Source organism: Xyrauchen texanus, chromosome 17, assembly GCF_025860055.1.
Source record: "Xyrauchen texanus isolate HMW12.3.18 chromosome 17, RBS_HiC_50CHRs, whole genome shotgun sequence".
Taxonomy (NCBI): domain Eukaryota; kingdom Metazoa; phylum Chordata; class Actinopteri; order Cypriniformes; family Catostomidae; genus Xyrauchen; species Xyrauchen texanus.
The window spans coordinates 18,200,781-18,272,869 of NC_068292.1; the positions used below are offsets into that span (position 1 = coordinate 18,200,781).

Below are 72,089 nucleotides of genomic sequence, written 5' to 3' on the forward strand. Positions count from 1 at the left end.
AGTTCACTTGGATCTATATGATGTTTATGTAGTAAATGAGAAATGAGCACTATTATTTAAACCAATATTAGAGCGAGCAATTAAAAAAAAAAAAAAAAGCCTCTCGCAATACATTATTCGTTCGATATTTAGTACATTTGTATGTTTCTCAAGAGGTAATTTACTGTAATATTATGCAGGTTAACATTATTTGCCGCATGCAGGCCAGCTTCATCCATCCCACCTTCCCAAGTCTTGCTGAAGTCATCTTAAATTTTATAGACATCTGGGAATTCCAAACATGCTTCAAAAACCCAATTACACACATCCAAACTTGCACGTGCTTTTATTTAAAATATTCCATGATTCCAAAATACTTTCCCAGACTTCATATGAAAGGAAAGGCAACTGACAGAACTGACAGTGTATGGTTCAAAGCTATACACAAGCCGCAAACGAAGAAAGCATCCCGTGCACAGGCCTTTATGTTAACAAGACGAGATACAACTTAAGCTTTATTTATTTAGATTAACAAATTTGGTTCAGTTAATTGTGTGACACTTATTGTAATAAAATATAGGTTATAATCGCCTTATTTATCCTTCTTTTAATTGTTATTATTTATATGTATTTATTTATTCTTCACAAATTAATGGCATAAAGAGACAATAAATAAATAAAACAATGGGTAACACTCGCTCACAGTTATTTTGGAGCAGCCTCCGGCTGCACCCACTGCAATCCCTGGGGATGTGACCCCATGACGCACATGTGTGTATTTGTGAAACGGTTAATATTTAGTTCTTCTGTAAAAAGGATTTAGACATTTAATCCTTGAATCCAAACCTATTCCCTAGCCCTTTGCCCGTCTTCCTCAGTCTTTTTCAGTCAAAATGACATGCATAAATTGTCGAACCTACGTCCGTTTCGATGAATTCCAGTCAAACACAGAAAGCATTGTTCGAATTACAGGGGTACTGGGGGGTACTATACCCCCCAATGAAGATCCAGTACCCCCCCAAAGGGACAGAAATTTCAGTTTTGGGGGGGTCAGATAATTTTTCTGATATTGTGAAAAAATATATTTACGGTTACAATACAAGTCAACTCCTATTTTCACTGTAGGAACATTTTAATGTAAAGCGATTTCAGACACCCCTATTGTGGACCGTACCATTTTTAACCACCGTGGCGGCTAGAAGCAATGGAGATAGAGAACGGTTTGCTGCTGACGTGCATGGATAAATGTAAGTTGCTAGCTGACATCTAGCTTGTTGATTTTACAACCTTCATTTATTAACGTGTTTTGTTCTTTCATAGCTCATGTCACGTCTTCATACATTGAATTACCGGCTACTTACCTGTAGGGATGGGACGATTACCGGTTTCACTATAAACCACTATAAAATGTACTGACGGTTAGTATTATCGTTTCAAATTTAATTCTTGTGTGTTACCGCTATGTAGTTCTTCTGTGGTAGTATGGTTTTTCATAGTATGCTCCTTAATCACATTAAAGATTGCTCAGGTTTCACATATCTTCAAGTAATTGTGTTGATTTGACACTGACTACCATAGACTATAATGGAAAATTGGTTTCTGTTTACACAGTATATGAGAGGGTTGAGTCTTACCTCCAGGTCTTATGAAATCTAAAAATAAACCAAATCAATATTTCATGAAATAGGCAATAGGCTTCTTGTAAAGGTATTACTTTTACTAGCAATTAGAATGGTATTTCAGTGCACTTAACTTCTAACTTTTGGGAGTTGATCAAAACAGTTCTCTTTTGGATATATAATAACAATGAGATATTCTGTAGCCTACTGATTATCAGTTTGTCGCATGTTTAGACCTTGTATGTGTGTTGCACAACACATGTTGCACTTGGCGATCACGGTGGGGATTGATATGGTAGTGGACCATGATGGTCATAGAAGAAGTGAAGGAGCAGTACCCCCCAATTATGGTGGGGTAATTCGCACTCTGACAGAAAGCCACACAGACCTAAATTAGCCTGAGCTAGGCCTGCTGGAACAAAACGTAATATTCCATTACAATCTTTATGCAATCGCTTATAAAACATATTCAAAAATACAAACACTATTTTATCCACAATTGTTCTCCTCTGAACTGTAGTACAACTTACGTATTTCTAACTTTCTCAATATTTGAGCCAAGACATTATTTTTTATATTGACTCAAATAAACACGAGGGCATTGAGAGTAACGTGATCAATCTGATCATTCTAAAGGTGTTTATACCATACGACGATTGTTGGTCAAATACCCTGAATTCGCATAACAGAATAAAACACATTGTTTTGGATCTGGTTTGTGGCCCTATATTTAATAAAATGTACAAAGAAGGGTAGGCTAATTATTTACTGGACTATTAAAACTATTATTCGTTAGGAAAACTGACTAAACTGATCTAAAAGATCTTAAAGATGTATTACAATTGTCTTCCTAAATATAAACCATTTAGGAAATAAGTCAAACGAATGAAGTGAATTATTTCACATACTAATTTGAAATATTTATTAAACGCTCTTCATCTTTATTACAGAAATACACCTTTATTTACAAAAGGAACAAAAAAATAAGAATGCATTTCGACACAGGATACATTTGCCTTCATTTCAAAAATTGTGTCATCAATAAATAAATACTAAAACCTTATATTTTGCACAGGATTCGAACTAGAGGCTTCATTCCCCATCTTCTCATCGAGAGTCCTTGTGATGCAATTTAACTTTCTCCAAGAAAGCTATGCACAACTGAGTCTTCTAAAAATAATATATATATATATATATATATATAAACATGCATAAGCACACATTTCCAACATTCGTCGTCATCAATAACACTCGCGAGGAAGTCCATATGCAGCGCACGCGCAACAGTCCGCTGACCATGGCCTGCTCTTCATAAAAGCCATGACCTCTATTTGAACAATTTTTCAATTTTCCCCTCAGATTAAGAAGGAATGCACATATCCAGCATTGTGTCGACGTATTTGTCCACATGTGTTTCGCCAGCGCATGGATTTCACCTGCAAATCATAGAATGATTTAATGACATAATTCACAGAAACCTAATTTATTCTGAGAAAATAATGCATCTTTATTCTAGTCGATTGTGGAAAATACAAGTAGGCCATACTGACACTAACTCATTTTGAGCAATGTTCAATTATTATTTATTTTATTTTATTATTATATGTAAAGAGGTGAATTGTGTGGAAGAATAAGCCATAGTGTAAACAAATCAAATCGATCTACGTTATATGCAACAGTTGGTGGTTTTGCGGCTTGTCCGAAGTTGCAGAGTTAAACTATGGATTTTAAGATCTTAAATATTTACTTTATTTGTATCATTAAAGACAGACAATAGTGTGGAAGAATAAAACGTATCATTTGCACACACCAAAAAGTTTCCTGAACACTAGTGAGATGCAGACATGGACCAAGCGCCCTCCATCCTCCAAACCGAGAACGCGTAGCTCAAGCGCTCGTGCGCAACATAACTACAACTTGCCATCTTGGAGTCCAGTTCGTCACTCTGTAGAACCTGACAGAGAAAATCGATGTACCTGGCTGCCAGTTTAAGCGTCTGTATTTTGCTCAATTTATCGGATGGTAAAGTGGGGATGATTTTGCGCAAAGCTGCGAACGCCTCGTTGAGCGACTGCGTCCTCTGTCGCTCGCGCACGTTCGCCATCACGCGCTGCGTCTGTAGCTCTTCGAAAGACTGAGGGCTGCTGCTGTTGCTGGACTTCTTCCCCCTTTTCCCCTGGGTTGAGCTATCGGAATCGTCCCCGTTTTTTCTGATCGACCGTCTTTTCCTCGCGGATCTCTTCGGTGGCTGGTCGGGCTCTCCGTCGCTGTTGCTGAGGCTGTCCGCTTGAGACACGGGAGAACTGGAGGAGTCTCGCGCTGGCTCTTCGGGCATCTCGCACAAGTCTGAAGGCGCGTGCAAATAAATACGTTATCCCCTCATGAGAATGAAATACAATTCCAAGCGGAAATGTCTATGCATCCAGGAATCCTAGTAACTGAAAGTTAGGTTGAACGGGATAAAGTTGGGGACTTTTTATACTCTGGTGAAGTGTTTGTGGGAAGCGAGATAATTGGCCAAGAAAACTCGAGACGTGAGAAGGTGGGTGGGGGAATCTTTGAAAGAAGAAGAAAAAAAAAGTCTTTTTAACTTTAGATATTTTCCTTGACAAGCAGTTCTTTGGTGAACAGAAAAAAATAGCGAGTGCCTGTTCAACGAACTGAAAACATTCGTTGTTGTTTAATAAGAATTCGAAACTTAAATGTGTTCGTGCTATGTAGTCAGTAGACTCCGTTTATGAATCGAATTGATTTCCGCATGGAATTATAACCAAAAAATGTATTTGGTTACTGGTTATTATTTACTAAGTAAAAAACAAATAAACAAACAAACAAATACAATCATACCCACTCAAACACAGTTAATGATTAATGGTGGTTTATCTAACGATTCACGATGGAAGTTTTTAATATTCTGGTCAAGTTTTCAATTTTACTAAACAAAATTAATTGTGTTCCGTTGGATTCAAAAGCTAATCAGTTATTCAGCTATGTGATTTTTTTCTTTCTTTCTTTCTTTTTTAATTTTTTAATTTTTGCTGTTAAAGATCAAATAGAGGCTATAGAGAATATATAATATCATATAGGCTACACATCTCTATGAAAAACTATTTATAAAATGTCTAATAAATAATAATTTTGGATTGTGACCGACTTTTAAGTAGCAGGGGAAATAGCAATCAAGACTTACACCCAATCAGATGCAAACTACTATTATCTATGCGCTTAATTACATGAGCTACTGTTTACTGAAAGACTGCAAATGTGTAATTATAAAGTGTTGCTTACGCAACGGTAATTTACAGAGTTCTCCAGCAGGGGTCACGATTTTCCGTTTCATCCAGCATTTGCTTATTCTAAACCCTAGCGTTACAAGCGCTTGAAATATAGGCTAGTAAAAGCATTATTTATGGTAAGATATTTTATGTCTATACATCCACAAAGTTTATGTGGTCCATTTGCATGCAGAGAAACAACTAAATGTGCTCTGTTCACAAAAGCCTATAGCCGATTCATGATCAAGCAGAAGGTAGCTTGAACACCACTGAATGTTAACCATTATTAGCATCAAGACTTGCAGGAATCCAGTATAACCTACATTTTTTAACTCACATAGTTCAACTGAAAATAATGTAAAATATCTATATATTTTTTTTAACATAAAGATAAATTGTAACATGTCTTCCAGAAGAAACATGCACTCTTATTGCTATCCTATGATGCTTTATATGTTCTAATCCAGGAGTAACATTTAAGTACAACACACACAGCACAGCTGATCTTTCAGCAATGAGGAGATAACCCTGATAACACTTGGGTACCAGCCCTACCATGAGGACATCAATTGTCTTTGGTAAAGTCCAATCTTCTTGCATAATTTAAAGTTGTTGCACAATTTGTGCAGCTAGGGCGTGGTTCTGATAAGCATATTAGGGGATTTTGGTTTGGCTTGGTATAGTGTTTTATGCAGTCATTTTTCAGAGGAATCCTGGATTCACATTATACATCTAACACCACACACATAGCATCGATTTCCCTGCACAGGACTGCTGAGTGAGATAGGATTTTGTCTCACACTAACAGGGTTTGGGGGGTTACTTTTAAAATATATTCCACTACAGATTACAGAGTACATGCTGTAAAATGTCATTTGTAATGTATTCCGTTAGATTACTCAAGGTCAGTAAAGTAATTTAAATACTTTGAAAACCTTCTTCAGCACTAGTCGAATTTTTTCACTTCTTTTTACTATAAAAACTCAGTACAGTAAGACAAAATAAACATGTTAAAAATATATTCTCTGAAAAACCTAAATATCTTATGCAGTGTTTCTTCTAAAACAAGATAACGCAAACTGATATTGTTTTAAGTATAAATTTTATATATTTTTTACACAAAAACAAAAATTCTCATCAAGAATAAGTTCTTTCGCCATATATCAAAGTCCTTACTAGAGTAAAAAATTGATTTAACATGGATTTTCTTGATTAAAAAAAATGATCGTGTCTGGTAACAGGTGCATGTAAAATGGCTAAAAATATAATTTTAGCTTAGCATGAAGCTAAATGTTCAAATGACAATTTACACAAGGTTTATTTCTATTTCTGCTGCTCCAAACTTACATTGATGTAAGCTAGCATGAATGTAACACATCGCTCTTTGGATTGCATAATTTACATTGATGAATGTTTTTCAACGGAATAGACTACAGTGGCAAGAAAAAGTATGTGAACCTATGAGAGTTACTTTTTCCACAGCACTGTGAATGTTAAATGGGTTGTGTTCAATAAAGACATGAAATATTATAATTGTTTGTGTGTTATTAGCTTAAGCACATTGTGTTTGTCTATTCTTGTGACTTTAATGAAAATGAGATCACATTTTATGACCAATTAAAGCAGAAAACCAGTTAATTCCAAAGGGTCCACATACTTTTTCTAGCCACTGTATATTAAAGGGAACAAATTAAAATAAAATGCAAAGTAATCTCTTCAGTAATCAAATTACTTTTTCTTGTAACTAGTGGAATACAGTTACTAATATTTTATATTTGAAATACACAATCCAATTACACGTATTCCGTTACTCTCCAAACCTGCACACTAAGTATGTGATTGTGATTCATGCCCTGACTGAAATATTGAGAAGTCCAAGAATCAGATATTTTACAGCTCCTTACGCTGAACAAAGTGTAGTGGCAGATCCAGCACACAGGAACAGCTTCCTCTCTTATGGCCTTTGTCTTTGTCAAGAGCTGAAACAAGCCATCATCTTTGTATGAATCTGTTGTGTGTGGATTAAAATAATTATAATGTCATTTACAAAAATCACCAACATTAAATTAATCGACTGATTAATCAACTCATAAGAATGAGTTAACTGATTGTGTTTACATTAATGTGATAAAGTGTTTCTTTCCTCTTCAGTAACGAAACTCACAGTTACTTTACATGTCAGTGTAGCTAAGTGTTCGATCCAATTTAATAGCTAGTGGAAAGACAATTAATTTTGGTTCATTAGCCCAAAAGGAGCAGTCTAGTTAATTTCAATAAAATGAGATCAAAATAACAGTCTGGCAAAATTGTGGATATTTAAAAGTGGGACTTTTCACAATGTGGGCTATAAGGATAATTTGTACACTTCTTTTTTTTTTTTTTTGGTTATTCATATTTTTATTGATTCCATCCACACAAAAAAACAATATACACAACATAAAATACGGAATCAGTTATATAAATTAACCTCCCCCCACACACATAACACAAACACACATTACAGTAGTCTCTTACAATTATAACAAAAAAAAATAGAAACAAACTAAAAATGTATACTTTCAAAAAACAAGAGTGCACATACACATCCAACAAAACATTACAAATCAAAAATCCCTCTCCACTGCCCCTACCCGAGAACTCTCAAAAAATCTCAATATCCACCCCAATTCCTATTAAACAAATCCCACTTTCCCAACCTTCTATGGATCACATCCTCAAATGCTGCAACCTCACCCATCTCCCCACACCACGAGGGTGCCCCAGCTGTCTTCCACCTCCTGAGAATTAATTGCCTGGCCACCATAACTCCGGCCAAGACCCAACCTTTCAAGTGGATATCCCCAAAATGAATGACCTCCCCCATCACCCAAAATACAGAGTCTGGGGCAAAATGAAAATTGTGTGTACAACACATCACACATAAATCTTTGAATCTTCAACCAAAATTCCTGTATTTGAACACATCCCCAAAAAACATGGGTCGTGTCCCCTTCTTCTGATTGGCATCGCCAGCAGGTGGGTGTGTCTTTAAGACCAAGTCTATACAATCTAGAAGGTGTCCAATATAATTGATTAAAAATCTTAAATTGCATCAGATGCACCTTCAATTCTCTAGATGTAGACTTGATGTTTTGTTTTTTTATCTTAGCCCACACTCCCTCCTCCAATACCAAGTTAAAATCTCTCTCACATAATCTCTTGAGAGAAGTTGAAGCTCCATCCCCCAGACTCTGAATTAACAGGGAGTAATACACTGATGCCTCATGACATTTTCCAAAAGCAGCAATCACCACTTCTAGAGTATCTGCCCTTTTAGGGGGGTGTATGCTACTCCTAAATATAGTGCGGAACAGGTGGCACAGCTGTAAGTACCTGAAGAACTGAGATCTATGAATCCTGAAATGTTGGACCAAATTTTCAAACGATCTCAACCCACCACTACCATAGGTCACCGAGCATATTAACACCCCTCACAATCCAACCGACCAGCAGAAAGGGGACTCACCAATATGCAACTTTCGGTTTAGCCATATGATTGAGGCAACATTTAAATAAATGTCTGAATTAACTACAGGGTGTCTATAAAGTAATTTAATCCATCCAATAAAAGTATTTCCAAACCTATATATTTCCAAAATCTTAAAAAGATAATCCAATTCTACCATATCAAACACATTTTCGCCATGGAATCAGATGGCCGTGACCACAGTCTGATCCTTTGCCACTGACTACATAATATTGATGAGATGCCTAATGTTGTCAGAAGAGCTGTGGCCCCGAATAAACCACACCTGATCTATATGTACACGAGATGTCATAACTTTACTTAATTGGTTAGCCAGAATTTTTTACAACATTTTTACTAACTGGATCAGGGAAATTGGATGGTAACTTTTAAACTCACTTGGATCTTTGTCCTTTTTAAGAAGCAGACTGATCCGGGCTTGTGTCATGGTTGGAGGAAGCTTTCCTTTCTTTAATAATTCCTTATAATAAAATTGGAGCCAGTTCTGTAGTATAAGATCTAAAAAATTCAGCAGCAAAGCCATCTGGCCCTGGAGCCTTGCCAGTAGGCAGGGCCTAAATTACCTCGTCAAGCTCAGTCATCAAATTGTTAATAATAGTTCCTAATTGTTCCACAAAGTTTCTAATATCTTCATCAGTAGACAAAGATGTGAAACTATAAAGATCAAGATAGAACTCTTTAAAGGCATTATTAATATCAATGGCCAAGTAAAAAATTTCACCACCAGCAGATTTCACAGAGGGAATGGTAGAGAAAGTCTCTTTTTGTTTTATATACATTAAGGCGCTAACTACATGATTTATTTTTCTCTGTATGTGGCAAGACCTCTAAACTCACTAGGGCGTGATCTGAGACTGAGATGTTTCCAATTGAGCAATCCACAACAGATTAATTGAGGGACTATATATATATATACAAATCTATTCTAGAATAAATCTTATGGACTGATGAAAAAAATGTATAGTCCCTACCAGATGGGTTCAAAAGTCTACAAATATCTGCAAGACCAATATTTTTACACATCCTGTGAAGCATCAATGTTGCTCTAGGGGGCTTACACACTTTTGCTTCACTATGATCATGGACTGGGTCCATCAATAGATTAAAGTCTCCTCCCAATATTATATCATGAGGTGTGCAAACGGTTTGCAACATCCCTTCATGATCTATAAAAAAGATCAGCTGCATTAGGTGTGTAAATTTTAGCCAAAATCAATCTTTGCCCCTGAATTTCCACTAAAACAATAATTATTCTTCCTAACTTATCTTTAATCTGTTTGAAAAATTTGAATTGTAGATGTTTATTTATCAATGTAATGACTCCCCTACTCTTACTTGAGCCAGCACTGAAGAAAACATGTCCACCCCATATCTTCCCAAATTTTTCAGCATCCTGTAGTGAAAGATGCATTTCTTGAAGAAACACGATATCATATTTCAAGTGTACAAGTTTAAGAAAATAAATAACCTTTCTTCTTTTTATGGGTTGCTCCAACCAATTCACATTCCATGTGGAGAGAGACAATCCACTCATATTAACATTTAACATTTTGACATAATAAAACAAATAAATTGTGTATCAAAAACAAATTTATAAAGACCACATTTCAACATTAGTGCAACAATAAAACCCTGAATGTCCCCTTAAATTGATCACGTTTCTCTTTTGTGGAATTAGCAAAGTCTGGTAACAAGAAAATGTTGCGATTCCTCCAAGAAATCTTTCATTTGCTCCTCGCCTCGCATAACACAAGATCTTTATAGGATGATCTCAGGAATTTGACTAGGATTGTTTGGGGCCTGTCACCCTCAGCCGATCTACGAGCCGGGACTCTGTGAGCTCGCTCGATTTCCAGTTTATGGCCTGTTATGTCGAGCAGACTCAGGAAGAGCTCTTCTAGGAATTTCTCCATATCTCTGCCCTCATCATATTCAGGAATTCCAACAATTCAGATGTAATCCCTGTGGCTCATATTCTCAGGATCTTCATGTTTTTCAAGAATGTGTTCCAAATCAACATTGGTCATTAGCAGATTATCAGATAATTCCTTCTCCGATGACTCCGGATATTCAATCCGCTTCTCAACATCTGCCCCTCTTGTAACTAACTCAGAGAATTTTGTTTCCATCACCGTAATCGATCGATGTATTACAGCAAGTTCTTCTAAGTCAGAAACAACTTTCGTCAGCATTACAAACATGTTGGACAGTTGACGCTGGATTTCTTCTCCCGCTGCACCATTCAAGCCTGGTCAGCAGGCTCATCAGAGGTATCAGCTTGAACACATATGTGTCTTTTAATATCTCCAGAGCCAGAGGATTTTAATTGTTTTGACATATTGACTTCAAAGAGCAAATATGTAGCAGGGTGTATCAAATCTCATGGGTTATAATGCAAAAATAACTAAAAACTAGTAAAGTGTGTAGAGCTTGTCACCTACACGTCCACTCCTCGCATGGCGTGACGTGACTCTCAAATTTGTAAATTTCTTAAACCTGTAGACAATTTTGTTAAAGATTTTATCATTGTAACCAGAGTTTTGCGACACCGGAGTTTTGTAACATCTGTGTTCCATCACTCTCTCATGTTAGAAACGTGAGAACATCAGTTGGGCAAGAGAGCTCCCTGTTTTATTAATCGGTTGAGAATTCTTTGGATCACTGTTGTTAAATTGCATTAATCTTAAAACTGAGTGTTTGTTATGAATAATTTTTTAAGGATGCATGTAGATTGCATGTGTGGAGTTTGACCACGTTTGGTGCACATGTGAGAACTGGGTATGCATATTTAGTATAAATCATATCTCACAATTTATAGCCCAGAGTGTTTTCCAATTTTGTGAATAATTGTAATACGTGTGATATGTGAAAACGTGTAATGACAATTATAATGTTTTAAACTGTTATGCATGTTTTTAATGCATTTGAGTGTCCTTTGAGTGATTTAAGCAAGTACTTAAATGCATAAAATGCTGTGAATGATATAAGCATGTATGAAGGTGATGTATGCTGAAGCATATGGTTAATAGCCTCATATATATTTCATAACCATATTTCATTTTTTGCTTTTCATTTTTGTATTTAATTTCATTTATTTATTTATTTATTTTTGCATTTTGTTGTACCATATTCCATCCATATATTCAACCACTGTTTTGCTTTTTTATAAACTTTGTTTGTGTATACATTTTATAAACAGCCATCAGAATAAACCCTAAAATATATTTTTGTATTGTATGCTGTTTCTTTACAACCACCAGCTACATCATCTTACATTCTAGTATATTTGGAAGGAAAAACAGACCTGCAAATAATTTCTGGTTGGGACATGCTGAATAATAGCCCACTGGAAGTATTATGTGTTGTTTAATATAACTGTTGTTCACTGTGTTCATTGTGCTGATTTTATCCCAAATGCTGAGGATTATTAGAGCACAGTTATTGGTGAAGCTCTTTAGAAAGTGAGTGATGGAAAAAAAGAGACTTATTTATTTTATATTTTCTTCAGGGGAAATGGAGAGGTGTGAGGTTCTAGATGAGTATAATCAGAGCTGTTTGCTTGAGGGTTTAGGTCCACAGTTTATTCTCATTATATTAAGGCCTCTACATTTTACTTTACATTTAGTCATTTAGCAGATGCTTTTATCCAAAATGACTTTCAAATGAGAGACATAGCAAGAAATTTGTCATACAAAGTTTAACAACATCTGCAGTACTGGACTGCCAAGTTCTCACATTGGCTGGATTAGTAAAGATCCTAGCACAGAAGAAAGAGGCAGACAAGGATGTGAGTGCAATACCTTTAGTGAACAAGGCCTTTAGTGAACTAACATTATGATGAGAGGCATGTTCCAGACATCATATCGGCTCCTGATAGGACCTGTCTGGCTGGCAAAAGGGAGAGGACACGGGTAAAGATTAGAGAGGTGAGGATAAATGTAGACAGATTTAGCCTGTCTGAGTCGGAGGACTGGACTATGAATGAGTGCTTTCAGAATTGTGGTGGCTTTTATCTGTGGTGGTTTTTATCAGGCCATTGGATGTGGTTGGATTAGCAACAGAGAAGTGAAATAATTGGTGAATTTGAGCATTATAAATGCAGTTTGCTCTCCTCTTTATAGACTAATGAGATGTCAGCCAACCCATCCAAAAACGCATCAGATGTTGAGAGAACTGTTGAAAATATACTGTATATCAATGCATCTTCAGAATGACAAGATGAAGAGCAGATCCTGGGAGAATGATAGCCAAGGTTTATATCATCTTTTTTACTCACTGTAAACAATCAGGGACATGTAGTGTTTCTGAATTGTAACAGTGACAGTCATGACAAATCCCACAATATATTTTTAATAATTATAATTAATATATAAAGAATATGATAACTTAGTAGGTTTGGTCTTAGCAAAAATCTGCTTATGCTGCTGCTGTTGTGAAGTATGAAGATTGCTACAGATAGAACACAGGGACATGCTGTGTTGAGCATGTAAGACATGTTTCTGCTGTTGCTACTGAACAATAAAACGACATACTGTATACAGTATACATACAATCCCCTTGAAGCTGATCTAGACCCATAGTGATGGGCTGGAGGAGGGGTTCAGAGAAGAAACTCACGTAGTGCACTGTAGTGAGACCAGCTAACCTGCAAAAGAGGCAATTTAAACATTAGACAAAGATTACATGCTTAAAGGACCTATCAACTTGTACCATGTAGAGTTTCATGACTAAACTTAAAGTAATTTATATAGTTCTCATTTTAGATGTCAAAAGCTAAAATTGGGTTAAGTTTTTGAAAGTTAGATCTCTGTTTAACAAAGATTGAGTTTACCACCAAAGTGATTGTCTGCTCCGAGGGCACTCATTTCTTTAAATTTAGAGACATTTTCCAATCAAATTCATGTACAACTGATCGTTTTCAATACAATAAATATGATCTGTTTAAAGATTTTGATTTGACATTGTCCCATTTTTTCAATTGTTCTGGGGCCATTCCATATTATTCCATACAGTCCAAATCATTACTCAGGATTTCATGCCAGACCACACAACCCCTCCACACACACAGACACACATTGGTGCGGCTATCCATATTAGGACTCTCCATAGACATAATGATTTGTATACTATACGAATTATAGACTCTATCCCCTAAACCTCACAAAAAACGTTTGCATTTTTAGATTTTAATTTGAATTATGGGGACACTAGAAATGTAATCATAAACCACATTTATTGCATTGTTTCAATTTTAAAAGGTACAAAAAATTTTCAGTATAGTAAATGGCAGACCATCTGTGACAGCAACAAAAATCCCTTTAAACAAAATGCAGTGCCCAGTTAACCATATGCTTCTAACCAAATGTGTTATTGAATTAAGAGTTGGTTCCTGGGGTGCAGTGACAAATTATCTTTACAGTAAAGTGTGCTATGAATCAAAGTGAAATCCTTAGTGTGTCATAGTTATCAGCATGCTCAGCTATCAGTTTGAACTTGAGTTATATTCCACTGCCTGCGTGTGAGCATGGTTGGGGAGTAACGGAATACATGTAATGGGAATATGTATTTCAAATACAAAATATTAGTATCTGTATTCCACTAGTTACAAGAAAAAGTAATTTGATTACTGAAGAGATTACTTTGCATTTTATTGTAATTTGTTCCCTTTAATATACAGTGGCTAGAAAAAGTATGTGGACCCTTTGGAATTAACTGGTTTTCTGCTTTAATTGGTCATAAAATGTGATCTCATTTTCATTAAAGTCACAAGAATAGACAAACACAATGTGCTTAAGCTAACAACACACAAACAATTATAATCTTTCATGTCTTTATTGAACACAACCCATTTAACATTCACAGTGCTGTGGAAAAAGTAACTCTCATAGGTTCACATACTTTTTCTTGCCACTGTAGTCTATTCCGTTGAAAAACATTCATCAATGTAAATTATGCAATCCAAAGAGCGATGTGTTACATTCATACGAGCTTACATCAATGTAAGTTAGAAGTACGTTTGTAGCAGCAGAAATAGAAATAAACCTTGTGCTGGAGTCACTCAGCATGCCCTGGATTTGAACTCACGACTCCAGGGTTGGTAGTCAATGTAAATTGTCATTTGAACATTTGGCTTCTAAAATTCTATTTATAGCCATTTTACATGCACCTGTTACTAGACACGATAATTTTTAATTTTTTTTTATCAAGAAAATCCATGTTACATCACTTTTTTTTTCTCTAGTAAGGTCTTTGATATCAGGGCAAAAATCGTATTCTTGATGAGAATTTTTGTTTTTTAGTTTTTATTTAAGAAATATTTATGTTTATTTCGTCTTATGGTACTGGCAGATTTTTTATAGTAAAAAAAAATCAACAAGTGCTGAAGAAGTAATCCAAAGTATTTAAACGATTTTAAGTAATCTAACGGCAAACGTTACAAATCACATTTTACAGCAATTATTCTGTAATCTGTGGTAGAATTGTACAATTTAAAAGTAACCCTCCCAACCCTGCGTGTGAGTTATTGGTTAGTATGTATGTGTGTGTTGACAGTTGAGGTCACTAAGAGTGCTACAGCTGTGTGTGGGGATGAAAGTGGGACGTTGGGTTAACAGACAGAGGTTGGGGGTTGTAGGCTGAGGGAGCAGCATGAGTAGGGGAGGGGATGAGCATCCCAAGCCAAAAACAACAGAGGAAGGGGACGGATGCTCCCGCTGGCTCTGCAGCCTGCACTCAAGGGAAGCTTAGCCACAACCGTCCTCCCACCACCACTCCTTAATGTTCACTTTGCAGCTGGGAAAAGAGAGGAAGAGATATTTAGAAAGAGAGAGATTTTGTTTGGGGGTTATGCACTGGTTGTCTGAGACATTCAAATTTGTGTGACCCTTTCGATTCAAGTAGGGTACTTAGAACCGCAGACATCTAAATATTTTTCGTTTTGTCAGCTTTAGCGCCTTGCATTACACCAACTATAAATTCTTCGGAGGGTTTTATAAGAAGAAATCTCCAAAAATGTGTGGGAGCAATAGCAATATCTCTCCTCTCTTGTCTGCACCATCACAATTTTTCCATCACACTAACTGTTCAATTCACAGGGAGCTCCTCCTGCCTGTCAGTGCACAATCACTGGCCAACTAAACAATGTTTTTCTTGGAACATTGTGCAGACAGCCACAGTTTCTTTATTATGTACTCACTGGCAGAAATGTGTGGTGAAAACTTACTTTTGCACAAAGAACAACCTGAATTCATGATATTGGGATGAATATCATGTTACCTCTCAGAGCTTCTGGCAACTTGTTGTTTAACGTTAATGAAGTGACTTAACGGCATGACTATGAAGTTAGCCCATCTCAGCCAGTGTGAGCTGCAGAAGGCAGGCAGGCAATGTGAGTCAGACAGACAGAAGTCAAGAAATTCAAATAGCCCAAGGAATGCAGATCGTGAGAGTGAAACAAGCAGCTTAGAGATACAGACGGTGAGCGAGAGAAACAGGCAGCATGAGAGAGAAAGTCTACGAGGAAAGAGGTGCAGAGTGAGCAGTGAGAACTCCGCCACCCTTCAGCCCTTCCCTGCAGGACACTGAAAGCTACACCACTCCTGAGTGATCGCCAGGCCTTAGTTCCTGGAAACTGCACTTTGAACTTATTGTAGCTCTATATACACTTTCTCCTATTCAGAGGAGATATGTAGAGTTCCACAGAGATGAGGCTGAAAAAAGGGGGAGAGGATTTTACTTGCTGCTTCTGCTACTGTAATAGAGGGTTGTATTAGACATACATTGACACAATTTGGACAATTTAGCAAAACTGAAAAAATGCATCAATGTCATTACTTTAAATGCCAAAATATGAAAGCAAGTGGAACCTGAAAACAAATGCTAAAGCTTTTCTCAGAACTTCACTTTTCTTAACAATTTTTACTATAACTTTTAAACAACTGCTGAACATTTATTTTTAGCTAATGCATGTGCCAGTTCTCCTCAAATTTACACCGGTGACCTTGCAATAAACACAGGTGTAGTTCATTACAGTGCAGTGACTATATGGGCATGTTCCACTGTTTGGCAACCAAAAAGAGTTACAATACTTCATTTTCAACAGTATATATTTTGTTTTATCATTTCAAACAAAAGAAATTTGTTCTTGTGAAATGTTTTGCTTAAAAAGTGTGCTTGTGAATAGAGGTCGACCGATAGTGGATTTTGCCGATAACGATTACTATGATGGTTGAAATGGCAGATAACCGATTAATCGGCCAATAGTTTTTCAAATAAATGTAAAAAATTATAATAATTTAGTCAAGTAATTTTTATTTGTATAGCGCTTTTCACAACACACATAGTTTAAAAGCAGCTTTGCAGAAAGTCTTGCATTAACAGAAAATGAAACTGTAATATCTACAAAGTCTTGTGAAGTTCGATTAAATATGATTGTAAATTGTGTATAAAAATAAATAATTAAATAATAATTGTATTTAGAACCAGTGGCGGCTGGTGATAATTATTTTGGGGGGAGGGTAGCGCTTTTTTATGGGCGAATATAAATACAAAGCAGTACCAAAAAGCATGTTGACTACTTGAACATAAATTTTGCTCTCCTTTCTTTCTGGCCAGCAAATTTCTCAATGACTCTCTGAATAAAGTCAGTCACCTCAGTAACTAGTCTCTTTTCCATGGAGAGCCTCTCCTGGGTCATGGTGTTTCTGAGAAAAGTTTTTATTCTTTTCAAGGTTGAGGAGCAACTCTCAGCTTCAGCCGTGGTCATGGGTGTGGTAATGAGAACTTTTATGAGAGTCACAGTTTCAGAAAAGACCTTTTCGAGATTATTCTCCATAAACAGCTGGAATAGGTCCACAGCACCACAGCAGGCTTTGAATTCTTCCTAGCTGTAGATGAGACTGAGCTCTGTCTTCAGCTTGCTTCCACTGAGCATCGGGTACGCTTTCATTGTGCTGCTCAATGCATCTTCAGGAAAGGTATCCAAACCTGTCCCCCTGCAACAAGGTGGCACAGACAAGGTGGTCTGTGAAGGAGAAACGCTCCCTAGTGTGTCCCAGGATGGTGTCACAGACCTATAGAGTTAACAATATATATATATATATATATGTGTAAATGTAAGGTAGTAACCTGGAGTAGGCCACTAGTTGTCACAATTGCGATGACTTTCAAATTAAAAATAGAGCCATTTGAGTTTGTGTCCCATACAAGACAGTAGTTTTTGGTGGCTTCATATTTCATTTGATAATTAATTTTTATGTTGCCAATTTATTATTTTTGGGATGTTGTTGTATAATATTAAAATTATGATTTTTGTAAGGATTTATACCAAACAAAAAATGTTTTCTTGAGTCTGTAGAATATGATATGTGGGAAGGATATCTCTGCAGCACAACAATGTAAAATAGTATTTAGACTAATTTCTATAACAAACTCAACTCTGCTGCAATCCTTTCACGCGCTTCTGAAATGAGCGCCCGGCGCTTCTTTAATGGCCGAGAACCACTGCTTTCCTCACCAATGGTGTGGAGAGAGTTTCCTTTTTTGTAAATCAATGACAGAGTTTGGTTTAACTGCTGCCTTTATCTCTGCGAAAGTGATCAGCCTAGCAAGGTTTTGGCGGAGTCGCCTGCGCACTCGCAGAGCATAGAGCGTAAAGTTGAATGACAGGTGAGGAGAACCTATCAGATTGGATAAAATAACATGTATCCAATTCTGATTCGCCAGGGACGCAGCGACCTGTGCCCGGAGGAGAATCTTTAAGAAACCAATTAGACACCAGCTTCAGGTCACATGCTGCCCGAAAATTTAAGGACTCAGATAGACATCCATTTGTCCGGCGTTCCTCGTCCATGAAACCACATGAAACATATTGAAAAACATAGAAAATAGTTAACCGATTAAAGACAGTTTTTATTAAATGCTGAGGCTCTTACTACCAGCCTGCACATCGTACGAGTAATCTATTTTATTTTATTATTTTATTTCATTTTTATATCATTTTTGTATTCATGTATATTTCTGGAATTTTGATGGGGGCGGCGCCCCAGCGCCCTCTATTGACAAGCCGCCACTGTTTAGAACCCTAGTGAGCAAGCTGAAGGAGACTGTGGCAAGGAACACAAATCTCCATAAGATGTTGGTTAATGGAGAAAAATAACCCTGGGAGAATCCAGGCTCACAGTGGGGGCCAGTTCCCCTCTGGCTAAACAGCATGAATATAATGCCAATATTAGTTATTTATGTGCAGTGAAAGTCATGGTTTAAAATTGGTAAACTAAGTAAGAGTTAAGGGACAGTGTTTAAACAAAGATTTTGTATAAACTGTAAGATTAATGAATAATGTCTTTGAAATTCATCCTGGATTAACTGCAGAAGTTCACATAGATCATTGTCCTTTTTTAGTTGGCTGATGAAGGCTTTTGTTGGCAGTGAATTGATAGGCTATGTATTCCATTGCCATTGTGTGGTCCATCATTAGACCAAGGTGATGCAGACAGAGATCAGTGAGGTGCATCTCAGTTCAACCTGCAGGTCATTTCGGTGAGGTTCGGTGGTGTTCATCCTAAATCCAAGGTTCAGGCAGCGGCATAAGAAGTATCCCATGTCTTATAGCTGGGATTGGCATCAGTTCATCCCTTGAAGTCCATCATAATAGACTAAAGTGATGTCTTGCTGGCACCGGATGCATTTAGTCATCATCACTCAGAGACAAATATCAGTGGGGTCCAACACCAAGCAGGAACAGTGCTGGATCTGGCTGGCTCTGGTAATCTCGAGATATGAATTCCGGATTTGAGACAGGGAAACAAGTGTAGGTGCCATTATATTTTTATAGAGAGAGTATAGAGTTATAAAGCATGATAAATGTTTCTGGTTCCTGTAGACCTAACTCAAGCAGCCTAATTGTGAGTTGATGGATATATTAGGTGTATGCCTGGCTAAATAGATGAGTCTTTAGTCTAGACTTAAACTGAGTGACTGTGTCTGTGTCCCGAACAGTGTTAGGGAGACTATTCCATAGTTTAGGAGCCAAATAGGAAAAGGATCTACCTCCTTTTGTGGATTTTGATATTCTAGGAACCAGGCCAGAATTTTGCAATCATAAAGAAACGTGATGGAATATAGCGTGGTAGAAGGTCATGTAAGTACTGCGGAGATAGATCATTCAAAGCTTTGTACGTAATTAACAAAATGTTAAAATTAATATGAAATTTAACAGGTATTCAATGTAACGATGCTAAAATGGGGCTAATATGATCAGATTTCTTGGTTCTATTCTGCACTCTGGTTGCTGCATTTTGAACCTATTGAAGTTTGTTTATTGAACTTGCTGGACATCCTCCCAGTAATGCATTACAATAATATAGTCTTGAGGTCATGAACGTATGAATTCGTTTTTCAGCATCAGCAACAGAAAGCATGTGACGTAATTTAGCAATATTTCTGAGGTGGAAGAATGCTCTTCTACAAACGTTGGAAATTTTAGTTTCAAGGGACAGATTGCTATCAAATATAACACCTAAGTTCTTTGCTGTAGAAGACGATGTAACAGTACATCCATCAAGAGTAAAATTATATTTTAGCGGCATATTTTTAGAGGTTTTTTGGTCCAATAATATGGACCTATGTTTTGTCGGGATTGAGTAGAAGGAAATTTCTGGCCATCTAATCTTTTGATTTCATTAATACACATTAAGAAATGTTGGGTATCATCGGCATAACAGTTGAAACTTATTCCACGATTCCTGATAATATCGCCTTGGGTAAGCATATATAAGTAGAAAAGCAGAGGCCCTAAAACTGATCCCTATGGCCAGGGGCGTAGCAAGCTTTTCAAAAGTGCGGGGGATGGATGTGGTTTGTTTATTAACAGTAAAAACGATGAATACAATGACAGAAGGGTACAAAAGGTATAACATACAAGATATAAAAAGCTTCCCATTTAAATGAGTGATACTAGAAAAGTATAAAAACACACTCAGAACATGATTACAGCATTATGTGAGATATATTTTTTCTTGAGAAAAATTAACATGTAGGCTATCTACTGTAGCCTACCTAATATTTATCCAAATAAGTCAATATTGAATCAAGATTGAAATCAAATCAAGAATTGAACTGAAATCATGAAAATTGTGCTAAGCAATAATACAAACAGTAGCCTACCAGTCATTGTACCATGTAAACATTGTAACATGTTGTCACTAAACTGAATAAAATTCTGTTTAGTTACCAAATGTTTTGACAATCACAATTACACCTATTGTGATGCAAGTTGTTGTTTTTTACATCCCCCCCAATCCATCCGTTTCTCTTGTGGAATTAAAATATTGTGATAATACCGTATACCGTGATAAAAGCTCAATCAATTAACCGCAGCATGAAAATGTGATACCAGCACATGCCTAAAACACACACACATGGCCTCTCTTCCTTCATAGACCTCTTTCACAAACGGTAACATTCATTTCACCTGTGAATTTTCCTGTGATCTCTCTGAAACTGATGCCTCCAGCAACTTCCTCTCCTAAACAAGGGTGCAGTGGTAAAGGAATAGGGTCAAACAGTTACAGCTGTGGCACTAGCAAACCTCAGTGAATATTGAAAAGTAATATCATGAAATAAATGCAAACAATATCTAATGGTAATAGGCTACTGTTGTTTAATGTCAACATTTTTTAACTTTCACTTACAAGATTTCTCTTGAAAAAGGTGTCAATCTTCTCCTGCCTCTTTCTTTTCTGCATCTTAATGATTCTGCGTGACAAAAAGACTGGTAAGCTTGATAGTGACATGGGTCTGACAGGACTGTGACTGAGACTGCTACATTTTGCTTACTTGCGCCCTGAAAAGGGGAGATATAAAAAAAAAAAAAAACACCCACACAAAGCTTTTTCTCTGGTGGTAAATAATTTAACAATTTACTGTTTTTAAACATAAAATAATATACACTTTTCTTGCAAACAATGTCATCATTTCTCACTTTTTTTCTCCTCAACAGGTACAATCAAACACAACAGGTAAGTATCCACAAAAGTATTCAGCTAATCAACAAACAATGCTCAAAATTTCAAAATCAATGACACTGGCAATAAACCCACTGCTTATACACTGCTTAACAATGGCAATTTGTCTCTCCTCCTCGTCAATTCCCTGCCTTCATCACAGTTACTTTATACATTGCATGCCACATACATAACCGAATTTAGCTAGCTGCTGAACAATATCCCAATTAGCATTAGTCTAAAAAACTAAATATAATACCGAAAATACTCGACATGTCAACAAAACATAAACAGAACACCTTCCCAAACACATATCAAGCTTATTTAAAAACCTCGAAAGCATAAACACTCATTCAAAGTACGTGGAGAAGGGAGATGCAAATAACCATAAGTTCCCGCCTCCTCAGCACGAGCTAACCGATAAATCTAACACACCAAGAGAGGCGGGACTTAAGGTAGAACAGCCAATCATCAGCCGGTCACACTCAAAGCCGGTGTCATGTTTGAGAGGGAGGGGGAGAGGAGGCAGCCGCAGCCAGCGCAGACACAGAGCGGCCAGAGACACGGAGGAGCGGCTATAGTAAGGCGTTTGTGCAAAACTGCGGCAAAACTGCAGAAAAAGTGTGGGTGTTAAACCCTCTCATCGGGAAAAGTGTGGGTGTTAAAACACCCACATCCCCCACGGGTGCGACGCCCCTGCCTATGGAACTCCATACTTAACTTTTGTTTGATTTGATAATTCCTCATTTACACAGACACAGTGGTAGCGGTCTGCTAAATAGGCCCTAAACCACAATAATGCAAGTCCACAAATGCCAACATAATTCTCAAGCCTATTCAAGAGAATGTCGTGATCTATGGTGTCGAAGGCATCACTAAGATCTAAAAACACTTGAAGAGAAATGCAGCCACGATCAGATGATAAGAGCATGTCATTTGTAACTCTGAATTCACAAAGTCATTACTATTGTGCTGCAACTGAATTGGTTCAGTCAAGTCTTTATTCCTAACCAATTTAGCCACAGTCTTACATAAACACCTAGGATTGTTGTGGTTATTTTTTATGAGTTTACTAAATTATGCTGAAGCTACAGACTACAGACACTATAATGCCATGCACCTCAAAATAGCTCTAATTTGGTATTGTTCCACTTGTGCTCTCTTTTCCAAGCTTCTCTCTTGAGAACATGAGTGTGATCATTGTACCATGGTTTTCTTTCATTTTCTTTAATTGAGTAACATCTGATCATAGTATACAAGAGACGGGGTAATGATCTGAGATGTCATCTACTTTAGACTCTATTTCTACGGTATCAACATCAACTCCATATGACAGAATTCAATCTAGCATATGATTATGGCGATGACTTATTCCTGTCACATTTTGTCTGACTCCAAGAGAGTTGAGAATATCGATAAATGCTAATCCCAATATGTCATTGTCATTATCTATGTGAATTTTGTAATCACCAACAATTAAAGCTCTATCCTACTAGATCTGGTAGAAAATTTGCAAATCATCAAGGAAATCATAATACGGCCTGGGTGATCTATATACTGTAGCAAGGGCAAAAAGATGACAGAGATTTCTTTTTTTTTTATCTGACGGTGTCACATTAAGCATTTTTATTTCAAAAAGTCTTAAACTTATATCCTGTCCTCTGAGTACCACCAAAAACGTAACTGTAAATTGCAGCAACACCTCCTCCTCGACCCTTCAGATGAGAATCATGTTTAAAACAATAACCTGGTGTAGTAAATTAATTTAAACAGAATGCATCCAAACTACGATCTGTAATAATTTTATTTACAATTAGTGCTTTGAAAGTTATTATTGGTTGAAAGAGATCTAATGTTTAGTAGCCCTATCTTTATATTATATTTATCTTACATTTTTTTGTTATTTTCAAGTTTAACCAAAATGTTAATTTTTCTAAATTATTTAGTGAGGGGTTTGTGTTTGGTAGTTTGGGGAACAGACACAGTCTCTATATGATATCTAAGTGATAGAGTCTCTATGTGTTGTAGTTTATGTGACCTGTGTGACATCTCAAGCCAGCTAGCAGATGTTCGAATAAGCCAGTTTGTCTGCTTCTTGACCTGGGCTCCAGTTAGTCAAATACTATAACTATTAATACTATGAGCCAAATTACTAGAGGAGAGCGGCACCTTTCCTGGAGGGATGGAGTCTGTCTCTTTTAGCAGGTCAGGTCTACCCCAAAAACTCTTCCAATTGTCAATTCTAGATGAAGGATTTTGTATATATTATATACATTTCACCAGATGAGGTTTAATGAAAAATAAGTTTTATTATTATTAATAAGATCTGAAGTTGAAGTAACAATGTATGTGCTTACTGGGCACATTGCCATATAGTCGCATTTTTCTTTGCATGCCTTCACTTCAATACTTAAAGGGTTGGTTCATCCAAAAATGAAAATTCTCTCATAATTTACTCACCCACATACCATCCAAGATGTGTATGACTTTCTTTCATCTGCTGAACACAAACAAAGCTTTTAGAAGAACTCCTCAACTCTTTTGGTCCATACAATATAAGTGAATGGGTGCCAAAATTCTGAAGCTCCAAAATCCACATAAGGGCAACATAAAAGTACTCCAGGTGACAACCAGTGGTTAAATCCATGTCTTCAGAAGGTGTGGTAGGTGTGGGTGAGAAGCAGATCAATATATACGTTTTTTTATACTATAAATTCTTCTCCCAGCTCAGTCTATGGCCACTTCACTTTCAATTTCCCGTTCTTCATGCATGTCACTCCTTACTGGGCAGGGAGGAGAATTCATGATAAAAAATGACTTCAAAATGGCTCTGTTTCTCACCCACACCAATCATCTTGTCTGAATATATGGCTTTAACCACTGGAGTCATATGGATTACTTTTATGCTCCCTTTATATGGATTTTGGAGCTTCAAAATGTTGTCACCCATGCACTTGCGTTGTGAGGACATACAGAGTTGAAACATCAGTATACATTTCTGTTCTGCAGAAGAAAGCATACACATCTTAGATGGCACAAGGTTGAGTAAATTATGAGAGAATTTTCATTTTTGTATATACAGTGAGGAAAATAAGTATTTGAAAACCCTGCTATTTTGCAAGTTCTCCCACTTGGAAATCATGGAGGGGTCTGAAATTGTCATCGTAGGTGCATGTTCACTGTGAGAGACATAATCTAAAAAAAAAAAAATCCAGAAATCACAATATATGATTTTTTAACTATTTATTTGTATGATACAGCTGCAAATAAATATTTGAACACCTGTATATCAGCTAGAATTCTGACCCTCAAAGACCTGTTAGTCTGCCTTTAAAATGTCCACCTCCACTCCATTTATTATCCTAAATTAGATGCACCTGTTTGAGGTCGATAGCTGCATAAAGACACCTGTCCACCCCATACAATCAGTAAGAATCCAACTACTAACATGGCCAAGACCAAAGAGCTGTCCAAAGACACTAGAGACAAAATTGTACACCTCCACAAGGCTGGAAAGGGCTACGAGGAAATTGCCAAGCAGCTTGGTGAAAAAAGGTCCACTGTTGGAGCAATCATTAGAAAATGGAAGAAGCTAAACATGACTGTCAATCTCCCTCAGACTGGGGCTCCATGCAAGATCTCACCTCGTGGGGTCTCAATGATCCTAAGAAAGGTGAGAAATCAGCCCAGAACTACACGGGAGGAGCTGGTCAATGACCTGAAAAGAGCTGGGACCACCGTTTCCAAGGTTACTGTTGGTAATACACTAAGACGTCATGGTTTGAAATCATGCATGGCATGGAAGGTTCCCCTGCTTAAACCAGCACATGTCAAGGCCCGTCTTAAGTTTGCCAATGACCATTTGGATGATCCAGAGGAGTCATGAGAGAAAGTCATGTGGATCAGATGAGACCAAAATAGAACATTTTGGTCATAATTCCACTAACCGTGTTTGGAGGAAGAAGAATGATGAGTACCATCCCAAGAACACCATCCCTACTGTGAAGCATGGGGGTGGTAGCATCATGCTTTGGGGGTGTTTTTCTGCACATGGGACAGGGCTGACTGCACTGTATTAAGGAGAGGATGACCAGGGCCATGTATTGCGAGATTTTGGGGAACAACCTCCTTCCCTCAGTTAGAGCATTGAAGATGGGTCGAGGCTGGGTCTTCCAACATGACAATGACCCGAAGCACACAGCCAGGATAACCAAGGAGTGGCTCTGTAAGAAGCATATCAAGGTTCTGGCGTGGCCTAGCCAGTCTCCAGACCTAAACCCAATAGAGAATCTTTGGAGGGAGCTCAAACTCCGTGTTTCTCAGCGACAGCCCCGAAACCTGACTGATCTAGAGAAGATCTGTGTGGAGGAGTGGGCCAAAATCCCTCCTGCAGTGTGTGCAAACCTGGTGAAAAACTACAGGAAACGTTTGACCTCTGTAATTGCAAACAAAGGCTACTGTACCAAATATTAACATTGATTTTCTCAGGTGTTCAAATACTTATTTGCAGCTGTATCATACAAATAAATAGTTAAAAAATCATACATTGTGATTTCTGGATTTTTTTTTAGATTATGTCTCTCACAGTGGACATGCACCTACGATGACAATTTCAGACCCCTCCATGATTTCTAAGTGGGAGAACTTGCAAAATAGCAGGGTGTTCAAATACTTATTTTCCTCACTGTATATATATATATATATATATATATATATATATATATCAGTATAATCTATATTGATTTAATCATGCAGTGATGCCTCAAGCAGTAACACATTTTAAATGTAATTTCATAAGATGAAGATACCAAAGACCTTCGTCAGAGTAAATAAAATTAAGTGCAAAAATTGTGTGTAAAAGTTTCTATGTTAGTGCGCTCATGCATGGGTGAATTTGTGTGTAAAAGCAGGTATTCGTATGTGCACCTGCAGTTCATGCCTATAACAGCCATCTGCTGGACATTACAGAGGTGGTGGTGGGTCACTGTTTGTCTGTTGATGAGATGACTGGCACACAGCACAGCACAGCACATGAGGGGTTTGAGTTAACTAAGGAGCGGCTGTGTGAGTCACAGTAGTGACGGATTGGAAATGGATTGCGTAATCAGATTTAAAAAATCAAGCACTTGTAATGGGATTATATTACATTTTAAAATACTTGTAATTGGACTACAGTTACTTTTATATAGTATACATGATTACATATTAACAAGGCAATGGCAGTAAATTGTTAATCATTTATTGATCATCCTAATTATTCTCTTTTTTTCAATCTTACATTTTTCATTCTAAATCAGCACACCGCTGATATACGTTTGGTAAGTCTTCAAGTGTTTTCTAAAGAGAGGGAGAGGGTAGTATGTATTGCACTCAGAACTGATACTCGCTACTGGCCAGCCAGGTAAAGATGGAGTGGTCTATCTCAAAATTTAACCACTGGACCTATAGAAATATTTGATTTTTAACAATAAAATTAAACCAATGGTGTGCAGCTCACAAATGTAACTTAATTGCTTTGAAGGATCTAGTTGATGCCATGTCTATCACTCTACTTTATGAAATTTGACATAAAACTTAAGAATTTAGAAATATTAAGAAAGTAGAAATATTCTGCTCTTTTAGAAAATTCTTGTTGTTCAAATGACAATATCTTGCACCTCATCTTTGGAATAGGTGATGGACTGTCAGTAAGCAGTAAGGGTTAATAGTGTTTCAGTATTTTTAGATGAAAGCTTTAACATAGCAAAGTCATTACAGTTGATATTATGGTCCTTCATTTTCTTAATTTTGCAACTGTTTTATGCACTTAAAATTAACTTAATGTATACATTTTGACCATGCAATATCATTGCTGTTAGATTTAATGTTTATTTAATTCCCGTAATGTTTAATGCACATTTTAAAATGTCATAAGGAGCTCTTTTTGTGAGACTCTGTTTGCCTCACAAAATTTTCTTCCTCTTTGTACTTTTATGTTAAAATGATTATCCTACTAAAATGCATATGACATAAAATAAAACAGAATTAGGTTGAAAGTAATCCAAAAGTAAACCAAAGGTAATTGGATTAGATTACCCTCAAAAATGCAATCTACAAGATTACGCTACTGATTGCATTTTTTCTCATGTAATTTGTAATCAGTACTGGATTACAATTCACAAGTAATCTGTCCAGCACTGCACATAGACCACAACAATAAAAACCAAATCTAAATACAAACAGTATTTAAAGAATGTAAATATTTACAATAGCTGCAAATTGTCATTGCTGTATAACTCCATGGACAATCAACTGATTAAAAACAGTCATATATTGTAAAACCAAATAAAAAACTAAAGATGGTGTTTACTTAAACATAATTGACAAGATTTTTCCACAGAAATTACACATTTCCAGTCTGATCTGGGATCAGACACAGTGTCCCAAAAGGATGTGTTACTATGGGGAATTACCTCTTACATTTACAGCCAATTATAGTTAGTAATTAATAAAGTCGATAAGCTTCCTCTCCCTCTGACCACATCCTTGTATGTGTATTTTTCCGTGTCTGTGTTTTCCATTATAGGCGGGGTTGGCAGACCTCAGCTACAGTGTCAATGTGACCTGTCACAAGAAATTCCCTTCATCTTCTCCATCTAAAACAGTCCTGCATTGTGAGGACCTACAGAGCTGAAAAATCTGTATACATTTCTGTTCTGCAGAATAAAGAAAGTCATACACATCTTAGATGGCATGGGGTTGAGTAAATTATGAGAGAATTTTCATTTTTTATTTATCATTATCCCTTTAATTAGCTAATCAAAATAATGAGGTGTTCATCACAACACGTGGTGTTACCTGGTAGAGCCCTCTGCATGAGTGGTGAAATTAACAAAACCCTTGCTATGCATTGTAACTACAATAATGTATCTGAGCTCAGTTCAGCAGAGTGTGAAAGCCAAAGGCAACTGTTATTTTTGAACTTCAGTCAGTAGAACTTTGAACCTTGCGTTCAAAATCAAGTCAGTGACACCTCTACAATGATATATACATTTCCAAATATCTTCTGCCAGAGTGATGAGCCAGCAAATTATATGAAAAGACTACTTCCTGTCTCCACTGGTTTCCTCCAGATAACGCTGAATGGTTTAATACACAGATGCAGAAAGGCAGTTATGGAGAGAACATCCCCATCATGCAGGTTACCCTTAGTTCTCAGTGGCACTGGGAGGGGAGCACAGAGATGATTTACACAGCTCATCCCTTACATGCCGCCAACTGTGAGTCACAAAATCTTTGCTCATATGAGTCAGTGGAACAAGGTTGCTGCTCATCTAGCAATTCTGGAGAGCGACAAGCTAGAGAAATGAACTAATTTAAAGAAAGATTGTTCCAGCTGATTGAGAAAGCTTTCCTCTTATAATTATCCATAAAACATTTTCCACGAGAACAGTGTTTATATTTATCCAGGGTAAAATGGGGAAGTTTAAAAAGTTAGGGATGTGAATATTAGGAACCTAATGTTGCACATTAGCAACACAACTGTTCAAAGATCACATACATATGAAATTCTTGCATTATTTAATCAGCCTAATGTCATTTCGATAGCTTGGTGTGAGGGACAGACTGAAATTTAAAGGAATATTTTGAATATTCAATACAAGTTAAGCTCAGTCAACAGCATTTGTAGCATAATGTTGATTACCACCATGAAATAATCTTGTATAAAGGCAGAAATGTGAAGCTTTTAAATTGGATAAAACACGTACATTCATTATATTCAAACTTGTTCAATATTTGTGCTGTAAAGTTGCTTAAATCATTGGTTTAGTCCTTTAAGGGTTCTATTGGAAGTGAAAGGAGCCAAAATTATTTTTTGTGGTAACAGAGAGCATGTCACAGATTCTGTTGCATTTAGACTGGAATAATCTATTGACACTTTATACATTTAGTTTGCTCTGGTAAAATATTCTGATCAACAACATGAAATCATTTGTCATTATCAAAATTGAATGAACATTACAAACAGAACTAAGAAAACTTTGCGTAGGGATGACTGGAGTAGTGGAGGCCAGGGAAATGCACCTCATTTTTATTTATATATTTTTCATAAAATATAAATTATATACATTTATAAAAGTAATTGTTGTACTTTCTTCACGTTCACATCATCAGTCAGAAAATTTGTATTCAGAGTGGAGGGGGAGATGGCCAGAGACCAGATTTCATTTCTATGGGATATAAATCATTCAGGAAGCAAATAAATTTGGTTTAAAGATTTAGTGCCCTCTGCATATATCATGGCAATAAGCCCCTTTATACCCAGAGGACAAAGGAATGCTTCTGTTCATAACCATGATTTGTGGATGGTTCATGCGCTGTCAGCTTCAGAAACACAAAGCGACACAGGGGAAAAGGGATTAAGTTATAGTGTCTGAGAAACAACGGCATCTAGGATACTCAAAGTTGCAGAGACAGCATACAGATATTTCACCTGAGGTATTAAAAAAAAAAAAAAAATGAGTGGCTTCTGGTAGGATGTCTTGAACATCATGCCGGGGGCTCCCCAGCCTGAGAGAACAAGGGAGGAATGTGGCAGGGTGGAGGGCGGGGCCGGGTCGTGATTCCACACCTGGTCCCTTATCTAAGCCTCCAAGAGGGATAAAGGCCGACTGCGGAGGATGGTGCGGGAGAGAGATTGTTTACGGACATGTCAGTCATGTGTTTGTCTTTGGTTTAAGTTAATCAATAAAATATTATTTATGTCGTCAAGCTGGTTCTCACCTCCTCCTTTACATTGAACTGCTTTACAAATACTTAAGTGAATGGTGATAGAGGCAGGGCCGGTTCTAGACATTTGGAGGCCCTAGGCAAAATGTATGTTGGAGGCCTTTCAGAATTCACGAGTTCACACTTACATCAAATTAAATAGAGTAAAGATCATGCGTATTTGGCATGCTGTCCAGGGGAGGGCTCCAGGCTCTGAATTTTGGCCAGATTTACACAGTATTACATTGGATTGCATTGTATTTTGGATTGTGTTGTTTACATCCAATAAAAGATTATTAAAAATCAAAGTGAGGAGATGGGGGCGGTGGAGGGATGCTGATAAACTGTCAATGAACAGAGGTAAGTCTGCAGTATATATACCTCTTATCTCGTTGATTATCTGAATGTGCTCCTCCCGAACTTTGTTAATAAAACATCATTTAATAAAAAAGACTTGAAAACAAATATGATTCCTAACCATTTTATTTATACAAAACCTGTTATCAGTATTTTTATATTTTTACTTAAATGTGCATATTAATGTAACTTTAATTAAGGTAAACAAAAAAAAATATCATCTGAAAAGTCATCTTTTTTTTTTAGCAGTCAGGAAGTTTTTTGCAGTAATTTGTTCAGTAATTTATTTATGGTAATACACTAACCCACTATTTGGGATAATGAACAGTTTTGTTTTTGATAGACTAAATATAATCATATTAGGTATGTATTGTAGAGAAATACCTTATGATACACAAATCAGCTGCTAGTGGAAGTGAGAAGACAAGTTAATTTCGTCAACTGTAATTGTGTGCTTATTCATATGCTTAAGATTGCATACTTATTTTCAATAAATATTGCAACAGTATTTATGATTGGAAAACGAAAAAAATGAAGTCTATTATGGTCTATAGTCTATTATGATAGACTAGAGCAGTTAATGTAGGCTAAACATCTGCGTTTTAGAAGATATACAGACTGTTTTAAAACATAATAAACAATGCTTTAGTATAGTGCGTTTGCTCTTTGACTGACAAACTTGACTTTTTCTGTAGTGTTTTGCGAGTCAGCTCCTGACTAGGGCTGGAAATCGATTGTAGCTACATACGCTCGGATTCAAAGTGTCAGAAGCGAATTCAGTCCATCAACGGCGCTCGCGCTCTTTTGAACTGGAAATAACCGTCAAATGATCTATCTCAAAATGACGCTGATCGTTAGAATCAGTTTATTTTTTACAATACATTACAATCACTCAAAAATAGATGATACCTGAATCACGAGCTGCACTTTCTTTGCGTGCCTGCTTAGCCTTACGCTTAGCAGCCCCTGAAGGATGAGTTCGTTTCGGCGCCATCAGATAAATTTGCAGAAAAGTTGGATTTTATTCATCTACAATCTCTTCATTCATAAATTCAGAGGTTGGGAGTGACTCGCATGTAAACGTTGATATTAATTGGTTTAACTACAGGTGAATGACAATTGTTATATCCAATGGACAAACAGCATTGTATTTTGCTGCTCTTGATTGGTGGATAAGCATGCGTATGTTTTGGAGGCCCCGCCTCCAAGGCCGAGGCCCTAGGCAACTGCCTAGTTAGGCGCCTAAGGATGACTGATGAAAGGGGTGGTAAATATTGCTATTGTACACCATTGCTAACCTGCAAACCTCTTTGGTAAACAAACCCATAAACATGGTCTGTTCTGGGTTTAGAAATAAGGTTTTGTGTGCAAAGAAACAGTTTTGTTACTTAAAAATATTTATTTGCATGTATGTAATATATGTTTCATGTTTAGATGAAGATAATTAAGCCCACTTGTATTGATCTAGTCGAAGTCTATAACACAACTAATTGAAGCTAAACATACAAACACAAAAGGCCCATTTAATGATGGTCTATCTAATTTCCTGTGGCAGAACCTTTAATTGGTCAACATTAAATTAGAACTATAAATGATTGTCTCTAGATGTCCGTGCGTCCAGCAATCCGTGATTGTTTTCTGCAATTAATTCTCCACTCCAGTGAGCATACTGACACATTTCACAAGCAGATGTCGCTGTTGTATTGTAAGTGCAGTAATTAGCAGCCATTCACTGTTTCACACTCACTTGTATGTTTGTCTTGTGTGAGTTGTGAAGTAAAACATACCGTTTTCCTTCACAAGAGCAATTTTGCTTCTTGGTTGCCTTTTGGTCAGCGTTCGTCAAGGTGGTTCTGAATTCCTAAAACTAACTGCAATATGCTTTAAAGTGAGTCTGTCCGAGGAGACCTGGGTGTAGATCCGAAGGTTGGGAGCCTTATGGTAGGAAGATTCTCCTGTTGGGCATGGTATGAGTAGGGCTACAGTTCTCTCGAACACACACACACTTTTGAAGCGCGAGACGCGGTGCAAATGTTAAAGATATTCGTCCAGCAAGTGTTTAAACAATGGGAAAGCAGAACAATGTGCGCAAATACACATTCGGTGTGAACAGCCCCTTAAATCGTCCGTTCGCACATATCTGTGCGTGTGAACGCGTGCGCGAAACAAGATCGGTAAGCCTGTTTATTTTTTCATTAATCACTAACCTGACCCGAAACCTGTTGCGTTGCAGACCTCTAAATCGGCCTAATAAACCTTATATCTAAGGGGTCCGGGGGCATATGCTCCCCCGTGAGATTGTTTTGTGCAAAAAAACAAAAAAAAAACAAAACCAAAGCGTTCAATTCTGGTGACTTTGAGATAAGCATTTATTTATTTTCTTGAGAATGAGTAGAATTAATGTAACCATTGGCTAAAGTAACCGTTTCTTCCAGTAACCGTTTAAGTAGACGTGTTCTCGCGCTAAATTAGCAAAACGCACCACAGCAGAACGGTGTCTCGAGACGCGTTTTTATCAGTTGACGACGTATTTTTTAACTCGACACGGCGTCTAAAAATGCCCATGAGATATGCTAAAAACACAGTGAAACGTGACGCATTTGACAAAAGACATCCATCTGGCGAATGTTTATATGAAAAACGATTGAAAAACAGCGCGAGCGGACGCAAATACACTTTCATTTTGAACAGACACTTGCTCACAATTTTCTCAAAGTCACCTCTGACTTTCATCCAGTTACAGCTGAAAAACAGCATGCCTGGAATGTGGTAAATTACCCTATAAGGTGTCCCTGATCACCAAACAAGGACAGAAGACTCACTTCACGAAAGGTAACACTAAACCCAACATACTTACACTGCAATTATTTTCCATTACTTATATACTAGGATTTATTTCATACACCTTTAACAGTGACATGAAGCATTAGATTAACTCCTATCAAACGGGTTTAAAGAGACAATTTGAACTGGCATTACAATCTGAACACGAACAAGGAAGATCTATTTTACAAATTAAATTCAGGTGCATTTAAAAATTAATATAATATTAAATATAATAAAAGCAATAATGATCTCTCAGTCCCTAGGCTATCAGTTACAGTTGACGTACACACACCGACTACATCTCGTCATATCCATGGAATGATGCAGGGACAAATTCCTTTCCAGAAACAATCTTTTCTGCTCACAGCTGGCAAGTCTGCAGGTGAGCCTGATAGACATTGCAGCCAAAGATCCCCAGGCAGGCCAGGCAGAGGAATGCCAGGTTCAGAGAGTGCAGACTGTTGACCTTTTTCACCATTGCCCACACAAACTGCACATTGAGAATTCCCCCAGTCCACATATGCAACATGCTGAAAATAGGATCATCTGTGAAGTGAGGCAGGAAACAACAGGTGTGAGATATGTAGATAGAATTTACAGTATATGGATTCCAGGTCACTGTAGTCAACAGTATAGAAAAAATGGGAATGTGGAAAAAAAGTATGGGATGGGGGGATGGGGGGGGTTGAAGTGCATTACAATTATTATATAGATACAGATGTGTATGATTTTGAATTACTGCATATAAATACATACATTATATATGAATTGCTTTATTTGACATACAGAGCGAAGTACAGCACATCATAGAGGAACACCGTTTCAGCCATATCTGCATTTATTTTAATTTTTTTAAGGTTCAGTTTCTGATTTAATATCTACAGATAAATTGGAATATAAACCTCTTGCAGAAGACAAAATAAATGAATCTTTTACTTACACACATACACCTCTCCATATCGGTGTAGAGTAGGAGGTTTGGCTCTTTAGCAGTACCCTCAGGACTCGTCTGATCCCCAGCATGCCCAGAGTGATGCTGTACACACCGAGTCCCACATTGAAGACTGATAGGACCTGCAAAGTCCAAACAAGCACTCGCTTGGTACACATGCTCCTGTGGGCATCATTCCTCAGACTATGAGCGAGTCAAAGGGAAAAAAATCCCACTCTCACCTTGCCAACCAACTATTACCGATATAACTACTCATTCTGATATGAACAAAAAACCTAAGCATTAAAGTTAATAAATTATTAACTTGGGTTTTTCTTTTTCATGTATTTTATGAGAAATATTTCCTCACTGTAAATCAGAAATAGGCCAAAGGATAGTCTTCTGAAAGTCCTACATTTGATACACTCACAGATATCTTGAATACTTAAGTCATACTTTTAAATAATTCAGAATACAACCCATTTTTGCTTTAGCTTGAATATTTTGTCCCTTAGTGGCAACATAACTCTTGGAGGTGTCATGCAGTGCAATCTCATTGTTTCTACTGTATATGGCAAATATATTATGAGGACCAAATTACTTTGGAGATATAATAACAGACTTAAAATTACTATAGCATATGATATGACCATGAGCCAGTATAATAATTTAAAACAAATCTGATTCTGAAATAGATTGAAAGTGGGGATAGGGGATTGTTCTATATTTAGTTCCCATCCCTGATATTACATAAACTCCAGCTCGATGGCAAACTATCGACACTGATGTGCTCTGACCCCACTCGGCGAGTTTGACACTGCTCAACCACTCTCTGCATGTGATCCAGTGAAAGGGTCCTGCAACAAAGGTGGTCAAATCTCAATCTCAGCTTGATGTGCCTCAGTGCTCAGGAAAAAAGGAGCTCTGATACTGCAGATTATGGCCACTTATGTGCTGCTCTACATCTATGCACTTCTCATTCAGTTCCTGAGATCTGCAACAGGACCTCTCATGCTAAAAAAATAAAAAAATCTTAATTGCAAATGTGTTAAATTGCTCTTCTGCAGATTTAAGACCAAACAAACAAAAAAAGATGTATTAGGCTACTACAGTGAGTGGTTACCAACCCTGTTCTAGAGGCCCCCAACACAGATATATTTTGAATGTCTCCCAAATCAAAAGCACTTGATTCAACTCATCAACACATTAGAGGATCCACACCTGAAATGGGTGTGTCTGATAGAACTGCATTTAAAATGTGCACTGTAGGAACAGCATTGGGAACAAAATATGTGGATTCAAGAGTATTCAGAAATATACCCGACTTGCCAGGTTGTAACGTTGGAAGGGGTGTGTTGACATAAAATATGGTTTAAAGCAAAAAAAAAAAAAAAGTGCTTGAATGATTTTCTGTTTTGTATTTTAATAATATTTGTTATGTATGTATTAGGAAAGCAACAGTCACAGATGGAAGTTGAACCCAGATGCAGAAACTTTATTGAATTTTAACTTTATTAAACTGATAGAAACACTGGCGAGTATAATAGTAGTCAAACTAAACTTGAGTATGTCCCTTGGTTTGCAGATGGCGACTGAAGACGGCACAACAATGATGAGCGTACGAAGAGGGTACTGCTGTGGAAGAGCAGTGAGGTCTGATGGACGAGGTTTGCAACGCTAGCTCTGAGACAGTGGCAGGCATGGGCATTGGCCCCTTGGCCGTGGCTGGCGTTGGCCTGTAAATCCCCTTCAAGCGAACTAACATCATAGGACCACATTGGTAGCTCGAAACCTCCCGAAAGTGAGTGATGAAGGCATCAAAGGATTGAGTTACTTTACCTCCTCACCACCAGATTGTGGACCCCCACTTCAAGGCATCTCCGGTCAAATGGGATATGAAATAAGCGATCATCGCTCGCTCGGTGGGAAAACTATGTGGAGAACTCTGGAACAGGAGAAGACATAGGAAGAATCCATGGCACTCCTCAGCAGAATCGGAAAAGTTGGTCTGGCCAGTGGATTGAGGAATTTGAACCAGAGGGTCAGGAGGAGTTAACAGAGTAGGCCGTTGTAGTTCTGGTAGCACTGACCTATGATGGAGAGGTAATAATAAGAACTCTATGGGATCCAGTTTGTGTTGAATCTGATGAACGAAAACCCCAAAGGCTGCATAACTTTCTTGTGAGCTTCATGGGGTTGTTGCAGGTAATTGGATCCTGCTGGTTTCATTTTTGCAGGTCTAGTCTTCTGTTAGGAAGGCAACACACATAGATGGAAGGTGAACCTAGATGCGGGAACTTTATTTAAAAACAGGTAGAATAACTGGCGAGTTAATAATAGTAAACAAACTTAACTTGTGTACTGAGTCACTTGGTTTGCAGATGATGACTGAAGGTATCAATGTCTCTGCTGTGGAAGAGCAGTGAGGTCTGTGTGTTCCTAATGCCCAAAGTATACTTTGCCTGTCCACGTTCCGTGACAGTTTGCACACAGTCCGGGTGATATAATTGTCGTCATAAGGAGTGGCTGCGGATGTTCACACATGGTGTTCGCGTGTAGCCAGATTTGTCTGTTCGCGTGGACTGTGCGCAGACAAACGTGCATGTGCAAGTTTGACTGTTGAGATAGAAGAGTCCACTAGGTGGCAATATGCACAGTTGGGCTGTACTGTCAAGCAGTAGTCAAAGAACATATACTTAATTTTGTTGTTGTTCTTGCTTCCTCTAATGGCGGATCCTCAGTTTTTCTTCTTTATCCTTCAGAGCGGATGCCCTGTAAATGACACGACTCAGTGCTACCTCTAACATCTGGTAGCGTATAACAAAGCAACTGTACTGTGCATGTGTCGAACGCGTCCATTCGCGCTCATCCACGTGAGGTATACTTTCAAAGCTATGCATTCATAACTGTGTGCGAGACGCAACGGCATGCCCAAATTGAAGTATACCTGGGCCTTAGGGGAGACTGGACAGTAACTGTGAGGTTGTGATGGTATTTAAGCTGTCATTGATTACTGTATTAACTAAGTGCAGATGCAGGTGATTAGGAGTCCAGGGAGGTGCTTCTGGGTAATGTAGTTTTGTGGAGAGAATGACAGACAAAGAATTGGGAGAGTGTGACAGTATGACAGATATTATAGTAAATTAATGTAAAGCTAATGACCATGCTTGCATTAATAAATCATATGGGTTGTGTAAAAGTAATGTAGGTGTTCACTTAACCACTGCACCCTTATCCACTAGTACAGCGAAAAAAATAAAATAAAAAAAGAGAAACTTTGCCGTTGTTCATTCTGTATTTGTTTTAGTTTAGCTGCTTCCTAATTTGGTTTCTGACTTGAAAGCATATCATGAAGTAACTGGTAAGTGTGCCAAAAACAAAAGTCAGCCTGATGCTATGAAAATGCAAAAACATAATCAATAAATTGATTTCTCCTTCAATTTCTCATCTTTCTAGTGTGGACTAGTATGGGAGAAATTACTTTATTGATTATGCTTCCGATTACATTGCATTTATGATATTAATGTTTAGATGTTGAATTCCTTAAGGTATTTGTGGAGCGGAGGGGGGCGGGGCCGGGCTAGAATGTTGCACGCCCAGTCCCCAATCGGCCTGATGGGGCGCGCAAAGGATAAAGGCCAACACGATGCGACAGAGAGGAGAGAGAGAAGAAGCTCACTCACCGGTTCTCTGATGTACCGTCGCGTAGTCCTTGAACACTACGTCACACTCTCCGGCGGAGGACAGCCGCTCCTCTCCGGGCGAACCAGAGTCAAATCTCCGACCCCCAGCGGACAGGATGCCCCTCCGCTTTTCTGGCGGCACCTGGGGACATTCCTCCGCCCCTGGCAGTGGACCTACCACACCAGGCGATCAGGGAGTTACTTCCCTCCTCCCCTCGCGGACGGCGGTCCAACCTTGACCCCTCCGCGTTTCTGGGGGATGGCAGGGCACTCCTCCGCCCCTGGCAGCGGCTCCATCGCTCCAGGAGGTCGGGGAATCCAGTCCCCACTTGCCCCTGGACGACGGCTGTTCCCCGCGTCCGGGCGGTCGGGCTACTCCGTCACCCGGCAGATGGTATCGGCGCTCCCCTGGGTGGACGGTAGTGTCGAGGAATCTGCGACGGGCATCCCTCCTCCTCCCTGGGTTTTCGGCACCAATGTAAGGGGTTAACATGGGCAAGGAGGAGGCAAGAACCGGCTTGTCGATATAAATAATATTTAATTAAACTCAAAACCAAAACACACAAACAAACACACACATGACGGACATGCCCGTAATTCTCTCTCTCTCAAACCGTCGTCACCGGCCGCCTTTATCCCTCGCGCGCCCCATCAGGCCGATTGGGGACCGGGTGTGCAACATTCTAGCCCGGCCCCACCCCCCCTCCGCTCCACAGTATTATAATGACATTTTAGAATAAGGGTTGTTGACTAGGATTCTGCTGTGTGTGCGTGTGTGTGTGTGTGTGTGTGTGTGTGTGTGTGTGTGTGTGTGTGTGTGTGCGCCTTGACAAAGGAACTCAGAGCTGTCTCTGAAGTGCCAAGTGGCTAAACACAACAGTGACGAGCAGGAGGTCCGAATCGGACTAATCAGGAGAGGGAGAAAGGCAGCCAGATGCAGCAGTTCGGGGGGGAGAGAGAGAGCCACACTCAGCTGCTGTGTGTGTTTATGTTTCTGTCTTTCGTTTAAGGTTTCATTAAAATATTACTTTTAGGGTTTGTCTGGTTCCCGCCGCCTCCTTTCCCAATATAACCCTGTTAAAATAACAAAGACTTGTGGTACATTCACACATGGTATCAGAATCATGTTGACAACATAATAACGATTGCTTAACTCAGACATAGGACTTTGAAGGCAGCAGTTTTCAATTCTTAAGCTTAATTTTTTTTAAAGCATAATCTTTTACTGTTGTATCCCATTTGAAAACATGCTTAAATTATGGCATCATAAAGAGGATTTAATTTTTCTTTATGGTAACACACAAGCCTATTGTGTTACAAGAACACAGCAATAACTTCACAGTACTGGAGTAATGTGAGGCTTGCTGTTTTCCCTGCTTGTACCTCTGGAGTGTGAAGCCAGTGTTTTCCGCTCATTACCCTGGTGTCCTGCAGTTTGCTCTAAACTGAGGACACACAAAGCTTGCCCACACAATACTCAGAAAACAGAGTAAACTCCCACATCTCAGGGTCCATGTAGTGGATGGCCTGATGTAAATGATGTAAAACAGTCAACAGGAATTTCCTAAGCCTTAACCCAATCCTAAATGTAGCCATCAGTGGAGTAAAATTAAATTTTAGAGGGAAAATGCAACCTCCAAGTCTCTCTCACCATTGTTTATGTGACCCCAATTACATCCTAATTTGCATGGGACCAGAACCCATGTCTTTGGAAGTTGCTTGCACAACATGCTGTTGATAGTGCTAGAATGAAATGTGTTCATGCTGGAACTTATGCAAAAATGTCTCATGGGGGATTTCTGAAAATATGACCATTCAGAAGCAGCACATTGATTTCCCATGCGATCATGTTGATTTCCCAGCCATGGAACCATGCCCCCTTCTGAGTTTTTAAACTATGTCTCTTGGACACTTTATTTCCCCTTTATATCTATGCTCTCATGTTTATTGAATAAAATAATCTCAGTTGCTCACTCCAACACATTATGGATTGTCCATTCAATCAAACAAGTTCAATCAAGACTTGAACATTAAGCATTGGACACTTTATTTAGCATGATTCATGAAACAGCTTTGGCTTAATGCAAATGAATAATTGAAATCAGAATAATTTACTGTGATTAAACTAAAATCAAACAAAGATTGAAACTAATAATTTCTCTCAAATTTGCACTTGAGGTTAGTGAGTTGCATCAGAATTCTACCTGCAGAATGAGCATTGACATGTCTATTCCTGTTATCAAAAAATATCCCAGAAGCAGGTTGAAATGACATTTGACAAGTCTTGTAATTTCAGAGCATCATAATGATTTTAATTAACCTCACTTCAAAAGCTCATGTGACCCAGCACAAATCTGTTTGTCACAGAAAACAAAGCATAGTGTAATGGTCTTCATTTTCATTTTTATTCTTAGTGAGAGCTAAAAATACTTAAACAATGGAGTTTTTTGAATTACAGTAAAACCATAATCTTGTAAGGCTCTTAATATACTCTTAAAGGCATACGGAACATAGAAACAGCAAAACTTCTCTAGTTTAACATTGTTAAAACAGTTATATCTGGTATGTTGTTTGGCTGATATTCAGTGTGCACTGTGGAAAATTATTATCTAATAACTGATCTTCCCTAACATTTTTAGTGACCTGCAAATGTAAATACATGTATTTGCAGAGGGAGATTTTTGACACATTTCCTATTATTTTTATTTCTGAAGGCAACACTGGTAGATCACCTTCAGTGTCTCTGCGCTAAAACAATAGCGTTCATTACTTTATTTTTCATTACATTCTGTTTCTGTCTGTAAGTGTAATTAACACTATTTTCGACAAGCAATTTTTGTGTAGAATATTTCACAATTTGTGCTGTTTAGCACAATCAACATTCATGCACCAGAATATTGGAATCGAAGTATGAGCTTGAATCAGAGTATCACAGACTAAAGAGAAAAAAACTGAAAAAGGTTTAGGGTCCATATACTATGTGTTTTTACCAGTCATTTCAACAAAGTGGCCTGAAAAGTATTTGGACACTTACACATAAACATTTATGAATGTCATTGTACTAGATAAAAAAAATAATTAAACCAAGTGGCATTTATTTTAAAGACGCTTGATAGGAACTGACTTCACACTCTCTAAAAATTGCCCTAGGATCAGTTATTTTAAAGTATTTGCAAATTACTAAATATAAGATTCCTGTCATTATTCTGTGATTTGGTGTATATTGGAAAACTATAACCGAAAGCATATATTGTATGTCATGACATTAATAAAAGTATTACAGTTACTATGAATATTACACAAATGAACTGTATGCAATGAAATGTAACAATATAATTGTTTTCGTACAAATTAATGATGACAACATTCTGTTTATTTAAAAAAACTGATGATTTAAATACACATTATTATACTAAGGAAACTTTTATTTGGGTCAGGACTGTTTCTATTAATTTAATTTTGTCTTTGTTTCATTTTGCAAACATTTATCCAGATAACGATTGAGAGAGCTATTGTATCTCCTAATTGCATGCCAAGGTTTGGACTTGGCCAGTATTATCATTCTACAGTATGATCACACTCAACCCTGTGGGCTTTGGGACACAAGATCACTCAATTATGCCCAGAGTTTTGGACATCAATCACATTAATTATAAAGAGAGTGATATAAGATGGTTAGTAATTGTCCATTCATAAACAATGTGGTGTGTTGCCAGTGCTGTCTTGGGCTAGATTAGCTGCCAATGTTTTAATGGATGCTTATGATACTGTATTTTTTATAGTTGTTTTACAGTTTGTTTAAATTACACAATTACTTGACCACTTAATTAGTATCATGATCTATTAATAATAATGAACATACACAGTTACATGATGTATCCGTGTCCACATTTCATGTGATAAGTGTGTCATTTTTGTGCCTCTAGCATCAACAAGCACAATGGCAAAAATAATCGGATATTCAAGATGCTCAAACAGAGCAATGTTTTGAAAGTGCCCGAGAGACACAATGTTTTTCTCAACATACCAACTTAAAAATAGGATATGAGAAAGGGTTCAACAAATGCAAATCACCCAGTTTTTAAAGCTTTTCTACAGGCAGCCCATTCTTTTGGCATACATACAGTATCTTTTCCCTGTGCCTTGTTACACTGTTATTTATGGTACATAATCATGACCTGGTAAAAGGCCTCAGAAATCATTTAATAAGGCTTAGCAGCACTGGACTCATAGAGAGCAACGCTGAACAATGAAAGTTTAAGTGGGATAAGGCTTAGGCAAACACACAAGATAAATAAGCACACTGGAGATTAGGATGTCAACAGATATACAGAAAGGGCTGAAGGACATTTTGAAGTGCTAACCTGTTAAGAAGAGGTTGGGAATTTGTATGTGTGACTGAGAAAACCAGAGCTCTGTAAGCAATGGACCATACATTCCACTAAAATAGTTCAGAGAAACAGGCATGATTGAAGGCTAATGACAATTATGAATCTCATCATCCTATATGAGGCTGCGACACTGAGGTCAGAAGAGGCCATTGGTGTCCAAATAATGGCATAATATTTTAATGAACAAAAGGAAGTGACAACCGTGAGGCTGAGCTGCACATTGCTGAACCACTCAGAACGCAGTGCAGATATTTTGTCATGTGTGGTTATGATATGCAGCCCATTGTGTATTTCCCATGTAATCAAATTAGATGTTCTTTTAACCAATATATCCTCAAGTATTTTTGAGATCAAAATACATAAACAACATTTTATAATTAAATTTGCCTTTTATTCTAGAGCACCTTCATAACACAAAAGGTGATATTTTAAAAGTGTTACATACAAATCTCAAAATGTATTAGCCTAAAAAGAAAGTTATGTGAAAACAAATACATCAATACAAAATCTATTTGAAAGACTCCGCTAAGATAGGAAAGGTTTGCAATTATGCATGGACTAACTTTAAAACACTGTAGTTTGCATCTTTAAAGTGGCAACTAAACTCGTACACATGATGAAAAACAAGATAAATACAATTTGCCAATGTCATGCAATATACCTGTAAAACAAAGATAAATTGATTTAGATGAAAACTTATTATAATGCTGTAACCTGTGATACTGAAATAATCAACATACTGATACACTGAGGAAGAGTGAATCACAACGAATCACCTTCCACTAGGACCAAAATACATGTAACAATTCAAATATTCCACATATAAATTTGAATATTAAAAACATAGGTACAGACAGATACTGTAATAATTCAGACAAAATAGGTTTAACTAAAATAAAGACAACAAAGTAGGTAACCTTTAGGCAGTTCATCTAGAATGATGTAAATGTGTTTCATAATTCTTTTTCACAACAATCTTCTTTATGAAATATCTACCAACAGCTACACAACACTAAAACGTTTTAGTATTGCATAAGTGACTTAAAAACAACTCTGAGACCTACAAGTGCAAATCTAATTCCAACAGCCTTGGACTTGCATTTGGCAATCAGACAAAAGTTCTTTCAAAGTTTAATTCTTTAACAATTTCAATGTCACAGTAAATTCAACATGAACCAGTATGGCTATAATTTTGCAGTCTAGATAAATACAACACATATAAAATACAAACAGGTATACAGTAACAAAAATTCAGTCCTTTTAAAAGAAAAAATGCCATCAAGGTTGGATATGTTATCATGTAAAAAAATAAGGCACACATGAACTCAGCAGGTTCACCTCAATATGAAGTGGGGGTGCTCTGAAAGTGCCGGCCCTAATCTCTGAGTATGGTGGCGGCCCTCAGGATCTCCATGCAGTTAACCGTGATGAGAGCTCCAGTGATATGTCTCCACTGCTTGGTCACTGGGCTCTTCATCTTATCCAGGGCCAGGTGAAGGTCCTGGATCATATCCCTGTAGCCTTCACCGTACCGCTTACTCCAGGCATACAGGAATTCATATGCAGGCTTCCACATGGACTGGAAGAAATCAGGGTAAAATAATAGCGTTAGAATGCTGAGGTGGCAAACAGTGTGTCTAAGAACGAGTTAAATAAACTTAATTTAGAATATGGTGTTTAATTTAAAAGAATAGTTCACCCATTTAAATTCTGCCATAATGTACCCCCTCATCTTCGTCATTTCGACACAAAAATAAATGTTTTAATGAGTACCACGGTCTGTCTTTTCAGTAAAATGGCACACAGTTTCTACATTTTCAGCTTAAAAAAGGACCTAAATGCTATCATAAAAATAGTCCATACGACACCTGTGTCATATGTGTCAAGTCTTCTGAAGGCATATGATGAGTGAGAATGAGTGTGCATGGTGAGAAACAACCTGAAATCTAGGTCGTATTTAGTAAAAATCTTGATGCCATTGCACATTCAAAAAATTATATTATATTTTTTAATTTAATTTAATATTATGTGGTTCATTACACGTTTTGCTGCAGTTGAGAAGAAACGTCCACTGAAGGACGCTAAAAGCAAGTTTAATGTTCTCCCCAAAAGATACGTTTTTTAAGGTTAATGCTCTATGGAGTATTACATTTAATAAAAAGAAAGAAAATACCTCCCTAAAACTAATCCTTTAACCAATACTGTCTTAAAAAGCAAATAATTTATATTTTAAAATGAACAAAACCGATGTCCCTACCCTTACTGCTATTTGTGGTACTTCTGTGACACTTCTGTCAAGTGTCAACTACAATGCTTTACTGGTCTAAATCCTCGGTCTTCTGCATTCAAACTCCGAAGCTCTATCAGTTGTGCCACTACACATGTTAATTATGCTTGAATAAGCTTATTTTGTACATACTGTATATGTAGTTGGTTATGAAATGCAAATATTAAAATGCATTGTCTTTCAGCTAATGTGTTAAAAAATAAGTAAAAGTGTTTTGATGTAATAAGATTGTGTGGAGAATAGAGCAAAAAATAACTTTATAAAGTACTAAATCTGCCGTGTTACTCGTGATTGGTGTGAAAGTTAATATACATTTATTAGCACCTCTGGTGATTTTTTCACCAGAAAACTTCAGCGATACAGAAAACAAGGCACATAAAACAAATTTTGCTAAAATGCATTTATACAGTATCTAATATTTTTACACTGAGACCAGATTGTTTGGGAGTAGTATGAGAGAAGCTTGTTCACAATGGTACATATGTTCACACCAGAACTTGCCTTGTTTAGCACTAAAGAAATAAAGTAACCTTTAACCTTGTTTGACCCAGTGTACACATGCATGGATGTTTTATTTTGGCTTCGCTATACACAACACAATTTAAATTCATTTAAACTGATTGATATCAGTTCAGAAGACTGTTCAAATATGTTGTCAGTAAAGGGTAATCAGATATGTCCAGATTATCCCCCCCAATATTTAATATCCTTGTTGCTGTTCTGCTGCAGTTCATTATGCACCACTGGTTAATTGTCATTAAGTTGTTGCAGGAATATCAAGATGGTTTAAAAGTAGAGATGCACCAATTGACCGGCTAGGGACCGGAATTAGACGATTTTCCGCATGCTCGGCCCGGTCCGGTAACCGGCCGGTCAGCCTCACGTCTTTCCCATTCCAAGCCGGTCCGTTTTGTTGCCAGCGGCGCAGGCAATAACGTCACAGCCGCATGTAAACATATCATTGGCGTGGAAGATCTTCACTGGGAGTGAAGAATTCATAAAAGTTCGAAATGTGTAATAATTAAAGCGCGGGGGAACCACCACAATAACTTTCGGAACAACAAACCTAATTAGACATTTATAACACCATCACCCAGCTGAAAATGCCCATTTTAAAAAAGAAGCTAAAAAGTGAAAGCGGCTAAAGCTAGCCAGAGCTCTGAGCCAGCCACAAGTCAGCAGCCTCTCCTATCTTTCCTTGGTATGAGCAGCGAAAAGACCAAAGCAATTACGAGGAAAATTATGGAATTCATGGTCCTGGATGACCATAGTTGAGGACAAAGGGTTCAGAAATCGGATACATTTCCTCGATACAGAGTAGGAGGTACTTTCCGACGTCGCGTTGCCCGAGTTGTTTAATCTCGTGTCATGTCACACACGCAGCCTGTTATCTGTCAACATTTGTGTACACAAATCCGGGAGAGGGGAAGTGGGGTGCTGGATGGCAGAGGCAGGCTAAATACTATAGAAATTGTGCCGTTGTGATTTAACGTAATTTTTCCCACCGTGTCCGATATTAAAATCAGTGCGAAACACATTGTAAAAGGCGTGTGCATTGTCGATATGGCTTCGGGATATGAAATTCAATTCTTCCATCCAGCTGTTGTTAAATGTACATGTATATTTTGTTTTTTTTCACTGGAGCACCAGCTGAGTCTTCTCCTCCCATCTACCAGTGATGCTTGATTTAACATCCCGCGTCTACTGCCTGCGCAGATATCAACAGTGCAAATGGGTTGTAGGTTGCCAGATTGTGGTCATAAATGATTTGTAATGTGTATGATGTGTCGATTGTGTGAGTAGGATGCGTTTCATTCCAGATCTGGCAACTGGACCACCTTGGAATAATATATTGATGTGATTATTCATATAACGTGGTTTGGGCCATACAAATTACAGGAGTTTTTTTGGAAGAAAAAACAAAACGGGAGACTCCCGGGAAAAACGGGAGTGTTGACAGATATGCAAGCCGTTTCCGAAGCAGTGCTCAGTTTTACAACTGATATTTGTACATCTAACGTAAGTAGAGCGTATTGGACACTTCAGTTTTTCAGATCTTTGGAATTGTTTTGTTAGATGAGTAATAAAGAGAAAAAGGTCCGTTTATAAAAAATAGTGGAAAATAACATCTGTTATATAAAGCAACTCATTTGCAGATAATTGTTATTTCTACCCATTATTGCCAACTTAGCGACTTTGTCGCTATTGTTAGCGACTTTTCAGACCCCTTTAGCGACATTTTTTCAAAAAAGCGACTAGCGACAAATCTAGCGACTTTTTGGACAAACCTTAGCAACTTTCCAAATTCCAAATATCGCCAGTACTGCAAGCGTGAGGTCTTACTTCCCCGCTGCGTCTGCTCTGTTCAGTGAGCGGCTGAGAGGAGCAGCACATTCCGTTGACTGCACGCCAGCGGACATAGACATGAATGAGTTGCGCATGTGCACGCTGTGTTAGCAGGAACCAATCAGTGATCACATAGCAGCTGCCTTCTCCTTTGTTTTAATTCAAAACATTTAATTTGACCGTTTTTCGGCTATATACTTATATAAAAACAGAATGAGCACGGTTTAGGGGAGATAACCGTTATTATAAACTAAAGTAGGCTACAGTACCGACAAATTAGGCAGAATGCAAATACGACGCGATGACGTCATTAATATGCTAATGACGCATGACGTCATCTGGCGACATTTAGCTACTTTTCGAGCAGGCTTTAGCTACTTTCCATTGAAAATAGTTGGCAACACTGTTTCTACCTCTTTCTAGTCACAGAGCACTTTATTTTGAGAGTTGTTTAAGAGAGAGAAGATCCTGTAACTTAAGTGCAGTTTGGGGGAAATTGTAATGTTTAATAATTTATTTTATTATGAAAATAAAATTTAGCATTGAAGAAAGGTAGATTTTGTTTGTATATGTGGTCAATAATAGTTGAAAGAAAATCTTAAAAATCAAAACTTGAAGACAGCCATGCCCCCCAAATTATTAATAATTAATAATAATTTAAAATCAATTTAAGATTTTCTAAATAATTGTATATTTAATGAATTCTGAATTTTGTACAGCATCTCCTAAGTATCTTCTTTTAAAAGAGACCACCAGTTGAACTAGTTCACCTAAAAATGGAAAATTTACTTCTATTCACTCATTTATTCACCCTTATGTTGTTAGTTACTTTTTCTTGGAACATAAAAACAGATATTTTTAGCAGCTCTATTCCATAGAATAACAGTTTATAGTGAGCAGGCACAGTTGAGCTTCAAGAAGGACAAATACTATTAAGCACTATTAAAGGTTCAATATAAAGACATCACAACAGTAGTCCATATGACTCCTGCAGTAAATTCCAACCTTTCTGGGGCCACACAACAGCTTTGTGATGTATGGACTACTTTTATGGTATAATAATAATTTTTTTCTTTGGACCTTGACAGTAGTGCTCAATATGAACTGTTTTTGTATGGAAAAGAGCAGCGTTTGGGTTCTCGAAGAAAAGATCATGTTAAGATTCTACTTGGGGAAAAAACACAATGAGGAACAACTTGATGGCAGTAAAATATTTTGTGTATTTTCTTTTTGCAAGCCAGCGAACACAGTCGTCATTTTACAGATACACCCGTGATTGAATTTTAATTATATTAAATGTTTTCTTTGATACAGCACAAAAAAGAAAAGATGACTAAAACAGGCAAATTGCTAGCACACAGTGGTTGTTTTGTATTGTGTAAACTTCTGTGTGAAAAAAAAAAAAAAAACTAATTATCTTTTAAAACCAACATTAAGAAAACGATTGCATTCAAAGCCTTTACTATTTTAAAAGGACCAAAGAGGACAATTATATTTATGATTTCAACACCAGCAACCCCCCAAATTGGTTTGGTACCCCCCAATATTCAAGTCATAGTTACGGCCTTGGAGTCATGTGACAAAGCAACATGCCGCTGAATACGGTGGAGTTTGTCTTTGGCAATATTATTTTTTATTATTGTAAAATATATATATATATATAGGGGCGGCACGGTGGTGCAGCAGTTAGCACTGTTGCCTCACAGCAAGAAGGTCGTGGGTTCAAACCCTGGTTGCCCCGGCCTTTCTGTGTGGAGTTTGCATGTTCTCCCCGTGTCTGCGTGGGTTCTCTCCGGGTACTCCGGCTTCCTCCCACCATCCAAAAGACATGCAGGCTAGGTTAATTGGTGTCTCCAAAAAAAAAAACAATTGCCCTAGGTGTGGATGTGGAGGTGAGTGTGAGTGTATGTCTATGTCCGTCTATGTGTGGCCCTGCGATGGACTGGCGACCTGTCCAGGGTGTCCCCCGCCTTTCGCCCAATGTTAGCTGGGATAGGCTCCAGCCCCCCACGACCCTGTACACAGGATAAGCGGTTGACGATGGATGGATATATATATATATATATATTATTTATTAACTTTTTATGTTTATTTTTGTATTTATTATTGTGTATTTCTATATATACTTATATTATCCATTCAGTTTTTATGTTTATTTTTTTATTATCTATCTTGTTGTTGTATTGTATTGCTCTGGAAGCTTCTTTCAACAAGACAAATTCATTGTATGTGTAAGCATACTTGGCAATAAAGCTCATTCTGATTCTGATTATGTTTAGCAGCATGGTGTTTCACTATAAATCGCTCCAATTAAAAAAAAAAAAAAAGACATATTTTACTAAAGATTCTACTATTTTGACTCAAACAGGTTTGAATGCAATAATTTTTTTAATAAAAGACGATAAAGGCCCAAAATTAAATGAAATATATACATACATACATACATACATACATACATACACATGTATGTACAAATACAAATCTGTTATATACAGATGCCAGAGAATGTATGGCAGAAGAGGTACGGTATGATGGATAAATATAAATAGACTAAGCTGTGTATTGCACATAATTCTTGCTCAATGAGGCAGTTTAAACTGTTCATAAGATGGGTAGCCTGAGGGAAAAAACTGTTCCTGTGATGATGGTTCTGGAGCTCAGTGCTCAGTAACTGTTCAACAAGATAGCGGGCTGGGTGATTGGGGTCCAGAGAGATTTTTCCACCCCTTTTCCTCTCTCTGGAAATGTACAGTTCTCGAAGGGATGGCAGGTGGCAACCAATAACCCGCTCAGCAGTCCGAACTATCCTTTGTAGTCTTCTGATGTCCAATTTCATAGCTGAACCAAACCAGACAGTTACCGGACAGGACAGACTCAATGACTGGGGAGTAGAACTGTATCAGCAGCACCTGTAGCAGGTTGAACTTCCTCAGCTGGCAAACTGTGAGATGGTAGTGCCCAGGAACCTGAATGTCTCCACTGCTGCCATAGTGCTGTTTAGAATGGTGAGTGGGGTCAATGTTGGGGTGTTCCTAAAGTCCACTATCATCTCCACTGTTTTGAGCGTGTTCAGCTCCAGGCTTTATTGACTGCACCAGTGAGCCAGCTATTCAACCTCCCTTCTGTATACAGACTCATCATAATCTTGGATGAGGCTGATGACAATAGTGCCATCTGCAAACTTCAGGAACTTGACAGAGGGGTCATTGGCAGTGCAGTCATTGCTATATAGATAGAGTAGTGGGGAGAGCACACACATCCCTGGGGGGCACCGATGCTGATCGTACATGTGCTGGAAGTGAATTTCCCCTGCTGACTGTCCATCAGAAAGCTGGTGATGATGGTGTTGAGAGCCAAACTGAAGTCTACAAAAAAGATTCTTGCATTCGTCCCTGGTCTGTCCAGAACTTGCAGGATATTATACAATCCCATGTTGACTGCATCATCCACAGACCCGTTTGCTCGATAAGCAAATTGAAGGGGATCTAGAAAGGGTCCAGTGATGTCCTTCAGGTGGGCCAACACCAGTCTCTCAAATTACTTCATGACCACAGAGATCAGAGGGAAAGTTCTGTAGTCATGAAGTCCTGTGATTTTGAGTTTCTTTGAGACAGGAATGATGTGGCGTGTTTGAAGCATCAGGGAAAATCATACTGCTCCAGTGATCTATTGGAGATCTTTGTGAAGATGAGGGCCAGCAGAGGAATTTAGACAAGTGGTCAATAATATCCACTAATGTGTACTTTAGCATGTTTGTTCCTTAGGAAAATTATATTTACTGTGCATTGTGCATGCTGCGCATCACATTGAGATTCTAAAAGCTGAAAGGTTCATCCAAAAGCTGAAAGGTTAAGTCATTAACTAAATAGGGTGCAAGGGAGCATCCTATAGCTTTTCTATATCACATCAGTGCATTCACTCTTAAAATCCAAACAAAAGTTCAGTTTCAGGCTGCAAATAATATTTGCACCACTCAACATGTTTGGCAAACATGGGAAAATGATAATCAGTACATAGATTTAGAATTTATAATGTATACTTTTATTTAATATGGTTGGCAGTTCTTGGATGATGTTGGCCATTACTTTGAATAAGAATTATTTATGCTAATTTCTGATGTAATGTATGTAGTGTCTCAAAAACATAAATAACCAATATGCCTGAAAACGACAAATTTGAATAATAATAATAATAATAAAAACAATCTGACTTTCTATAGCTTGGTAATATTAAGAATGTCACAACTTAGCCCCCACTGTCAATTTATGTTGCCATTCATTTTTAGGAAAACTATTTGGTCTAGATTTGTTTGAGTTTTTTTGCATGTGTATTAGGTGCTATTAGTTACAAATCAAAAAGGGAAATGGAAAATGCACACTGCAGTCACGCTCAGGTCTCAGGAGGTTAAAGTGCGATTGTAATGAAAAGACGGCCCGTGATATTCATTAACACATCTCCTTTTGTGTTCTGCATAAGAAAGAAAGTCATGCAGGTTTGGAAAGATAAGAAAATAATAAAAGAAACAATTCATGTGAAGAATTACTGTTATAACCTTTCATTTCAGCTCACCTGTGTACCAACTTCTCCATTTTTCCCTCTGTGTGGAGCCTCATATGCAGCAATCTGAGTGTTTGAGAGCCTCCCGAGTCGCTCTGCAAGTTCTCTCCAACGGGCTCCAAGCTCGACTGCTGTGGACAGAATTACTATGTCCTGGATGATATGGGCTACAAGGCCTTGAGCATCCATCTTTAACAACCCCTATGAGAAACACAAGTAATTACAATAACCCTTGTTTTTCCCTACATTTTGTTGTAGACATCCAGTATATTCACATCAAAATAGATGGTACGTACAATAATAAGCTCATGCTGAAACTTTTTCTTAATCTTCTCGGCATGACAGTCTTCCTTCAGCTTTTCAAGAACACACGCCACCTTTTCTGCCTCTGTTTCAGCATGTCTCCTGGAGATAGCATCAATGGAGACATCAGAGTATCCGAGAGCCTCAGCAAAGGTTTTCCAGCATTTTACATGATCTGTGACCAGGGTCTGAATAGCAGAGTACATGTACGTGAGTTTCTTAAAAGGAATAGTCATATTGTCCAGAAGAACTTGAGTGGTGAGCTTAATTCCAGTGAAGTCGATGACTTGATCCTTGGTTATGACCTTAAGGTTCTTGCAGTGCACAAGGCCAATCATTCCACGAAGAAAACCCATATACCACTCCTTAACCTTCAGCTGACCTACAGATCTAACAGTTTCATTGGAGAGCAAAGCAATTGTATCACCTTTAAAATATTCCAGTAGATATTCAACTCTCGGTTGTCTGAGAATTGATTTTATTGCTACCCCGTACCACAGCAAATTCACAGGCCTGTCCTGAAATTTCTCGGTAAGGACTTCTGGGATGGATTCCTCTGGAATGGGCATGGAACGAGTCACTTCTCTCTGACGGTCTGACCACCTATGGCCATGTTTGTCTGATCTCAGAGGGGCAGTGTCAGGAGAGGTAATGTAAAAGTCTCCCAAAGCGAGACTCTTTGAGTCTTTCACCTCAATGTTGAGTTTGAATGGACTCATCTCACCTCCACCCACCTTGGCCAGCTCCAATGGTATATGAAGCACTCGACCAGCTTTAAGCTGCTCCTGTTTGATTTCTTTACTTCGATCCATTGATTTCACATTAAAGTTTGAGTTCAATACATTTGAAGCAATGTGAAGATCTTTAAGACCATGTGGGTTGAATTGATGTTTTCCCCAAAGTTCCAAGACAACAGGGGGCAGGTTCCTGTTACCCCTCTGGATGTCAGAGAACGGGAGTCTAGGAGGAATATTGTTATGGAATGAGATGACCAGCACCACTTTGAGGGATGGGTGTATGTGCTTTGGACCATAGATAGCCACAGTAACAAAGCGATCCAAGTAATCCCATACTGACATGGCAGGTGGTTCTAGAACTGTGGCCTCAGCAGCAGTTATGACATACATGCAAGGTTTTAAATCCAGGAGCTTCATTTGTAACACACCATTGTATACATAACAGTCTTTTAACTTCTGAAAAGGTCCCTCTTTCCTTTCCGAGACCAGACCCACAAGTGAAGTCATAACGTGGCTTGTGGGGTCATTCCTAACTTTAGCAGCCATTCTCATTTCCAGCAAAATGCCCCCTGATACACTGAGGTTACTGAGGTTGACCTCTAAAAGAGGGCTCAGAGTCGTGGTGTAGTTGTTGTTTATTCCAGTGGGAGGATTGAGGAGAACTTTGAGGGCAATTTCCTGGATCACACCTGGGGGGACGTGTCCCTGGGGAACATGAGCTGTGATATCAGTGTCGGGCAACTGTACTGAGCCTCCATTGTGGTCAATCTTGCAGGTGATTTGAATATCTGTAGCCTGGGTTTGAGCCCATCCAGGACTTTGCTTCATTTGACTGAGGTCCAAGCAGGACCTTGTTAGCTGTCTATGACTCAGCCAAGCCAATTTGTAAGCTTCTCTGTCATTTTTCAACCACTCAAAATCAGGATTCAGGAATGGTCCTTGAGAGTTCAGTCTCGTTTCCCTCTTGTTTTCCTTTTTCTCAAGACTTTCAAGAATATCTGAGGCGCTTCTCCACCTCCCAGATCGATTTAGATTGCCTTGTCTGGGTGCTAAAAGATGGGCATAGTTTGCTTCATCTGAAGATGTGCTGACTGCGTCATCGTTATTATTATCAAACAAAGATATGGGATCCTCTTTCAGGATGGACACACCAGAATCATAGGTGCTCGGGTGGACGATTTCATTTAAGAACGGATTTGATTGGCCCAGCTGATTCCAGAAGGGGTTGGTACTATGTTTTGGATATTCAATCTTTTTCGGTAGATCAGGCCACTCAGAGGTTTTTCCAATCTGATGAGCATAGCTCCCTAAGAGAAGAGGTTTCAAATTACACAAGGCATTCAAGAACTATATTAAGGAACAAAATTCTTTAGTTATTCTTGTTGACTTTGTGACAGATAAGTTTGTGTAGTAAAGCATAGTATTACTCAGATGGAATAAGTATCTTGAATAACATTTTAAGAAATGTCTTCACAATATAAATAAATGGATGCAACAGCTAGTTGCTTTAGTTTGAAATCCGAAGAACACAATGGCTGGATAAAATGGTGGAGAGAGAGAGAGAGAGAGAGAGAGAGAGAGAGAGAGAGAGAGATTTTTCAGCATAATTACCATGAAGGTCGGGTTTGTTGTTGATGGTCACATTATCATCTAGATCTATCAGTGTTCCCTCCGATCTACATCGAAGCAGAATCCCAGTACGGTTGTCTGACTCTACCATAGCTGCCATCATTTACATCTAAAAATATGAAAAGTGTCTGTCTCTAATGTCAAAGTTTTAATAAATGAACATGTTAGAATGAGGCAATTAAAAAAAAAAAAATATGAGTGTAGCTAGTTGTAGGTATTGATTCTCTACTACTGTCATATAAGTCAATTAAAACTCACATCAACATAATGACAAAACATACTTTTCTCTTAAATCTAAATTTGATAAAAAAAATTATGGATTGTTTATGCAAACAATTCAACAATAGACATTTATTTCTTCATTTTATCAATGAATGAATACACATTAAACATAACAGTGACCTAAGGAGGTTTATTGAGTTAATCGGTGAAACTTCTCTTCTTGTTTTACATAAAAGTTGTTTCATGGGTCTACCTTTCACTCTCCAGTTTTCTCTGTCTACGTGAATGACTCATTAAATTCGTGTTGTGCAGTGACAGTGCAATGGAACAGGTCTGTCTTGTCTGGAAATTAGAGTCTAGTAACAAAGCTTTCTCTCGGTGGAAGTCCTGAGTACTCTATTCAAATCAACATACTCTAACACGCCCTGCATCCGCAACGTCACAATACACCTGTTTGTCCTCTCCTTTACCGCATGTAGACGTCATCACACAAAAGAAAACACAAACGTTCTATTCTGTTGAGCGTCTGCCCGGGCAACAATGCGTTCTATTAGAAAAATAATACATGCAATCATTTACACTAAAATGCTTAAAAAGCAGCAATTATCACACATATCACGTTCTTCCCCAGCTTGCCTACACAGTCTATTTACATATTCTTGAAAAAAAATGAACACACGTGAGAAGATTTGATGTAGTCAAGTTTTTTCCCCGCTTATCCACGCTAACTCTTAAGCTAGAAAAAAAGATACATTTTAAAAAGTATTTTTGAAACGGTTTGAACTTGAAACGCACTCACTTGAAACATGGTATTTTCCAACTCTTTCCTCGCGCTAACTTTTCTAATCTTCGGGGAGCGTCACCAACCGTACACCTTACAGTTCTCTGTGCCAGTATGCGCTTGAACAGTGGAGACGTGCATAGGCTACTGGAGTACGTAGTTTCAAACTGTCAAACAGTTGTGTTGAACGTCCTCCTCGTGTTTTTATTTGACTGCACCACCCACAAACCACCTCTATATGTACGTACAAAGCGTTGCAACACCTGAAACTGCAAGGGCAAAAGGTGGTTTCGGTATGCAAATTCTTGAGACAATATTTTTTTATATAGCCACGTATATTTGTGACATCATGACTTTTATTTACTTTCAAGGAATTTTACTTTTGATCTGAATGATTTCTTTTCTTTAATGCATCAACATACAAACATGTAAAAGTTACAGTCTAAAAACTGAATAATAGTGCCATTCATTTCGATTAAGTGAAATATGTCAAATATTTACTTAGATATCTGGGCCAAGAAGTCTTTAGAGTAATTACAGGTTCAAAATAAATTGGCAAATATTTTCAATTTAAGATTGCAAAATGAACATGCAATGAGACAGGGTATGAATAAGATAGGATTCTTGCAACACTTTCAAATTAATTTCCTTACCCTATATGGGGAGTAAAAATGTACTGATCTCAGACCATACCTTATCTGTAGGAAAATTGTGTTTCCATTTCACAAGTGCTTTCGGAAAACAACGTATACACTTTTTGATGTGAAGATAATTTAATTTCTTATCTGAGACACTCATAATATAAAGTTTTTGGAACCTGTCCAATGATCTTCAAACATTAGTTCAGACATGTTTATCATGTGCTTTTGAATTTAAATTGGATAATATTTAAGGGTTATTAATAAGTCATTCTTTATTAATGTTTAGAGACAGCTAGTCTGTACGGCCTTATTAAAGCTTTTGAAGCATACACATTTTCAAGCTATGCATCTTCATCACAGTGTCTTACATATAGTGATATAGTGATAGTGCATTGAACGTGCTGTTCAATTCACTATTTTTATCCTTTGACTTAGAAAAAAAAGTCTTTGTTTTTAGGAAAGTCAGGGCTGCTGAGGAGATTTTGAGTGTTCGAACATCTCGTTTAACCATGAGTTGTCATACTACATTTTTAAATATCTCTTATTCTTTTTTTAGAATTCAGAATATTTCTGAAGACCATGTTATGAACCTTATGAAAGAATACTTCTATAAAATGAAATCTCGTGAATGGAACACAAATTTTCATTTTCAGTGACTGCCCTCTAGTGGCAAACGTCAGCTAGCTCTATCATTTCATTCATTAAAACAATCTCACAACATGTTCTCATTAAATAGATCCAAACTGACGACATTGTATTATTGCATGTCTCACTGAATTTATTATATGAATAATCTATTTGTGCTGGTTTTCTGATTTCGTCTTTCAAACAGGTAACATTGTCAATCTAGAGGTAGACAGTAACAACTTTTCTTAGAAGGGGGTTGGGGTGCCGCCTGTTTCGCCCACCACACACAAATTCAGTAATATTTTCTTATAACATCAAGCAGAGAGGACAGAGATAAAACCTAATAAAAATAAAAAAAGCTATTTTTGGAAAGTTTGTTAAGAAAAATGCAGTGAACAAATATGAAAGAGATTGCTGTGAAAGAGCAATCCTGGAAATTAAAACGGTAACACTTTACAATAAGGTTCAATTTGTTAACATTTGTTAATGCATGAACTAAAAATTAACAATATATTTTTAACAACATGTATTAATCTTTGTTCATGTTAGTTCATATAAAACACAATTGATCATTGTGAGTTCATGTTAAATAATGTTTTTAACTGATCTTAACAAAGGGATCCTTATTGTAAAGTGTTACAATGAAAATTGTGAAAAGAATAACATTGTGAATTATGTGTAAAATAGATTTTTATAATCTAAATTGTGTTGGATTATTTCAAAACACATCGCTAGCTGCAGCCTATAATATAGATTTTTATTAGAAATGACCAATTTCAAAGTTGTGTTTAAACCTGGTTAAAATACAGTAAAATTAAAGCTACTCATAATCTTCAAGTGACTGGATACTTTGGGGAATCCCAATTTCTCAAATCCCAAATTTTGGGCAATACCAATTCATATGGGTTATGTCATTGCAACCTTTATGTCAATTAAATGTATCATACCCTATATTATATAGGCACACAGATGTTCCAGTCAGCAGAAGCATTTTATTTCTCCTATAAATTTCAAGAAATGCCCACCCAACTCAAAGCAGTCCTTCAGACTGGTCACTCTAACCTTGACAACTTACTATCATCAAGGGCAAGGTCTTCAACAGGGGGTCCTCAAATTACTGTTTGGTCCACCAACGGCACTCCTAATAACAACTTGCACACAAGTGAGAGACAGTACCACCGATCTATACGCATATTAGGCAGTCTCCGTAGGGCACCAACTCCTTAGGGGATACCAGAAACTTCACCGGCTGCCCTTACTCACACGTTATAAGTTATTCAAGGACCCGGTTGTAGTCACAGAACACAAATGATCGCCTCGCGCTTGCAGGTTCCTGGCGAGAGAGGAGTATGTATTTTAGTCCATACAGATTCTGAAGCCCCTCGAACCTGCATGCCAAATCTTTCTCTTACAGTAATCCTTCCTCATATTCGTGCTACCTGTTTTATTTTGTTATGAACTAAATGGAACGCCGAACATTGTTAATGTTTGTGAAATTAGCCCATCGCCCATGCTCACTAGGAGCCACTCATAACGCAAGGCATATGATGTTAAGCAACGCTGCAGCAGAGGGTTGCAAAAGCACGTTTTCGTGATGTGCAAATGTGAGCCTACAATTTCTTGTATTATTAGTTCCTTTTTGCTTTCAAAACAATATCCTATTCTTAGTTAATAAACAGTACAGACCGATGTAATATGTCTAAATATATTGTTACCATTGAGATTATCAAGCTGCCACACTGACGGTGACTGTCAAATCAGCATAATTAAAGGTGCATACAGTCAGGATTTCCTCCTACAGAAATTAACTGTAATTTTGAAACATGTGTATAAAATTGATCATTAACATGAGATAAAGACTCCATGTATACTGTAGGCCTATCTGTAACCTTATAAAAGTATTTTTATTTGTCTGTTTATTTTATTTTTATTTTTATTATTTGGAGGGGGTGTGGCACAGTGATTAAAAAGGAAAATTAAAAATAGCACCATGTCAAAAAGGTTGCAGATCTCTGCTATACTTAATTTAATGATTATTTACAAATTAATATTTGTATTGTTTGCTTCTAAAAATAACACATAACAAAGTTATCAAATATATATAAAAAATAGTAATAATAATAATGGATATTTACTTATCAATGTAATGACTCCCAGCACTAAAGAATATACCCAATATCTTCCCAAAATGTTCAGCTTCCTGCTGAGAAAGATGCTGTAAAGGTTAAATCAGGAGACAGGAACAGTGAGACAGGAAAGGCCGTTTATTTCTTCTGCCTGTTACAGCATATGCACTTTTCCTGTGCTTTTACTCAGTCCAATGACACTCAAAATAAACATAAATTTCATAAAAAACACTCAGCAGAATACACAATATCGACAGATGCCAACGCTGTACACTAGACTCCTTTTCTTCCCCCTTCTCTGCAGGTGACGAGGGTGTTTTTTTATGCACAAAAAACAAACAAACCAAACATTTAAAAAAAAAATGGGCCGTTCAGTTCTTCGGGCAGTCAAATTCACTCCAGCGTCCTGCAAGAAATATTCAACAAAACCAACTCCAGCCAAGAGCAGTCATAAGCACTCAAAACGAACCGATTCATCCCCAAGTTGTTCGAAGAAAAACACAAAACACAACACAAACTCCAGCCGCTAGGCAGAACCAGCACAAAGAGAAACAAAAAATGCACCCAGCTTCCTCGGCCAGTCGAGTGTATGTTCAATGAGTCTGTCCATTAGGTGGCAACATGAAAAGCACCAAAAGGCTTACTCACTCCAATGTTTTTATGAAAAACAGTGCTTGCTGTTGGCATGTAAATTCTCTACGTCCATCCTTAGTATCTATTTTCATTTTGGCCAGAAACATCTGTGCAAAAGCGACCTTCCATTGATGTAAGTGTTTCTTGCATTCCCTGAATAAATCACTTTTCTCTCTTGTCGAATTAGCAAAGTCTGGGATCAAGAAAATTATGTGGTTCATCCAAGAGAGCTTTCCTTTGCTCCTCAACTCATGTAACACAAGATCTTTATAAAATGATCTCAGAATTTTGGCCATAATTGATTGAGGCCTGTCTCCCTCAGCCGATCTCTGGGCTGGGACTCAGTGAGCTTGCTCGATTTCCAGTTTATGGCCTGTTATGTTGGACAGACTCGAGAAGAACCCATCTAGGAATTTCACCATATCTCAGCCTTCCTCATTGTTAGGAATTCCTTGTCTTGTTTCACTGTTGCCCTCTGTCTGCCATTTTTGTCACCTTTGCATTCCTTAGTTTTCACTTTTGTCCCTTGTGTAGCCCCTTAGTCTCTTTATTAGCCTTCGTGTTCACTTGTCATTGTTAAAGAACTACACTTCCCAGAATCCACCTGCCATCATCACTGCCATTTTGTTCATTGTTCTCACCTGTGTCTTATTCAGTCATCACTCACTGTGTATTTAAGCCCTGCTTTTTGTTCACTCCTTGTTGTTCGTTTCTTGAATGTCGTCTAGCCTGGTCTGTGTCCCTTACCCGAGTTCTTAGTTTTGTTTGAGTTTTGTTTCCTCGTGTTTAATCTGTTTCATTGTGTTTTAGTTTCCTGTTTTCCCATCGTGGACTTTCATTTGTGTTTACCTTTGATTTCTTATGTGTTTATCCCAATAAAACCGCATTTGGATCCGCACCTCTTGTCCGGCTTGTCCTGCTTCAACACACATCATAACACTCATGCTCAGGAATTCCAAGAATTCAGATGTTGTTTCACCGTTTACAATTCCCCAACTCCTCCAGTTTTTCCCAAACGCATTGCAAATCTGTCTTGGTTGCTAGCATATTAGCAGGTAATTCCCTCTCTGATGATTTCAGATAATCTATCCATTTTTCGATGTCTGACAATCTTGTAACCAACTCAGAGAATTTCGTCTTGATAGAAGTAATAGATTGACGTTTTTCAGCCAAATACTCCAAGTCTGCAACAACCTTCATCAGCATTGCCAACATATTCATCAATTCACGCCAGATTTCTTTCAGTTCACTGTCCGATTGTGTCCGGGGCTTTTGGCCTGTGATCAGCTCACGGGGTGAGTGATTTTCAGAATATAATATATTGTTTAATATCTTTACTGCCTGATGGTGGGCCACCGGAAAATTGGCTTTTTAAATGTACTTTCTTTTTTTTTTAAGAAATCTTAGATATACCTGTAGGTTATTTCAGAGCTACACTCAAAATAACAATAATACTATTAATAATTATAAGATTTACACATTTTAACATTGAAATGCATAATTTTTAATTATAATAATAATAAAAAAAAGTGCAAAAAAGTTTTATTTGCACGTTTTAATATAACATTTATTTTAATAAATATTAATCACATTTTGGACACTCAAAAAATTATTTAGCCTTCCTTTAAGATTCACAAAATTAAATTTGATGGATTTTTGCAATTAAATTGAAATGCATGAATCTTAAAAATAGTCTAAAATATTTGTTGAGAGTACAAAATGTGAAGATCAGTGGCAAATACATAGAGTTAAAACATAAATTAAAACTGACCCCTCGTTTCTTTCTATTTTTGTTAATTTTCAGGATGCATGTCCAATTAATTTGCTAAGTGTCATATCCATGTGACTCAAACTTTAAGTGTAATACAACTGGTTAGATAACAATCTGATGAATGAGATTAAACCCAGAGATGAGTGCCAGTGTAATTTACTGGTAAATATTTGTCCTTATACAATTACACCAATATGAACACGACATAATGACACTAAAATCATGATTGGAAAAAATCCACAAAGTTTACAATAGCTCCTGTATTCATAAGAAAACATAAATACAGATGTACCATAAATCTATTTTTACATTTGCTTTTTCAGTTTTTGCATCTCCTCTCCATCTTCAATGGAATAACAATCAAGAAAAAACCTTACAGTAATAATTTACAGTGTACTTTTTGAAGCAGAATTACACAAAGTTACTGTCTAGCAGCACATTAATACTGTACTATCACAATGAAAGAAGAGCTGTGTGTTCAAAGCTTACTCACATGGTTTGCTCTCCAGGTTTTTTTTTAAAGGCAGTATATTACTATATTGATTGTCCAATTTGTAAAAGGCTGGATCTTGGTTTCAAATGAATTATTAAAATACTGTGGTAAGTAAGACACCTTAGACTTACACATGTAAATCACACCTGTTCAGTGAGTACATTTTAAACCCTTTTCCTCAGAGGTGATCCCTGAGGGCTTGGTCAACCTGGCTTACACCCATGACAAGAAACCTCTAGAAGAAAAACCAGAGGAGCCACCAAAGGAGGAGTTCTCTGCAACACCGAAGGGCTAATGCCTGTTTAGGTATTTGTGACTTTGGCTAAATTCGGAATTGCGTGCTACCATACCATTTTGAGTGGTATCATGAAAAAAACCTTACCATCCTGAGTGGTACGGTTACGTGCTGTTCTGAATTTAGCCTTTGACAAAAAAAATAAAAGAATGCCTTTCAGCAAGTGGCTAAATTAACATAAAACATGTCAGTGGACTTTTTTTGTCAATATCGATAGTGCAGTTTAAAATTTATAAGAATTTTTGTATATTATTCATTTTAAATTAAAAAAATGTCCTTCGGTATTTCATATAAAATGATCCTAAGGTGTGATACATTAATTTCCAAGCTTCTTTCAAACTAATTTTAAAAGAATGCGCAAAATGATATTTAAAATAGCTTTAGATGAAGGATGGCATTTCACACTGCAAGCCATTTCAGCTTTCCAAATGTATTTAATGTCAACTACCGAAGGGCACGTTTTGTGTTTTGCATGTATGCTGCGGAGAATACCGTGAGCCTCCAAAAGCGCTATGTCTCCGTGGTAACACGCTCATCTAGCCATGTGAGATGATGCGTGGATTGATGGTCTCAGACGTGGCAACTGAGATTTGCCCTCTGCCACCTGGAATGATGCAAGTCACAACGCTACCACGAGGACTTAGAGTGCATTGGGAATTGGGCATTCCAAACTGGGGAGAAAAACTTTTTTTGGATTAGATATTCTACATTCTTACAAAGTTTTATAAAACAGATTCAGCTCCGCTCCTGGATGCCGATTGGTCAATAGGCATGTTTTATTTACGATAAAGCACTGCTATGACTTCTTCACCGAGCTACTATCTGTAACATCGCACAGCACCCATAGTAACATCCTGTTACTGTTTACTGTCAGGGACTTTATTTTCTAATGGAAGAATGGCATTTAATGAACTTAAAGTATATTTTAATAATAAAAAAATAATTATCTTGTGATTTCTATTATGTCGTGACCATTTTCTAAAAGCAACAAGGCACTCGAGGCAGTGCCATATTGTAAAAATATTCATGGCTGAAGGGCTTTGCGTGAGGCTGTGAGGATACTGTATATAAAATATAGCACTCTCACTACTGTTCCACTTACCTCTACCAGCGAGAAGCGTGGCTGTTTGATCCACACGGCGCATTTCCAGCTGGCTTTTCTCTCCCTGCGCGCTGTGCAGTTCACGCCCCTGGGCGATTCGACAGCGCTTCTTACTGTTTAAAAGAGTGTTTCTCCTCCTAAAAGAGTTATATTTCCTCTAAAAGAGTCTGAGTTTCCACTCACAAAAAGAGCTATACGCAGAGGCGTTGAACGTCCTTTTCAGGATGCGTCTTTTTCAAGATGTGTTGTTCCTGGATGCAGGCGATTTCTCTCCAAGATCGACGGCCACAGACGCTGCCTCGTGTGCCTGGGTAGCGATCACACTGAGGCGGCGTTCGTGGATGGTTCATGTTCTCACTGCAAGAGTATGAACATGGCAAGATTGCGGTCGCGGCTCTCCTTCCTAAAGGTGAATGCCACTTCAGCCGCCCCCCGTGTCGCTCCTTCCCACGGGATTGAGGATGACCCGGATGACGATGAAGGTGATATGGGGATAACAACAGGCTCGGTTTCTCCGGGTAAATCCCCACGAACCACCCGCCCCCCAACACGCTCGTGTGCTTATGTCCGGGTTCGGGATGAGTGCGACTCGTCGCACGGCCAGCCGGCATTCTCCCTCGAGCCCCTGGGCTAGGATGATGACATCACCGCTGCATCGGAGAGCGTCCAGGCATCTGACGCGGAAGACTCGACTGGGCTGCCACCTTCGGGCTAGCCCGCCCAGTCTGAGGCGGAGGTGCATGCTTTCCCTGGCTGCCGTGAGCATGGGCTTGGAATGGAACCCTCCCTCCTCCCCACAGCCTTCGTGGCTTGATGACTGGTACATCGGCGCAGCTCACAACCACACCCCCCCTGATACCATTGTTCCCGGAATTGCATGACGAGCTGACGTGGTCATGGAGGGCACCTTTCACTGCCCGTTACCGACCCACTCGCTTGTCCGCTCTCAATAGCCTGGACGGCGGGGCGGCCCATGGATACATGGAAGTCCCCCAGGTGGATAGGGCGGTTGCGATCCATCTGTGCCCAGAGAACGCCGCCACCTGGTGGGACCGCCCGGTTCTCCCCTCCAAAGCCTGTAGGGTGACGTCATCTCTGACCTCAAAAGCCTACAGCACCACCGGATTGGTCACCTCCGCCCTGCATGCCATGGCTCTCCTGCAGGTCCATCAAGCCAAGGCACTTAAAGATATGCACCTGGGTAGTCCCGATCCCGAGCCATGTGCAGCTGCTCATGGTGTTGCTATGCATCTTGTGTGGTGTTTGGACAAATGGCTGACAGCTTTGTGCAAAGTGGGCAGCAGTACAATCTGACAGGTAAATTTACACCTACAATTTTGTAAGGTGAACAAACGTCTAAGAAATGTCTGAGCATGCATGAATCTCTCAGAAATCTCTCTCTGTTAAAAGTATAGCTAGCCCCAAAATGAAAATTCTGTCATCATTAACTAGCCCTCATGTTATTCTAAACCTGTGTGACTGTCTTTTTTTATTATTATTATTGGAACACCAAAGGCAGAATGTGAGGGACTGACAGCCTTATTCACTATTCACTTTCACTTCATCTTTTTCCATACAAAACGAAAACTGACTCAGTCCCTAACTTTATGCTGAAAATCTACTTATTTGTGTCACAGAAAACGTTGTACGAAAACGAGACGTTGTGTCGAAGAAGCGACACTAGGGGTCTATCTTGGGCGCCGAATATACCTCTAATCTATGGAAAAGGCCAATGAGAAGTTGGCAGACAGAATTTGCATGTCCCGTGTAAAGGTGGGGAAATGCGTCTGTTTCATTCAGGATTTTTCTGAGGAGCCGGAAATGGTCCGGCCAGAACAGTGGCTCGGCTCAGCGATGTGGCCGGGAGGACACAACGTCTCGTTCCCTCCATCAGGGAACGGAGGTTACATCCGTAACCTAGACATTCCCCGTCTGTCGCTCACTTCGACATTGTGTCGAAGAAGCGACAATAGGGGTCCAAGTTAAATCACGCCATGCGCTGAGCTGTGCTGACACAGGAGTGGGCAGGTACTTGACGTGCCAAAATGACCAGCTGTATCAGACTGCACGTACCCATCCCCAATGCCCCAGTAAGTCGTCGGAATCCTTATAGTTACCCTAGACATGGAACAAGGCGACGCTTGCCAACCTGGGAATAGGCCCGAGCCTAGCCGGGCCTCTTTTCTCACTATGTTTCTCGCATAGAGTCAACGGCTGGGGCCCTTACACGAATCAGGGGGAAAAGATCCTGCGGAGACCACACCTGCCCAGAGAGTGGGAGGTAAGAGTGGTGACATACACCACATGGGCTATTAGGTCACATGTGGGAAGTGGTGCGATGGTAGATCCCGCCTCTTCGAAGGGAGGAGTTGCTACAGGCACGGCGACCGGGGGGCAGAGGGAACTGCCCAAGGGAGACGCGGGTCCGCTCGTAAGGGGACCGTACCGTGGAACACACACACAGGGGGGAAGTCCACGTAGGAGCCCTAGGTGGCCATCTGAAGTGGAGATCACTGTACCGCATCCAGGAACTACACAGGGGCGGAAAGGCATCTTTATAAAGACGCGTCCATAAAAGGATGTTCAATGCCATTGTGTATTGCTCTTTCAGTTTTGTGCTGTCGAAGTGCCCAGGGGCAATCTGCACTGCCTTGCAGAGAAGGAGAAAGCAGCTGAAGTGCGCCGTAGATCCAACAGCTGTATCGCTCAGAGGTAGAGAAACAGGTGTGTGACTCGCAGCTCGCTGCATATACGACCATCGGCTCCGAAGAACATTTCTGAATGAAATAGATGCATTTCCCCGCCTTTATACCCATAGGTCCGGGGGAGGGACATGCAAATTCTGTCTGCCAACTTCTCATTGGCCTTTTTCAAAGATCAGATGTGTATTCGGCGCTCAAGAGAGACCCCTAGTGTCGCATCTTCGACACAACGTCGAAGTGAGCGACAGACGGGGAACTTACAAATCATATTCTTTAGTGTCTGATTAAATAGTTCCACCAAGCTGTCTGTTTGGGGGTGGTAAATGCTGGTCCTTATTGATTTAATACACAATAATTCATACAGTTAGCATGGTGTCCGTGAGACAAACTTTCCTGATCAGTAAGGATTTCATTTCGAATCCCCATTCGGGAGATCATTTTGAAGAATGACTCCACAACACTTCGTGCTGAGATGTTGCGCAGAGAAACTGCTTCTGGATATCACGTTGCATAGTCCACCAGAACCAACACAAAGCGATGCTGGCTTGCCTTCTGCTCTAACAGCCTGACAAGGTCTATGCCAATTCTGGAAGGGGGTGCAATGGTGCTTTTGGAGTGGCTGCGGGATTCACCAACTGACATTCATGGCATGCTGCACACCACCTGCAAACATCCCTGTGAATGGCTGGCCAATAGAAACGGGCCATCAGATGGTCTAGGGTTTTTCCCTGCCCTAAGTGACCCATCACAGGATTATAATGAACCGTCTGGAATAACATTTACCGATTGCTCTTCAGTACTAACATACCTCTATTGTCTGAGCGTCCTGCATCACTTGATACAACCGATCCATAATAATTGAAAATTACTGATATGTGAGTGTAACATCTGGCTGGAGGCATGGAATCCTCTAAGGGCTGGGGAAGCCAAGATTTCCCCCTCCTTTACGTCCTCCTGATGTGGAGCTGACATAGACGGCCCTGGCTCTGCCTTCCTAGCCACTGATACACTTTGTTGCAGGACCCATCCACACACACATTCCCCTTATTAAGATAGTATATGCTGGCCAATTAATTCCCAAGATTAGTGGATGGGTGAGGCGGGAATTAACCACAGCCTCAACACTATGTTTTTTTTACCCAAAATTGGATAATGACCATTACTACAGGATAATTTTGTTTATCCCCATGCACACACCTTACCTCCACCCACCAGCATGTATCCAAAGCCTCGGCTTGAACCAAGCTTTGGTGAATGGAGGTTTGATTACAACCAGAAACCACCAAGGCTTGGTATGTACCCCCTTAATAATCACAGGTATCCGGTACACTCCTGCTCAATCGGGGGCAGCCTGTGGCGTGTCGGGTATCTGGACCAATTTCTCCACATCCATTGCAGGGCATCAGCCCTGGAAGTGCCCAGGCTACCCGCAGCTCCAGCAAACTGTCCCAGACTTCATACCCACACCTGCAGCAGCTAATTCAACAGCCTGTGGGGGAGAGTGGAGAAAGTTAAGGAAAACTGGCAGGTTGAACTGCCCAGAGGACCAGGGTATAGGAATGGGGGGACAGAGAGAGAGAGAGAGAGAGAGCGAGAGGAGGGCTTGCCGGCCCCAGAATATTCTGCCAAATAGTCCTCAGCCAGCTGGATTACCTCCGTCTGCGACAGCCATTCCTTTTGGTAACCGGCCGACGAAGTGCTCCAGTTCCATGAGATTGAAGACAGCTTCGGTGCCGCGATCATCTGCCAGCAGCCACCACCGACAGGCATCACAGAGCTGTTGGGTGAAGGCAAAAGGGCGACCGCTTTCGCAGTATGGCAGCGTACGGAAGCGCTGTTGCTCGGGTTACAGCAGACTCGTTGCAAGTTGGCCTGTTTTAGGTCTGCGTACTCCATGATGTTCATAACCAGAAGTTATTTGGCCCTGAGCTGGGCTTTTCAGCAAGGGCAGCAATCGGCTGCCCACTGGGTGTTGGGTCAGCCCCATGCTTCAACCATCTGCTCAAAGAGCTCAATTAAGGCATCTGGATCGTCTTGTGGCCCCATCTTCACGAGCATGATGTGTGGGGCTGGGCTATGGCTGTGGCCGGGGTCGTGGTTGGAGTACTCCCCTGGGCCATCAAGCTCTGCAATACCTGTCGATATTCCGCCTGGGAGCAGGATCTGAACAGTGCTCATGCTCTGCACGGAAGCCCAGGAGGTCTTCATGTTGGGTCTGGTGGATGCCGGCAAGAGTCTTGATGGCTAAATGTGAGGACTCCATGGTGGCATTTCTTCATCCTAATCCAGGGTTTCAGCACCAGTGACAGGTCTTTAGTTCTCTCTGAAGGAGGAAGCGGGAGCCAGGCAAACAATCCAGGTGAGTTTTTATTTTACATACTTTTCAGTGTAACACACAAAATGATGCTTTTAAGCCAAATACTGCATACACACTGCTGCATGCATCTCTCTCTATCTCTCTCTCTCTTTCTTTCTCTCTTTCCTCCGGCAGCATGGATTTCCCTTTTTACCTTCTCCACTCTCACTGCAAACACAAAACAGCTGTTAGAGGTGATTTCCCACAGGTGTCAATCCTTACCATTCTGTCTCTCCTGGCCTTGCTCTCTGCAAACGTCACTCAGCCACACCTCCATCACAACATTGCTTTACAACCTCTTTTCATGTTCACTGTCAGATTTGTTGACGCTTTAAATGTGAATGGTTTGGTCTTTCTGGAAAGTTAAAATGCCGGGAAATCTTGTTTTTGTCTCAAGGCCTTATTGCCTTATGGTTAAAAAGTTATTTGCATCAACTTAAGTACAAATTTGTACTTTTGGTGGTGCAAAAGTGTAAGACAGAGACACAAAACATGGTTCTATAGGCTGCCAATACTGTTGATAGTGAATCACATTAGTGATTTATAAAATCTGCAGAAATCCCTTTCACCAGAATTCTGGATCTGAACATGCCAGAATGGCCTTACCTGCTGGTGGGCACACTGGCCAGCTTTGTGGGTGGAGCTGTTTATCCTGTTTGCCAAAATCATTGGTGTGAGTGTCCTTTGTCTTTGTTTGTATACTTTTCCTCTAAATAAAAATCTCTATTATGTATATTTTGCTTCCTGCTCATCCCTCTGTTTAAACTGATGTTAAGGGGATAGGTCACCCAAAATTGCAAATTTCATTTTCTCACCCTCATGTTATTCCACACCCATATAACTTTTTAGGTATTATTTTACTCTCAGTCATGCTTTTTTACATGCAATGAAAATAAATGGTGACTAAAGCTCCTTTTGTGTTCCAGGAAAAAAGTTACAGGTACATTAGGAAGTACAACATTACGGTGAGTAAATGTTGACAGAATTGTAATTTTATGGTGAACTATCCCCTACATTATTAAATAACTGACATAAAAACTATTTTCTTAGGACAACAAATGTCAGTTGATCAAATCCTTAGAACACCCTAGCAACCACATAGCAAACACATAGGAACACACTAAAAACACTGCATCTGCAATGAAAAACCCTTGAAAACACCCTAGCGTGTAGGAGACTTTTGCATGGAAAAGCTAATTTTCTTCATAAAATTTACAAATATAGTTTGTATTGTAATCCAAATCAAAGTCGTATCAATTTTATTAACTGATAATTTTCAGATCTGTTGCTCTGTCCTCAGGGCTTTGTGTTTGGTAAATCTAGGGAGCTTCTATCCATGAGGTTGAAAAGACAGGTATGGCACAAGTCCTGCATCTCTCACTTTATTACTGTATAAAACTAATTAGGTAGAGAGCTAATCTGGCACAAACAAAATGCTATTGAAATGTGTGCTTCATTCTCAAACCTGTTTCTCTTAACAGGAGATTGTCTGGTTTGATTACAACAACAATGCAGTGGGAGTCCTGACCACTAAATTGGCCACAGATGCGTCTCTGGTCAAAGGGGTGAGTGTAACATAGTGATTTGCCATCAGAACCACTAATTAAGTATTCACTGTGGATACAGCCTGTGTTTTTAGCAATGGCTCAGTACATCCATCTCTCAAAACTGTTTTAGGCCTGGCTAAATCTATTTCTCTGTCGCATCTCCCACAACTTCTAGTGTTAATACTGAAACTTACTTTGAATTCGACTGTATCCTGCTGGATGCCATAAAATGTAATCAAATTTCTTCCTCCATAAGTCATTTATCAAAAAAATGTAAGGGATAATTCACCCAAAAATGAAAGGTATCTCATCATCTACTCACCCTCACACCATCCCAGATGTGTGTGACTTTCTTTCTTCTTGCAGAGCACAAATTAAGGTTTTTAGAAGAATATCTCAGCTCTGTAGGTCCATACAATACAACTGAATGGACGCCAAAATTTGGACGCTCCAAAAAGCAAATAAAGACAGCATAAAATTAATCCATATGACTCCAGTGGTTAAATCTATGTCTTCTGAAGTGATATGATAGGTGTGGGCAGGGCTGGGAAGAGTACTGAAAAATCATATTCAAGTAGAAGTACTGTTACTTCCCAAAAAATTTAGTGTGAGTTGAGTAAAAGTAGCTGGCCTAAAAAAACTACTCAAGTAAGAGTAAAAGAGTTATTTAAAAGTACTCATGAATAGTGAGTACTGAGTACCAAGTTGCAAAACTTTTAAAATGCATCACTTATCTATGATAAACACTACATGAATCTGATTCCAAAAAATAAAAGGGAGACATGATAACAGAAATGAAAAGATGAAATAGTTATGTTCAATACACTGATCACCATTTTAAATTGTAATGTATGAAACAATTATATTAAAATCAGTTTAAGTGTAGGGTCTAAATTTCCCTTAATGCAGACAGAGCTTTATTGTTGTGCATAAAACATGTCAAACAATGCAAGGAATGCAAAAAAATGCACTATAGAGAGGGTAGAGCAGGCATGGGAAAAGTTGTTTGGTACAGGGGCTACATCATGCTTAAAAAGCAATAATTCACCCAAAAATGAAAATTCTCTCATCATTTACTCACCCTCATGCCATTCCAGATGTGTATGACTGTCTTTCTTCTGCAGAACACAAATTTAGATTTTTAGAAGAATATCTCAGCTCTTTTCATTTTTGTGGGAATTATTCCTTTAAAGCCCAATATTGCCCCTGTACCAAAGAACTGCTCTACCGCTTCTATTGTGTGGGACATGACGCACCAAATGCACTGCTTTTTTATGTTTTTTTTTTGCATTCCTTGCATTGTTTTGAACATGTTTTATGCACAACAATTACTCTCTCAGTCGACATTAAGGGAAATTTAGACCCTACACATTAACTGATTTTAATGTATTTGTTTCATACATTATTATAATGAAAATAACTTTTTCATCTTTTCATTTCTGTAATCATGTTGCCCTTTTATTTATTTATTTTTTAATCAGATTCAGTTTACAGTATCATAGATAAGTGATGCATTTTAAAAGTTGTCAATCACAAATCCCTTTGAAATGCCTATATTTTTTATTCTTTCTGGCAAACAGCCATAAAAGGGAATGTAAATTACGGTATGTGTGCTACATTTTTAAATTGCAGCATAGAGTTTTTATTATAAAGGGGCATAGCTTTTGCAACTCCGTACTCAATATTCACTACTCATGAGTACTTTTAAATGAGCTAGACTTTTACTTTTACTTGAGTAGTTTTTAGGACAGGTACTCTTACTCTACTCAAACTACATTATTAAGAAATAACAGTAGTTTTAATGTTAATACTGTGAGTATTATTTTTCAGTACTCTTTCCACCCCTTGTAACAAATTTCTTTTCACTTTGCTTCATCTCTAGGCACCAGGATCCAATTTAGGACTGGCCATAAACACTATCTGTGCTCTTGGGATTTCCATCATTGTAGCCTTTATTTATAGCTGGCAGCTAACCTTGCTTATCCTTGCCTGTGTGCTCTTCCTCATGGGGGCACACTTCATGCAAATGAGAGCCATGGCAGGACATACCACCAAAGATCAGAGTGCACTGGAGATGTCCGGAAAGGTACACTGGTCCTTGCTTTTTAATATAACCATTTTGTTTGAATGCAATTTTATGCATTTCAAGGTGTTTTTAATTATGCAGTCTGGGAACCCCCAGTGGGCCTCAATGGGGTGCTAGGGGTTTGGAGAAAATAAAATAATAATTTTACAAAACGTATTTTTAGGGCTGCCAAAGTTAATTTGTTTTTAATTAAATATGTTTAACACAATATTTTTTAGCATATTTACAAAATTGTATTTAACTGTTTCATTCTACGTTCAAAAGACTGGTCAGATCTCATGAGATTAATCAAAATGGTTGCGTTTTGTGGAGACAAACAAAACAAAACAAAAAAAAAGTTTATATTCGTTTAAAAATAAATTAATTAACCTCTTCTTGCTTGTGACACATTTATGTTCAAGAATAGTTTGTATTTGTATTGTATCTTTCAGTGGAGTTTCTCCTCGCTACTGCCTTTTATTTGCTCACAAAGGACACTATAAAGCTGTTTTGAAACAATATTATTGTAA

The 72,089-nt window shown here is 38.5% G+C and overlaps 2 protein-coding genes and 1 pseudogene across 2 annotated transcripts; all 3 read right to left on the reverse strand.

Moving 5' to 3' along the window:
- Positions 1-2,533: 2,533 nt before the first annotated feature.
- twist1b (twist family bHLH transcription factor 1b) lies at positions 2,534-4,092 on the reverse strand. The gene is made up of 2 exons (XM_052146474.1): positions 3,409-4,092; positions 2,534-3,034 (listed from the first exon to the last, which is right to left on the reverse strand). The coding sequence occupies exon 1, from the start codon at positions 3,931-3,933 to the stop codon at positions 3,427-3,429; it is 507 nt and encodes a 168-aa protein (XP_052002434.1). The 5' UTR covers positions 3,934-4,092; the 3' UTR covers positions 2,534-3,034; positions 3,409-3,426.
- Positions 4,093-33,601: 29,509 nt separating this feature from the next.
- LOC127657629 (transmembrane protein 196-like) lies at positions 33,602-34,444 on the reverse strand (annotated as a pseudogene).
- Positions 34,445-42,729: 8,285 nt separating this feature from the next.
- Positions 42,730-55,364, reverse strand: LOC127657604 (metastasis-associated in colon cancer protein 1-like). The gene is made up of 5 exons (XM_052146468.1): positions 55,220-55,364; positions 54,181-54,307; positions 51,826-53,876; positions 51,542-51,730; positions 42,730-43,918 (listed from the first exon to the last, which is right to left on the reverse strand). The coding sequence occupies exons 2-5, from the start codon at positions 54,299-54,301 to the stop codon at positions 43,715-43,717; spliced, it is 2,565 nt and encodes an 854-aa protein (XP_052002428.1). The 5' UTR covers positions 54,302-54,307; positions 55,220-55,364; the 3' UTR covers positions 42,730-43,714.
- Between the last annotated feature and the right edge of the window lie 16,725 nt (positions 55,365-72,089).

Bases quoted from the DNA above. Each gene is read 5' to 3' on its own strand.
- twist1b (XM_052146474.1), bottom strand. From the start codon at position 3,933: ATGCCCGAAGAGCCAGCGCGAGACTCCTCCAGTTCTCCCGTGTCTCAA.
- LOC127657604 (XM_052146468.1), bottom strand. From the start codon at position 54,301: ATGATGGCAGCTATGGTAGAGTCAGACAACCGTACTGGGATTCTGCTT. The intron at 53,877-54,180 runs GTAATTATGCTG...CTCTTCTCTTAG, and splicing joins CAACAAACCCGACCTTCATG to GGAGCTATGCTCATCAGATT. The intron at 43,919-51,541 runs GTGAGCTGAAAT...GATTTCTTCCAG, and splicing joins ATGGAGAAGTTGGTACACAG to TCCATGTGGAAGCCTGCATA.